The sequence below is a fragment of the Papaver somniferum genome, chromosome 2 (genome assembly GCF_003573695.1).
Source record: "Papaver somniferum cultivar HN1 chromosome 2, ASM357369v1, whole genome shotgun sequence".
NCBI lineage: Eukaryota > Viridiplantae > Streptophyta > Magnoliopsida > Ranunculales > Papaveraceae > Papaver > Papaver somniferum.
The window spans coordinates 59,953,484-60,024,467 of NC_039359.1; the positions used below are offsets into that span (position 1 = coordinate 59,953,484).

The window sequence follows — 70,984 nt, forward strand, 5'->3', positions numbered from 1 at the left end:
GAAGTTCTTGTAGGAGTAACAATGCAGTTCCCTGAGATGGAGAAGTTTCTGAAAATTGGTAGAATTAGAGAAACACGGAGTAGGAGAAACTAAATACACATAGCTACGGCATAGATATAAGATCACAGTTCGTTATATTAGGAAAGAGAAGGAAAAAAAACCATAGGTTTCAATTTCTGAAATCATTACAAAAATCAATACCTATCACCAAAGTCTCTTCTTATTTAGCAAATTTCTTCAAGTTCAACTGAAATCAACAAAAAGAAGATGGAGATGTCGCAAGGAATTTCTCAAGTATGAGAAGAAGCGGTGGCTCACAAAGTCACTGTTGACGTTTGAGAAGAAGAAGCATATGACATGTTATATGGAAACGAAAAGGAAGAAGAGGAGAAGAAAAGATTAGGGTATCCTGCAAGGTTTCTTATGGACGGATCTATCTCTCAAAACATGATGAGTTTTATATTCATGATGAAGAGAGTATATGATTTTCATTACGGAAACAGGATGTTCGTCCTTATTACAAATCAGGAACCAGGGGATCCGAGGTACGAAAATATCCCTCCCCCAACTTTCAATCCGGACCTTAGGATAACGAAATCAATGATCAGATATATCCTGATAGACAAAATACACTTCTTTTTATAATATATATTTACGAACTAAAAAATAATTTTATGTTGCGTAGTAAATTACAAGCTTTAGTAGCACAAACAATTTAAATTTGGTGAGACTTTTGGGATTCTACGCTGAAAGTCGTTACAGACTACTGGAATGCGGAAGAAACTTCTAAAATGGTGTTGACTGCTAATGGGGGTACTGTTTTAGTGGGGGGTGTACCAATATGCATATAGGAAAAAGAAGTATTTTATTTTGGGTTGATACGCCCCCAAGAAAAAGGGTACCCCATTAGCAGCCTTGACATTAGTGGGTAGGTATGCAGTTGCACCCCTTCAAGTATGAGCTCCCAGGCCCAATTTAAATTATTTTACCCCACCTTTAGCCATTTTAAGCCCTTTGCATCCCTCGAATATATTCACATTGATAACTTTCCCACCCACTCTTCAAAATCTAGCTAATTCGAGCTGATGCACGAGTCAAATGGTCTTCAATTCAATAAGGCTGAAATTTAGTAGAGTCCTCTTTGAAATTTGACTGTTTTGTTGTAGGATTTCTACTAACAGCAATTGTGGTGTGACACAATGCAAAGATTTCCTTTTTAACGGATAGTACTAGAACTAGATTTTGGGAAGACCAGTGGTTAGGTGATACTCCTGTAAAAGTTTCCTTTTCCAACCTATACAATGTCTCAAGGAAGAAAAACAATGTAGTCAAATAATTTTATAGCAGAAACAGAGAAGGATAGTCGAAATGGTACCTGGACTTGAGGAGGAGACCATTAAATATTGAGATAGTAGAAGCAGAGAAACTAACCAACAAAATACAACACGTGACACTGAGTGACGTCAAAGAACAGAAAATATGGAAGTGGGCAACATGCGCAGCTTTTACGATACACTCCTGCTACTCATCTCTAATTCCTTCCCCATCCTTCGTTGACTTTACTCACAAGATTATTCGTAATAATAATATGCATACCAAAGTTAATTTTTTTTACGTGGTTGGTCTATCATAATTCCTTTCTAGAAAAGAGAGGGAGAACGTTAATAAACATATCTTATATGCCTGTCAGTTGAAGGTTTTATGCGATATTTAGAGTACTATTATGGTATTAAATTTAACCTCGTTAAATTCTCGTCTCTTTTATTCTAGTTTGTGGTTATTTGCAATATTTAGAGTACTATTATGTACCTGTGCTAAACGCTTTCACGGGTTTTAGCATAAAGTTCACTGATTTCGTAATAAAATATGATACATAAGTGCACACTTCTTTTCCCATGTGAGCAAAAGCAATGAGAGGGGCCGTTGGCCCATACACATTGTGCAAAATGTCTGAATAATAATCTTTGAAAATGAGCAATTTGTGATGCTAATTTGTTCAAGCCTAAAATGCACTACAGACTCAAATATAATTCTTTAATGGAAAATCAACACGGTACCTTTTTAGGCTTTCACAATCGCAGCCAGCTGTTCTAATCAAGAACTTGATCGTATTAATTTATTTGTTGATTATCTTTGACCACTAGGTAAAATCATAGACATCAAACTAGTAGCTCTGACCCTTCGTTCGGTGAAAAGATAAATGCATGACTCATAAAACCTGTGCGCAATACATATTAAGTATATATAGGATCATCCATAAGAGAGAAAGAAACACAAGTACTTCCCATTCTGAATTTTCGATAAGAAATTAATTCATTAATTAATTTAGAAAAATCATGGAGAAAGCAAAACTTATGAAGCTAGGTAATGGTATGGAAATACCAAGTGTTCAAGAATTGGCTAAACTCACGCTTGCCGAAATTCCATCTCGATACGTATGCGCCAATGAAAACCTTTTGTTGCCTATGGGTGCATCTGTCATAAATGATCATGAAACCATTCCTGTCATCGATATAGAAAATTTATTATCTCCAGAACCAATAATCGGAAAGTTAGAATTAGATAGGCTTCATTTTGCTTGCAAAGAATGGGGTTTTTTTCAGGTATATATGTCGTAAATACAAGCATTGTGATTGCATCCAGTAGTTGTACTTTGTTACACTAAATATTAGCTAGTGAATCTTACTTTACATATATATGTTGCAGGTAGTGAACCATGGAGTCGACGCTTCATTGGTGGATAGTGTAAAATCAGAAATTCAAGGTTTCTTTAACCTTTCTATGGATGAGAAAACTAAATATGAACAGGAAGATGGAGATGTGGAAGGATTTGGACAAGGCTTTATTGAATCAGAGGACCAAACACTTGATTGGGCAGATATATTTATGATGTTCACTCTTCCACTCCATTTAAGGAAGCCTCACTTATTTTCAAAACTCCCAGTGCCTCTCAGGTTATTATTAATTCATAATCGGTTTCTATGCACTTGACTTTTTAATCTCACATTTTCGTAGTCGGTTTCTGTGCACCTCACTCAGTTTATTCTTATTCTTTTTTTTTGTTTGGCCCACACATATTTAACATTTAGTCCACCTTGTTAGAATTTCAGACTATAAATCATTCTTTACAATTCCTTATTAGCTGTAACCATGTTGTATGTGAACATATTTAATATTTTATGCTGATATATAATTATGTATATGCATGCTCTAGAATTATATATTCTACCACTTGTAGGAAGATACTTCCAATTTTATCTTCTCTTATTCTTTAATGATGGAAAATTCCTTTTTAAACAAGAGCTAGAACGGAGTACACCTCACCTCATGCTAGGAAAGACATATGTCATTCAACCTTCCATCAAGAATTGAAAACAACCTCACATAGGATTATCATAACTAGTATGTCATTCCAAATAGTGTAAGAGATATTTGTCCTTATGTACCCTTAAACATACATAATTAACACAAACAAACCTTAATTCATTGATTAGGATTAGTACTAATCAAGTTTAAAGGAATACAAATTCTGTTTTACTGCTGAACCAACATAAAAAACTGACACACCTAAGTCTCCCTATTTCTATAACAAAAATTATCCCTCTTGATATTATTTTCTGGTTCCCCCATTGACCAATAAACATGCAAAATTAACACTCTTTAAAAGAGTACGTATGATAGATCATAATATTTTTCTCTCTTTGAATTTTCTCAGTGATGTGATTGGATACATTAATTTGGTTGGTTTATTATAGTTTTTCATATGATTATCTAATTTACGTACAGGGAGACAATCGAATCCTACTCATCAGAAATGAAAAAGTTATCCATGGTTCTCTTTAATAAGATGGAAAAAGCTCTACAAGTACAAGCAGCCGAGATTAAGGGTATGTCAGAGGTGTTTATAGATGGGACACAAGCAATGAGGATGAACTATTATCCCCCTTGTCCTCAACCAAATCTCGCCATCGGTCTTACGTCGCACTCGGATTTTGGCGGTTTGACAATCCTCCTTCAAATCAACGAAGTGGAAGGATTACAGATAAAAAGAGAGGGGACATGGATTGCAGTCAAACCTCTACCTAATGCGTTCGTAGTGAATGTTGGAGATATTTTGGAGGTACTGGTCCTTGTTTCGAATACTGGTTTTGCCTGTACCCAGAAAATTTCTTATTGTTTTTTCTTTTACAGATAATGACTAATGGAATTTACCATAGTGTCGATCACCGGGCAGTAGTAAACTCAACAAATGAGAGGCTCTCAATCGCAACATTTCATGACCCTAGTCTAGAGTCGGTAATAGGCCCAATATCAAGCTTGATTACTCCAGAGACACCTGCTTTGTTTAAAAGTGGATCTACATATGGGGATCTTGTGGAGGAATGTAAAACAAGGAAGCTCGATGGAAAATCATTTCTTGACTCCATGAGGATTTGAAAACTCAAGAAAAAATAATACGACGTGATTGCATGTCAGATTCAACTATCCTTTTGTTGTTTTTTGGTGCTCGAGTCCTTAATTGTTTTGATCATTGCTTTTGATTCTAATTAATAAGACTTTTCTCAAGAACCACATGTAATGTACCTTTACTTTCAGAAAATAAAAAGTATTGAGGCACAAATGAGAAAATTGAGAGAGTGCTTGAGAAGTGTAATTTCTCGAAAGTGCGTTGTGTTTGTGTTTTGTTAGTTCTTCAAGTGTGTACTGATCTTAGTTTTGTTCGTGCTCTCCTATTGTTACTAATTTTTTCCACGAGGTTCTTTCTTTTCTCTCGTGATTTAATCGTATATGGTGCACCAACCAGTTAACTATACTTTGGAGCACTTATAAAACCAACCCGAAACACACAGACACAACCCGAAACCACACATTAAATGTCTCACCTTGAGTAAGATAGATTGAGCACTGGGAGAACTCGTACAGAATTGGTTAGGTACACCTGAATATCTTAGAACGAGAAACTTATAATGGCAAAGTTGAGAAGGTTTACTCGCTTAAACCGGTCGGTATTCTACTTTTAAGAGATGCAGAGAAGTATGGTATAGATGATACTAGGCATGACTCAAAAATATTTCATGGTTGCATCGCAGGATATCAAAGAAGTTTTAGGAAATGGAAGTGCGAATGCATTTGAGAAAGGAATGGGAATAAATATGTGGAAGTATTTAAAAAGTTAAAAAGCTTTTGGATTCTCTTGTTTATGTTGGTGAAGGAAATGGAACAACAATCATGGAAATCTACAAAGATTTTCCGCATATAAAATGTACACTTTATGATCTTCATCATGTTACTTCTAACACTCACGATAACATCGAAAAAGTTCTCGGTGATATATGTTCAAGTCTGTTCCCAGCGCTCAAGCTATCTTACTGAAGGTGAGACATTTAACCTAATACTTTTCTAACGATGACCCTCTTTTTTTTAATTTTTATTTTATAGATGACCCTTCATCTTGCATGACTGGAACGATGAACATTGTGTCAAGATTCTAAAGAAGTGCAAGGAAGCAATGCCAAAAGAGACGTGTAAAGTAATCATAGTGGATGTAGTACTTCTAGAAGAATCTAAAGGTGAACTCAGAAAGGAAAGATTGATTCTAGATCAGTGTTTTAAGAACCGGGCCGGCCGGTTGGACCAGCAAACGGGTGAACCAATAAGAAAAACGATCTGGTTCAACATTGACCCACTAACATGTCAAAAAACCCAGTAAAACCAGTAAACCGGACGGTTGAACCAGTAACCAGTGAGACCTAGTCCGTTCTAAAACTGGGTTGATCCAACAAAAAAAAAAAAATTGTACATGACATTCTAAAGAATCGAAACATTGTATCATTCCATTAAAATCACTCAAACATGGATACTTCATAAACATTGGCCCTGTCTAAAAACCCCATTTATTTAAATTTTTTATTTATCTTCTGGATCTTCTCAAAAACTTTGAGAATCTTTCAAGAGTTTTAAAAGCATCGGTATCACTTCATCAGAAAACAGTACTTCAGCACAAGATTACATTTTATTATGGAATAGTAATTTTGATGATGAATTTTGGATGTAACTTAGACTTTTCTACATAAACAACAAAGAAGAAACGCTCAATTAAACGGAGAAGAGATAAAATCACAAAGATGTGCAATTGGTGATAGCTTAAAAGTAACCAAAGAAAATTGGTCAAAGAGTGTGAAAGAGGAACAGAAAGAGACAACGAAGGAGGAAGAGAGACGTAAGGAGAAGGGATGGGGACTAAAATGAGATTTGGTATTAAAGTGTTGCTTCTGAGAATTGTTTTGTCCACACATGACACAACTACCCTTTGACACGTCCTAGTATTTTTTTTGCCTACTAACCCAACTTGATGTTTCACATTCGACGTGTGTACAATAAACTGACAACCATCAAATATAGTTCTAGACATTCAAATATAGAATGTAGATTATTAACTTCTGACTGAGTGAACCCCGGTTGAACCACTGATTGACCCAGTTGAACCACTGATTGACCCAGTTAACCCTGACCCAGTGATTTTACTGAGTCAATGTCCGGTCCTGTTTTGGGAACATTGTTCTAGATATGGATATGATGGTGAATACTGGTGGTAGGGGGAGAATGGCAAATGATTGGGAAGTTTTGTTCAGAAGTGCAGGGTTTCGGTCTCATAAAATCAAACCCATTCGCGTTATTCAGTCTGCCATTGAAACCTTCCCATAGTAAAATTAATTAATCTCAAAAGAGTACTACTTTGATTATTTCACTAGGAAGTGTGTATATATAATGCGATTCACGTGTCAACAATAATTCAGCTTCACTTGAGGAGATGGTTCCGGTGTATTTTTTTTTTTTGAATCGTATATCAATAAACTGAATTCCTTAATATTTCAGGTACTATTATCTCATGTATAAAAATAAAATAAAATTTGTGGTATAGTGATAAAATTGTTAGGTGGTGATACAAAGTGTCTGAGTTCAACACTGGCTAGTATCTGATCAGTATGGGGACTAAAATAAATAAAAAAGACACTGATTAGAAAAGTAAGAGGGGACTAAAATAAATAAAAAACACACTGATTAAAAAAGTAAGAAAAAACATTGGCAGCGTGATGCGGAGAGGGGTCACCAACCAAATGGAGAGTTTTTATAAAGGGATCATGCATAATGCATAAAGGGATCATGCATAATGCATAAAGGGGATAGAACTAGATTTCGGGAAGACCAGCGGTTAGGTGAATGAACTGCAGGAGATGACATAAAGGATGCTTTCAAAGACAGATATTGAAAAAAAATTTACTATAAGTGGAAATTTTATTAATTTAAAACATCCTACCTTATGCCATTTGTTGCAACATCTAGAGAGAATGTAATCAACCGATGTTCGTCGCAGAGGTAAAAGACAAGTACGCTCCAAAGATCATATTAGATATTGAGGAGAATATTTTGGACCGATCTCATTCCTCCAAGGCTCTCGACAACATTAGATTTGAAATGTTAGTCTTAAAATGGGAAGAACTATTTCATAAGTAATTGTATGGTTGTCTTTCTGTAACTTTAACTTTCACCTCGGTCCATTATGGGATAAGGTATCGCAACTCTGTGATTATTTATCCATATAAATTTGTATCGTTTTATGTCATATAACTGGCTTATAAAAGGAGTACTACTTTGCTTCTTTCTCTAGGAAGCGTATATATAATGCGGTTCAATAAGTCATATAACTGCTTGTATCAACAATAAGTCATCTTCACTTGAGGATATGGTTCCTATTTTCCCGTGTTTTATTTTTCTAAACTATATATCAATAAATTGAATTCCCTAATAATTCAGGTATGAATATCATGTATCAAAAAAAATATCATAGTAGAGTGGTAAAGTTGTTAAGTGATGATACTCGCAATCTGAGTTCAACACTCGCTAGAATCGGAATAATGTGGGGACTAAAATAAATAAAAAAACACACTGATTAAAAAAAATTAAAAAAAATGGCAGCGGGATGTGCAACCGAACGGAAATCTTCTACGAAGGGATCATGAATAAAGTAAATAAATATATAAAACTAGATTTTGGGAAGACCAGTGGTTAGGTGATACTCCTGTGAAAACTTCCTTTCCCAACCTCATTTTGACCAAAACATGGGTTTGATCTAACATTTGTCCAGGCTTTGCGTTTGGTCTAAAGACCTACATTGACCCGTGTTGACCGTGTCATATCTTGACTTCTGTAATATAATTATTAAGAGTTTAAAATAAAATTTAATTATTAATCCAATTTACTATTTTATCCTTCTCTTTATTAATATTGACCGAAAGTTGTATGAAAAGTAGAAAAACGTTTCAGCTATTCCGTTCAGGGCCTAGCTCTGCTACTGCCATTTTTCAATCAATGCCAAGAGCTGCTAATACAATCACGATTCACCAAAGTTGGTTGATCAATCGATTGTGCTCACTGTCTCAAGACTTCGGATTATCCCCATTCAGCCAACACATAATCCATCAACAAACCCCTGCAATCATCACCCCATTCGATATGTTGCTGTGTTTCTTTTTCAATCGAGAGCTTTTAATTTCAGATCACATACAGACACCCAAATACTGCATACGATTAGTTCTTCCTTGTACATAACACCCGATCCAAAATCCCATGGAAGACTTCAAGTACAGCCAACCCAATCTTCCCCAACCATCAACTAAGAATTACTGATAATCTTCTTCATTCATCTTTAATTTCATCAACGGTACAATCACATTTTCTCCCTAAATATCATTGGCAGAAAATCTTTTCCATTCCTTGTTTTCTCTACCATCTATACTTCTCTGTCTTGATCTTTCCATGACTGGCACCCATCTGTTAAATTCTCAACTATGTAGTTTCAATTCCCACCAAGCCAAAATAAAACGGGGGAACCCTAAAGTAATGTGAACGACATCTAAAACCCTAGATTTCAATTTTGGAGTTAATACCCTCCTAAAATAGATCACTGAAACCCTAGATTTCAATTCTCGAGTTAATACCCTAACATCCGGAGAAGAAATTATAATTTCTATCATTATTTGTTCCCTCCCTGAAACGAGATGGTGGCACCATAAGTGTTCAGATAAACAATGAGAAATCGAGAGATTAAGGGAAATAATTAGGGTTCGAGACAGCGGCCAAGCTAGAAACTCAACTAAGGGGAAGCAAAATTCCATTAGGGGAAGCAAGAAAGCAAAATTAGGCTTGTGAAAATATTTGGGCTTGAAAATTAGGCTTGGAAGACCAAAGGGATGGGGTCGCAACTGCGCACCCTTATTACACTCTGCATCCTCCAATGGCTTGAGATTAGTAAGAAATGGGTTTTTCAGACATTAATTCTTTGTTGTATTTGTGTCCGCAACTGAAGTGAAAGAAGGAGATGCATTTAGAGGGACTTGAGGTGATATTGGTGTTAAAAACAAGGAATTGAAGTTAGGTTTTCTTTGAATTAGGTTTTAGGTTGTTTCGAATCAAGAAATCAGGGAAAGATATGATTGAGTTAGGGTTTTAATTGAGAGTTGGAGGAGGATTTGAAGGAAGTACGATGATTTTATGGGTTTAGAGAGATGGGTTCTCAAGTGCAGCAAAGATGAAGAACAACTCGTCGTTGTGGTGGGTGAAATACAATGTTAGGTTAGAGTACATAAGGAATGATCTCATGTTTCTCATCTTTGTAATTACTTTGTTTAGTTAAGGTTACAACAGTAACTTTATTTAGTTATTAGATTTTATTTAATATTTTTTATAATTACTACACAGAAGTCAAGATATAACACGGTCAACACGGGTCAACGTTGGTCTTTAGACCAAACGCAAAGGCTAGATAAATGTTAGACCAAACCCAGGTTTGGGTCAAAATGTAAGTACCAAAAACCAAATAACCCATTAAAAAAAAAAATTAAAAAAGCAGCGGGATGTGTAGTGGGGTCACCAACCGAACGGAGAGCTTCTACGAATGGATCATGCATAAAGTAGACATATATATATATATAACTAGATTTTGGGAAGACCAGTGGTTAGGTGATACTCCTTTGAAAATTGCCTTTCCCAACCTATACAATGTCTCAAGGAAGAAAAACAATGTAGTCAAGCAATTTTATAGCAGAGATAGGGAAGGGTAGTCGAATTGGAACCTAGACTTGAATAGGAGACCATTAAATATTGAGATAATAGAAGCACGGTAACTATCGAACAAAATGCAACACGTGACACTGAGTGACGTCAAAGAATAGAATATATGTAAGTGGGAAATATGCGTGGACTTTACAATAAGCTCCTGCTATTCATCTATAATTCCTTCCCCATCCCTCGTTGACTTTCCTCACCAGATTGTTCGTAATAATAATGTGCATACCAAAGTTAAAGTTTTTACGTGGTTAGTCTATCATAATTCCTTGCTAACTCAGGATAATCCAGAATAGAGAGTGAGAATGTTAGTAAATATATCTTGTATGAGAAAAAACAAAATCGACTGCCAGTTGAAGGTTTTATAGGATATTTAGAGTACTATTATGGTATCAAATTTAAACTCGTCAAATTCTCATCTCTTTTATTCTAGCTTGTGGTTATTTGAAATATTTAGAGTACTATTATGTAGCTGTGCTAAACGCTTCCGCGGATTTTAGCGCAACAGTTCACTGATTTCGTAAAAAAATATGATACATAAGTACACACTTCTTTTCCCATGTGAGCAAAAGCAATGAGAGGGTCCATTGGCCCATACACATTGTGCAAAATGTCTGAATAATAATCTTTGAAAATGAACAATTTGTTCAAGCCTAAAATGCATTATAGACTCAAATATAATTCTTTAATGGCAAATCAACACGGTACCTTTTTAGGCTTTCACAATCGCAGCCAGCTGTTCTAATCAAGAACTTGATCGTATTAATTTAGTTGTTGATTATCTTTGACCACTAGGTAAAATCATAGACATCAAACTAGTAGCTCTGACCCTTCGTTCGGTGAAAAGATAAATGCATGACTCATAAAACCTGTGCGCAATACATATTAAGTATATATAGGATCATCCATAAGAGAGAAAGAAACACAAGTACTTCCCATTAAATTCGATAAGAAATTGATTCATTAATTAATTTAGAAAAATCATGGAGAAAGCAAAACTTATGAAGCTAGGTAATGGTATGGAAATACCAAGTGTTCAAGAATTGGCTAAACTCACGCTTGCCGAAATTCCATCTCGATACGTATGCACCGATGAAAACCTTTTGTTGCCTATGGGTGCTTCTGTCATAAATGATCATGAAACCATTCCTGTCATCGATATAGAAAATTTATTATCTCCAGAACCCATAATCGGAAAGTTAGAATTGGATAGGCTTCATTCTGCTTGCAAAGAATGGGGTTTTTTTCAGGTATATATGTCGTAAATACAAGCATTGTGATTGCATCCAGTAGTTGTACTTTGTTACACTAAATATTATCTAGTGAATCTTCCTTTACATATATATGTTGCAGGTAGTGAACCATGGAGTCGACGCTTCATTGGTGGATAGTGTAAAATCAGAAATTCAAGGTTTCTTTAACCTTTCTATGGATGAGAAAACTAAATATGAACAGGAAGATGGAGATGTGGAAGGATTTGGACAAGGCTTTATTGCATCAGAGGACCAAACACTTGATTGGGCAGATATATTTATGATGTTCACTCTTCCACTCCATTTAAGGAAGCCTCACTTATTTTCAAAACTCCCAGTGCCTCTCAGGTTATTATTCATTCATAATCGATTTCTATGCACTTGACTTTTTAATCTCACATTTTCATAGTCGGTTTATGTGCACCTCACTCAGTTTATTCTTATTCTTTTTTTTTGTTTGGCCCACACATATTTAACATTTAGTCCACCTTGTTAGAATTTCAGACTATAAATCATTCTTTACAATTCCTTATTAGCTGTAACCATGTTGTATGTGAACATATTTAATATTTTATGCTTATATATAATTCTGTATATGCATGCTCTAGAATTATATATTCTACCACTTGTAGGAAGATACTTCCAATTTTATCTTCTCTTATTCATTAATGATGGAAAATTCCTTTTTAAACAAGAGCTAGAACGGAGTACACCTTATCTCATGCTAGGAAAGACATATATCATTCAACCTTCCATCAAGAGTTGAAAACAACCTCACATAGGATTATCATAAATAGTATGTCATTCCAAATAGTGTAAGAGATATTTGTCCTTATGTACCCTTAAACATACATAATTAACATAAACAAACCTTAATTCATTGATTAGGATTAATACTAATCAAGTTTAAAGTAATATAAATTATGTTTTACTACCGAACCAACATAAAAAACTGACACACCTAAGTCTCCCTATTTCTATAAAAAAATTATCCCTTTTGATATTATTTTCTGGTTCCCCCATTGACCAATAAACATGCAAAACTAACACTCTGTAAAAGAGTATGCATGATAGATCATAATATTTTTCTCTCTTTGAATTTTCTCAGTGATGTGATTGGATACATTAATTTGGTTGGTTTATTATAGTTTTTCATATGATTATCTAATTTACGTACAGGGAGACAATCGAATCCTACTCATCAGAAATGAAAAACTTATCCATGGTTCTCTTTAATAAGATGGAAAAAGCTCTACAAGTACAAGCAGCCGAGATTAAGGGTATGTCAGAGGTGTTTAAAGATGGGACACAAGCAATGAGGATGAACTATTATCCCCCTTGTCCTCAACCAAATCTCGCCATCGGTCTTACGTCGCACTCGGATTTTGGCGGTTTGACAATCCTCCTTCAAATCAACGAAGTGGAAGGATTACAGATAAAAAGAGAGGGGACATGGATTTCAGTCAAACCTCTACCTAATGCGTTCGTAGTGAACGTTGGAGATATTTTGGAGGTATTTATTTAAGCTTGGGTAACTACTGGTCCTTGTTTCGAATACCTGTTTTTCCTGTACCCAGAAAATTTCTTATTGTTTTTTCTTTTATAGATAATGACTAATGGAATTTACCATAGCGTCGATCACCGGGCAGTAGTAAACTCAACAAATGAGAGGCTCTCAATCGCAACATTTCATGACCCTAGTCTAGAGTCGGTAATAGGCCCAATATCAAGCTTGATTACTCCAGAGACACCTGCTTTGTTTAAAAGTGGATCTACATATGGGGATCTTGTGGAGGAATGTAAAACAAGGAAGCTCGATGGAAAATCATTTCTTGACTCCATGAGGATGTGAAAACTCAAGAACACAATAATACGACGTGATTGCATGTCAGATTCAACTATCCTTTTGTCGTTTTTTTGTGCTAGAGTCCTTAATTGTTTTCATCATTGCTTTTGATTCTAATTAATAAGACTTTTCTCAAGAACTCACATGTAATGTACCTTTACTTTCAGAAAATAAAACGTATTGAGGCACAAATGAAAAAATTGACAGAGTGCTTGAGAAGTGTAATTTCTCGAAAGTGCGTTGTGTTTGTGTTTTGTTATTTCTTCAAGTGTCTACTGATCTTAGTTTTGTTCGTGCTCTCCTATTGTTACTAATTTTTTCCACGAGGTTCTTTCTTTTCTCTCGTGATTTAATCGTATATGGTGCACCAACCAGTTAGCTATACTTTGGAGCACTTATAAAACCAACCCGAAACACACAGACAAAACCCGAAACCACACATCCTTGAGTAAGATAGCTTGAGCACTGGGAGAACTCGCACAGAATTGGTTAGGTACACCTGAATATCTTAGAACGAGAAACTTATAATGGCAAAGTTGAGAAGGTTTACTCGCTTAAACCGGTCGGTATTCTACTTTTAAGAGATGCAGAGAAGTATGGTATCGATGATACTAGGCATGACTCAAAAATATTTCATGATTGCATCGCAGGATATCAAAGAAGTTTTAGGAAATGGAAGTGCGAATGCATTTTAGAAAGGAATGGGAATGGATATGTGGAAGTATTTAAAAAGCTACAAAGCTTTTGGATTCTCTTGTTGATGTTGGTGAAGGAAATGGAACAACAATCATGGAAATCTACAAAGATTTTCCGCATATAAAATGTACACTTTATGATCTTCATCATGTTACTTCTAACACTCACGGTCACCCTAACATCGAAAAGTTCTCGGTGATATATGTTCAAGTCTGTTCCCAGCGCTCTAGCTATCTTACTTAAGGTGAGACATTTAACCTAATATTTTTCTAAAGATGACCCTCTTTTTTTTTCTTTTTTTTTAAAGATGACCCTTCATCTTGCATGACTGGAACGATGAACACTGTGTCAAGATTCTAAAGAAGTGCAAGGAAGCAATGCCCAAAGAGACGAGTAAAGTAATCATAGTGGATGTAGTACTTCTAGAAGAATCTAAAGGTGAACTCAGAAAGGAAAGATTGATTTTAGATCAGTGTTTTAAGAACCGGGCCGGCCGGTTGGACCAGCAAACCGGTGAACCAATAAGAAAAACGATCTGGTTCAACATTGACCCACTAACATGTCAAAAAACCCAGTAAAACCAGTAAACCGGACGGTTGAACCAGTAACCAGTGAGACCCAGTCCGTTCTAAAACTGGGTTGATCCAACAAAAAAAAAAAATTGTACATGACATTCTAAAGAATCGAAACATTGTATCATTCCATTAAAATCACTCAAACATGGACACTTCATAAACATTGGCCCTGTCTAAAAACCCCATTTATTTAAATTTTTTATTTATCTTCTGGATCTTCTCAAAAACTTTGAGAATCTTTCAAGAGTTTTAAAAGCATCGGTATCACTTCATCGGAAAACAGTACTTCAGCACAAGATTACATTTTATTATGGAATAGTAATTTTGATGATGAATTTTGGATGTATTTAGACTTTTCTACATAAACAACAAAGAAGAAAAGCTCAATTAAACGGAGAAGAGATAAAATCACAAAGATGTGCAGTTGGTGATAGTTTAAAAGTAACTAAAGAAAATTGGTCAAAGAGTGTGAAAGAGGAAGAGAAAGTGACAGTGACAGTGACAGTGAAGGAGGAAGAGAGACGTAAGGAGAAGGGATCGGGACTAAAATGAGATTAGGTATTAAAGTGTTGCTTCTGAGAATTGTTTTTTCCACACATGACACAACTACCCTTTGATACGTCCTAGCATTTTTTTTGCCTACTAACCCAACTTGATGTTTCACATTCACGTGTGTACAATAAACTGAAAACCATCAAATATAGTTATAGATATTCAAATCTAGAATGTAGATTATTAACTTCTGATCCAGTGAACCCCGGTTAAACCACTGATTGACCCAGTTAACCCTTACCCAGTGATTTTATTTGGTCAACGTCCGGTCCTGTTTTCAGAACACTGTTCTAGATACGGATGTGATGGTGAATACTGGTGGTAGGGGGAGAATTGCAAATGATTGGGAAGTTTTGTTCAGAAGTGCAGGGTTTCGGTCTCATAAAATCAGACCCATTCGCGTTATTCAGTCTTCCATTGAAACCTTCCCATAGTAAAATTAATTAATCTCAAAAGAGTACTACTTTGCTTATTTCACTAGGAAGTGTGTATATATAATGCGATTCACGTGTCAATAATAAGTCAGCTTCACTTGAGGAGATGGTTCCGGTGTTTTTTTTTCTGAATCGTATATCATTAAACTGAATTCCTTAATAGTTCAGGTACCATTATATCATGTATAAAAATAAAATAAAATTTTTGGTATAGTGATAAAATTGTTAGGTGGTGATACAAAGTGTCTGAGTACAACACTGGCTAGTATATGATCAGTATGGGGACTAAAATAAATAAAAAACACACTGATTAAAAAAGTAAGAGGGGATTAAAATAACTAAAAAAAACACAGTGATTAAAAAAGTAAGAAAAAACATTGGCAGCGTGATGCGGAGAGGGGTCACCAACCAGATGGAGAGTTTTTATAAAGGGATCATGCATAATGCATAAAGCGGATAGAACTAGATTTCGGGAAGACCAGCGGTTAGGTGAATGAACTGCAGGAGATGACATAAAGGATGCATTCAAAGACAGGTATTGAAAAAAATTTACTATAAGTGGAAATTTTATTAATTTAAAACATCCTACCTTATGCCATTTGTTGCAACATCTAGAGAGAATGTAATCAACCGATGTTCGTCGCAGAGGTAAAAGACAAGTATGCTCCAAAGATCATATTAGATATTGAGGAGAATATTTTGGACCGATCTCATTCCTCCAAGGCTCTCGACAACATTAGATTTGAAATGTTAGTCTTAAAATGGGAAGAACTATTTCATAGGTAATTGTATGGTTGTCTTTCTGTAACTTTAACTTTCACCTCGGTCCATTATGGGATAAGGTATCGCAACTCTGTGATTATTTATCCATATAAATTTGTATCGTTTTATGTCATATAACTGGCTTATAAAAGGAGTACTACTTTGCTTCTTTCTCTAGGAAGTGTATATATAATGCGGTTCAATAAGTCATATAACTGCTTGTATCAACAATAAGTCATCTTCACTTGAGGATATGGTTCCTATTTTCCCGTGTTTTGTTTTTCTAAACTGTATATCAATAAATTGAATTCCCTAATAATTCAGGTATGAATATCATGTATCAAAAAAATTATCATAGTAGAGTGGTAAAGTTGTTAAGTGATGATACTAGCAATCTGAGTTCAACACTCGCTAGAATCGGAATAATGTGGGGACTAAAATAAATAAAAAAACACACTGATTAAAAAAATTAAAAAAATGGCAGCGGGATGTGTAGTGGGGTCACCAACCGAACGGAAAGCTTCTACGAAGGGATCATGAATAAAGTAAATAAATATATAAAACTAGATTTTGGGAAGACTAGTGGTTAGGTGATACTCCTGTGAAAACTTCCTTTCTCAACCTCATTTTGACCAAAACATGGGTTTGATCTAACATTTTTCCAGACTTTGCGTTTGTCTAAAGACCAACGTTGACCCGTGTTGACCGTGTCATATCTTGACTTCTGTAATATAATTTTTAAGAATTTCAAATAAAATTTAATTATTAATCCAATTTACTATTTTATCCTTCCCTTTATTAATATTGACCGAAAGTTGTATGAAAAGTAGAAAAACGTTTCAAATATTCCGTTCAGGGCTTAGCTCTGCTACTGCCATTTCTCAATCAATGCCAAGAGATGCTAATACAATCACGATTCACCAAAGTTGGTTGATCAATCGATTGTGCTCACTGTCTCAAGACTTCGGATTATCCCCATTCAGCCAACACATAATCCATCAACAAACCCCTGCAATCATCACCCCATTCGATATGTTGTTGTGTTTCTTTTTCAATCGAGAGCTTTTAATTTCAGATCACATACAGACACCCAAATACTGCATACGATTAGTTCTTCCTTGTACATAACACCCGATCCAAAATCCCATGGAAGACTACAAGTACAGCCAACCAAATATTCCCCAACCATCAACTAAGAATTACTGATAATCTTCTTCATTCATCTTTAATTTCATCAACGGTACAATCACATTTTCTCCCTAAATATCATTGGAAGAAAATCTTTTCCATTCCTTGTTTTCTCTACCATATATACTTCTCTTCTTGATCTTTCCATGACTGACACCCATCTGTTAAATTCTCAACTATGTAGTTTCAATTCCCACCAAGCCAAAATAAAACGGGCGAACCCTAAAGTAATGTGAATGGCATCTGAAACCCTAGATTTCAATTTTGGAGTTAATACCCTCCTAAAATAGATCACTGAAACCCTAGATTTCAATTCTGGAGTTAATACCCTAACATCCGGAGAAGAAATTATAATTTCTATCATTATTTGTTCCCTCCCTGAAACGAGATGGCGACACTATAAGTGTTCAGATAAAGAATGAGAAATCGAGAGATTAAGGGAAATAATTAGGGTTCGAGACAGCGGAGAAGCTATAAACTCAACTAAGGGGAAGCAAAATTCCATTAGGGGAAGCAAGAAACCAAAATTAGGCTTGTGAAATAATTTGGGCTTGAAAATTAGGCTTCGAAGACCAAAGGGAAGGGGTCGCAACTGCGCACCCTTATTACACTCTGCATCCTCCAATGGCTTGAGATTAGTAAGAAATGGGTTTTTCAGACAGTAATTCTTTGTTGTATTTGTGTCCGCAACTGAAGTGAAAGAATGAGATGCATTTAGAGGGACTTGAGGTGATATTGGTGTTAAAAACAAGGAATTGAAGTTGGGTTTTCTTTGAATTAGGTTTTAGGTTGTTTCGAATCAAGAAATCAGGTAAAGATATGATTGAGTTAGGGTTTTAATTGAGAGTTGGAGGAGGATTTGAAGGAAGTACGATGATTTTTATGGGTTTAGAGAGATGGGTTCTCAAGTGCAGCAAAGATGAAGAACAACTCGTCGTTGTGGTGGGTGAAATACAATGTTAGGTTAGAGTACATAAGAAACGATCTCATGTTTCTCATCTTTGTAATTACTTTGTTTAGTTAAGGTTACAATGGTAACTTTATTTAGTTATTAGATTTTATTTAATATTTTTTATAATTACTACACAGAAGTCAAGATATAACACGGTCAACACGGGTCAACGTTGGTCTTTAGACCAAATGCAAAGGCTAGACAAATGTTAGACCAAACCCAGGTTTGGGTCAAAATGTATGTACCAAAAACCAAATAACCCATTAAAAAAAATTAAAAAGGCAGCGGGATGTGTAGTGGGGTCACCAACCGAACGGAGAGCTTCTACGAAGGGATCAGGCATAAAGTAGACATATATATATAACTAGATTTTTGGAAGACCAGTGGTTAGGTGATACTCCTTTGAAAATTTCCTTTCCCAACCTATACAATGTCTCAAGGAAGAAAAACAATGTAGTCAAGCAATTTTATAGCAGCGATAGGGAAGGGTAGTCGAATTGGAACCTAGACTTGAATAGGAGACCATTAGATATTGAGATAGCAGAAGCACGGTAACTATCGAACAAAATGCAACACGTGACACTGAGTGACGTCAAAGAACAGAATATATGTAAGAGGGAAACATGCGTGGACTTTACGATAAGCTCCTGCTACTCATCTATAATTCCTTCCCCATCCCTCGTTGACTTTCCTCACAAGATTGTTTGTAATAATAATGTGCATACCAAAGTTAAATTTTTTACGTGGTTAGTCTATCAAAATTCCTTGCTAACTCAGGATAATCCAGAATATAGAGTGAGAATGTTAGTAAACATATCTTGTATGAGGAAAAACAAAATCGCCTGCCAGTTGAAGGTTTTATAGGATATTTAGAGTACTATTATGGTATCAAATTTAACCTCGTCAAATTCTCATCTCTTTTATTCTAGCTTGTAGTTATTTGAAATATTTAGAGTACTATTATGTAGCTGTACTAAACGCTTCCGCGGATTTTAGCGCAACAGTTCACTGATTTCGTAACAAACTATGATACATAAGTACACACTTCTTTTCCCATATGAGCAAAGCAATGAGAGGGGTCATTGGCCCATACACATTGTGCAAAATGTCTGAATAATAATCTTTGAAAATGAACAATTTGTGATGCTAATTTGTTCAAGACTAAAATGCACTACAGACTCAAATATAATTCTTTAATGGCAAATTAACACGGTACTTTTTTAGGCTTTCACAATCGCAGCCAGCTGTTCTAATCAAGAACTTGATCGTATTAATTTAGTTGTTGATTATCTTTGACCAATAGGTAAAATCATAGACATCAAACTAGTAGCTCTGACCCTTCGTTCGGTGAAAAGATAAATGCATGACTCATAAAACCTGTACGCAATACATATTAAGTATCCATAAGAGAAAAAGAAACACAAGTACTTCCCATTCTTAATTTTCGATAAGAAATTGATTCATTAATTAATTTAGAAAAATCATGGAGAAAGCAAAACTTATGAAGCTAGGTAATGGTATGGAAATACCAAGTGTTCAAGAATTGGCTAAACTCACGCTTGCCGAAATTCCATCTCGATACATATGCATCGATGAAAACCTTTTGTTGCCTATGGGTGCATCTGTCGTAAATGATCATGAAACCATTCCTATCATAGATATAGAAAATTTATTATCTCCAGAACCCGTAATCGGAAAGTTAGAATTGGATAGGCTTCATTCTGCTTGCAAAGAATGGGGTTTTTTTCAGGTATATATGTCATAAATACAAGCATTGTGATTGCATCCAGTAGTTGTACTTTGTTACACTAAATATTTGCTAGTGAATCTTCCTTTACATATATATGTTGCAGGTAGTGAACCATGGAGTCGACGCTTCATTGGTGGATAGTGTAAAATCAGAAATTCAAGGTTTCTTTAACCTTTCTATTGATGAGAAAACTAAATATGAACAGGAAGATGGAGATGTGGAAGGATTTGGACAAGGCTTTATTGCATCAGAGGACCAAACACTTGATTGGGCAGATATATTTATGATGTTCACTCTTCCACTCCATTTAAGGAAGCCTCACTTATTTTCAAAACTCCCAGTGCCTCTCAGGTTATTATTAATTCATAATCGGTTTCTATGCACTTGACTTTTTAATCTCACATTTTCCTAGTCGGTTTCTGTGCACCTCACTCAGTTTATTCTTATTCTTTTTTTTTTGTTTGGCCCACACATATTTAACATTTATTCCACCTTGTTAGAATTTCAGACTATAAATCATTCTTTACAATTCCTTATTAGCTGTAACCATGTTGTATGTGAACATATTTAATATTTTATGCTGATATATAATTCTGTATATGCATGCTCTAGAATTATATATTCTACCACTTGTAGGAAGATACTTACAATTTTATCTTCTCTTATTCTTTAATGATGGAAAATTCCTTTTTAAACAAGAGCTAGAACGGAGTACACCTTACCTCATGCTAGGAAAGACATATGTCATTCAACCTTCCATCAAGAGTTGAAAACAACCTCACATAGGATTATCATAACTAGTATGTCATTCCAAATAGTGTAAGAGATATTTGTCCTTATGTACCCTTAAACATACATAATTAACATAAAACAAACCTTAATTCATTGATTAGGATTAGTAATAATCAAGTTTAAAGGAATATAAATTATGTTTTACTACTGAACCAACATAAAAAACTGACACACCTAAGTCTCCCTATTTCTATAAAAAAATTATCCCTTTTGATATTATTTTCTGGTTCCCCCATTGACCAATAAACATGCAAAACTAACACTCTTTAAAAGATTATGCATGATAGATCATGATATTTTTCTCTCTTTGAATTTTCTCAGTGATGTGATTGGATACATTAATTTGGTTGGTTTATTACAGTTTTTCATATGATTATCTAATTTACGTACAGGGAGACAATCGAATCCTACTCATCATAAATGAAAAAGTTATCCATGGTTCTCTTTAATAAGATGGAAAAAGCTCTACAAGTACAAGCAGCCGAGATTAAGGGTATGTCAGAGGTATTTAAAGATGGGACACAAGCAATGAGGATGAACTATTATCCCCCTTGTCCTCAACCAAATCTCGACATCGGTCTTACGTCGCACTCGGATTTTGGCGGTTTGACAATCCTCCTTCAAATCAACGAAGTGGAAGGATTACAGATAAAAAGAGATGGGACATGGATTTCAGTCAAACCTCTACCTAATGCGTTCGTAGTGAATGTTGGAGATATTTATTTAAGCTAGGGTAACTACTGGTCCTTGTTTCGAATACCTGTTTTTCCTGTACCCAGAAAATTTCTTATTGTTTTTTCTTTTACAGATAATGACTAATGGAATTTACCATAGCGTCGATCACCGGGCAGTAGTAAACTCAACAAATGAGAGGCTCTCAATCGCAACATTTCATGACCCTAGTCTAGAGTCGGTAATAGGCCCAATATCAAGCTTGATTACTCCATAGACACCTGCTTTGTTTAAAAGTGGATATACATATGGGGATCTTGTGGAGGAATGTAAAACAAGGAAGCTCGATGGAAAATCATTTCTAGACTCCATGAGGATGTGAAAACTCAAGAAAACAATAATACGACGTGATTGCATGTCAGATTCAACTATCCTTTTGTCGTTTTTTGGTGCTCGAGTCCTTAATTGTTTTCCTCATTGCTTTTGATTTTAATTAATAAGACTTTTCTCAAGCTCACATGTAATGTACCTTTACTTTCAGAAAATAAAACGTATTGAGGCACAAATGAGAAAATTGACAGAGTGCTTGAGAAGTGTAATTTCTCGAAAGTGCGTTGTGTTTGTGTTTTGTTAGTTCTTCAAGTGTGTACTGATATTAGTTTTGTTCGTGCTCTCCTATTGTTACTAATTTCTTCCACGAGGTTCTTTCTTTTCTCTCGTGATTTAATCGTATATGGTGCACCAACCAGTTAGCTATACTTTGGAGCACTTATAAAACCAACCTGAAACACACAGACACAACCCGAAACCACACATTAAATGTCTCACCTTGAGTAAGATAGCTTGAGCACTGGGAGAACTCGTACAGAATTGGTGAGGTACACCTGAATATCTTAGAACGAGAAACTTATAATCAAAGTTGAGAAGGTTTACTCGCTTAAACCGGTTGGTATTCTACTTTTAAGAGATGCAGAGAAGTATGGTATCGATGATACTAGGCATGACTCAAAAATATTTCATGGTTGCATCGCAGGATATCAAAGAAGTTTTAGGAAATGGAAGTGCGAATGCATTTGAGAAAGGAATGGGAATGGATATGTGGAAGTATTTAAAAAGTTAAAAAGCTTTTGGATTCTCTTGTTGATGTTGGTGAAGGAAATGGAACAACAATCATGGAAATCTACAAAGATTTTCCGCATATAAAATGTACACTTTATGATCTTCATCATGTTACTTCTAACACTCACGATCACCCTAACATCGAAAAAGTTCTCGGTGATATATGTTCAAGTCTGTTCCCAGCGCTCAAGCTATCTTACTGAAGGTGAGACATTTAACCTAATACTTTTCTAAAGATGACCCTCTTTTTTTTTTTTTTTTTAAAGATGACCCTTCATCTTGCATGACTGGAACGATGAACACTCTGTCAAGATTCTAAAGAAGTGCAAGGAAGCAATGCCCAAAGAGACGAGTAAAGTAATCATAGTGGATGTAGTACTTCTAGAAGAATCTAAAGGTGAACTCAGAAAGGAAAGATTGATTCTAGATCAGTGTTTTAAGAACTGGGACGGCCGGTTGGACCAGCAAACCGGTGAACCAATAAGAAAAACGATCTGGTTCAACATTGACCCACTAACATGTCAAAAAACCCAGTAAAACCAGTAAACCGGATGGTTGAAACAGTAACCAGTGAGACCCAGTCCGGTCTAAAACTGGGTTGATCCAAAAAAAAAAAAAAAATTTACATGGCATTCTAAAGAATCGAAACATTGTATCATTCCATTAAAAGCACTCAAACATGGACACTTTATAAACATTGGCCCTGTCTAAAAACCCCATCTATTTAAATTTTTTATTAATCTTCTGGATCTTCTCAAAAACTTTGAGAATCTTTCAAGAGTTTTAAAAGCATCGGTGTCACTTCATCAGAAAACAATACTTCAGCACAAGATTACATTTTATTATGGAATAGTAATTTTGATGATGAATTTTGGATGTAATTTAGACTTTTCTACATAAACAACAAAGAAGAAACGCTCAATTAAACGGAGAAGAGATAAAATCACAAAGATGTGCAGTTGGTGATAGCTTAAAAGTAACCAAAGAAAATTGGTCAAAGAGTGTGAAAGAGGAACAGAAAGAGACAGTAAAGGAGGAAGAGAGACGTAAGGAGAAGGGATGGGGACTAAAATGAGATTAGGTATTAAAGTGTTGCTTCTGAGAATTGTTTTGTCCACACATGACACAACTACCCTTTGACACGTCCTAGTATTTTTTTTGCCTACTAACCCAACTTGATGTTTCACATCTAGAATGTAGATTATTAACTTCTGACCCAGTGAACCCCTGTTGAACCACTTATTGACCCAGTTAACCCTGACCTGGTAATTTTACTGGGTCAACGTTCGGTCCTGTTTTGGGAACACTGTTCTAGATATGGATATGATGGTGAATACTGGTGGTAGGGGGAGAATTGTAAATGATTGGGAAGTTTTGTTCAGAAGTGCAGGGTTTCGGTCTCATAAAATCAGACCCATTCGCGTTATTCAGTCTGTCATTGAAACCTTCCCATAATAAAATTAATTAATCTCAAAAGAGTACTACTTTGCTTATTTCACTAGGAAGTGTGTATATATAATGTGATTCACGTGTCAACAATAAGTCACCTTCACTTGAGGAGATGGTTCCGGTGTTTTTTTTTCTGAATCGTATATCAATAAACTGAATTCCTTAATATTTCAGGTACCATTATATCATGTATAAAAATAAAATAAAATTTGTGGTATAGTGATAAAATTGTTAGGTGGTGATACAAAGTGTTTGAGTTCAACACTGGCTAGTATCTGATCAGTATGTGGACTAAAATAAATAAAAAAGACACTGATTAAAAAAGTAAGAAGGGACTAAATTAAATAAAAAACACACTGATTAAGAAAGTAAAAAAAAAAAACATTGGCAGCGTGATGCGGAGAGAGGTCACCAACCAAATGGAGAGTTTTTAAAAAGGGATCATGCATAATGCATAAAGGGGATAGAACTAGATTTCGGGAAGACCAGCGGTTAGGTGAATGAACTGCAGGAGATGACATAAAGGATGCTTTCAAAGACAGGTATTGAAAAAATTTTACTATAAGTGGAAATTTTATTAATTTAAAACATCCTACCTTATGCCATTTGTTGCAACATCTAGAGAGAATGTAATCAACCGATGTTCGTCGCAGAGGTAAAAGACAAGTACGCTCCAAAGATCATATTAGATATTGAGGAGAATATTTTGGACCGATCTCATTCCTCCAAGGCTCTCGACAACATTAGATTTGAAATGTTAGTCTTAAAATGGGAAGAACTATTTCATAGGTAATTGTATGGCTGTCTTTCTGTAACTCTAACTTTCACCTCGGTCCATTATGGGATAAGGTATCGCAACTCTGTAATTATTTATCCATATAAATTTGTATCGTTTTATGTCATATAACTGGCTTATAAAAGGAGTACTACTTTGCTTCTTTCTCTAGGAAGCGTATATATAATGCGGTTCAATAAGTCATATAACTGCTTGTATCAACAATAAGTCATCTTCACTTGAGGATATGGTTCCTATTTTCCCGTGTTTTGTTTTTCTAAACTATATATCAATAAATTGAATTCCCTAATAATTCAGGTATGAATATCATGTATCAAAAGAAATATCATAGTAGAGTGGTAAAGTTGTTAAGTGATGATACTAGCAATCTGAGTTCAACACTCGCTAGAACCGGAATAATGTGGGGACTTAAATAAATAAATAAACACACTGATTAAAAAAATTAAAAAAAAATGGCAGCGGGATGTGTAGTGGGGTCACCAACCGAACGGAAAGCTTCTACGAAGGGATCATGCATAAAGTAGATAAATATATAGAACTAGATTTTGGGAAGACCAGTGGTTAGGTGATACTCCTGTGAAAACTGCCTTTCCCAATCTCATTTTGACCAAAACATGGGTTTGGTCTAACATTTGTCCAGGCTTTGCGTTTGGTCTAAAGACCAACGTTGACCCGTGTTGACCGTGTTATATCTTGACTTCTGTAATATAATTATTAAGAATTTAAAATAAAATTTAATTATTAATCCAATTTACTATTTTATCCTTCCCTTTATTAATATTGACCGAAAGTTGAATGAAACGTAGAAAAACGTTTCAACTATTCCGTTCAGGGCCTAGCTTTGCTACTGCCATTTCTCAATCAAGGCCAAGAGATGCTAATACAATCACGATTCACCAAAGTTGATTGATCAATCGATTGTGCTCACTGTCTCAAGACTTCGGATTATCCCCATTCATCCAACACATAATCCATCAACAAACCCCTGCAATCATCACCCCATTCGATATGTTGTTGTGTTTGTTTTTCAATCGAGAGCTTTTAATTTCATATCACATACAGACACCCAAATACTGCCTCCGATTAGTTCTTACTTGTACATAACACCCGATCCAAAATCCCATGGAAGACTTCAAGTACAGCCAACCCAATCTTCCCCAACCATCAACTAAGAATTACTGATAATCTTCTTCATTCATCTTTAATTTCATCAACAGTACAATCACATTTTCTCCCTAAATATCATTGGCAGCAAATCTTTTCCATTCCTTGTTTTCTCTACCATCTATACTTCTCTGTCTTGATCTTTCCATGACTGGCACCCATCTGTTAAATTCACAACTATGTAGTTTCAATTCCCACCAAGCCAAAATAAAACGGGCGAACCCTAAAGAAATGTGAACGGCATCTGAAACCCTAGATTTCAATTTTGGAGTTAATACCCTCCTAAAATAGATCACTGAAACCCTAGATTTCAATTCTGGAGTTAATACATCCAGAGAATAAATTATAATTTCTATCATTATTTGTTCCCTCCCTGAAACCGAGATGGCGGCACAATTAGTGTTCAGATAAAGAATGAGAAATCGAGAGATTAAAAGGGAAATAATTAGGGTTCGAGACAGCGGTGAAGCTAGAAACTCAATTAAGGGGAAGCAAAATTCCATTAGGGGTAGCAGAAAGCAAAATTAGGCTTGTGAAAAGATTTGGGCTTGAGAGATGGGTTCTCAAGTGCAGCAAAGATGAAGAACAACTCGTCGTTGTGGTGGGTGAAAATTTAAGTACCAAAAACCAAATAACCCATTAAAAAAATTTAAAAAAAAAATGGCAGCGGGATGTGTAGTGGGGTCACCAACCGAATGGAAAGCTTCTACGAAGGGATCATGCATAAAGTAGACATATATATAACTAGATTTTGGGAAGACCAGTGGTTAGGTGATACTCCTTTGAAAATTGCCTTTCCCAACCTATACAATGTCTCAAGGAAGAAAAACAATGTAGTCAAGCAATTTTATAGCAGAGATAGGGAAGGGTAATCGAATTGGAACCTGGACTTGAATAGGAGACCATTAGATATTGAGATAGTAGAAGCACGGTAACTATCGAACAAAATGCAACACGTGACACTAAGTGGCGTCAAAGAACAGAATATATGTAAGTGGGAAACATGCGGGGACTTCACGATAAGCTCCTGCTACTCATCTATAATTTCTTCCCCATCCCTCGCTGACTTTTCTCACAAGATTGTTCGTAATAATAATGTGCATACCAAAGTTAAATTTTTTACGTGGTTAGTCTAGCATAATTCCTTGCTAACTCAGGATAATCCAGAATAGAGAGTGAGAATGTTAGTAAACATATCTTGTATGAGGAAAAACAAAATCGCCTGCCAGTTGAAGGTTTTATAGGATATTTAGAGTATTATTATGGTATCAAATTTAACCTCGTCAAATTCTATCTCTTTTATTCTAGCCTGTGGTTATTTGAAATATTTAGAGTACTATTATTCTATCTCTTTTATTCTAGGACTTAGTGATGCTTCTTCCACATTTTAATTTGTTCCAATCTGAATTATATTTTGTCAAATACGTAAAACTGCTTTATAAAGGATGGTCGTGTCTAGCTACTATGGAAATCAGTCCTGTTTGGGGTGATTCTTTTGAACATGATCAGTTGTTTTCTTGAAAAATCCAAATTATAATAATTCTCTTAAGGGACTTGACTATCATTATGTTTTCTCCCGTGTAGCGAAGAGAGGCCCTGTTATGAATATTCGCCCCGAGCCTAAACAATGTTAGAGACGGCCCTGCTTTTTATCCCAATGTAGAGAGGGTGATCTTTTACGGTTGGATCTCTTCTCGGTGCACACAACGTTGTGTGTAGCAAAACCGAAAAAAAACAAAATTATTTGTGGCAATTCTAAGCTAGTTGGTTTTTGGACCACTATTAGATTACTAACTAATGACCTAATTTTTCATTAGTAGCTAATCTCACTACTAATCCAGCGGTCAAGATTAAACCAGCTCTTCCTATAAAATATATTTTTTCTGCAACTTCACAGAAAAAATAAGGAAAGAAAGAGAGGACGAAAGAGACAGAGAGAGATTGAAAGAAGAAACCTTAAAAACTTGTCCTTCCAGAGGCTAAGGAGAATAGAACGTGTTTTGGTCATCTAAAGTTTCAACATTCAATCTCTCTCTAACCATTCATGTCGGTTTCTCATCTTTTTCTTCGATACCCTTTTGTTTAATTCAATTCAAACGTCTTCTTCATTAAATCTGTGAAATTAATGGGAAAAGCTTATTCAATGAAGGTTTATAATTGATTTTTACAATCTGGGTTGTAATTAGAATTCTGAATCAGTGAATGTATAAGATTGTAATTGAAGATTATTATGATCTAGTCATTGAGAATCTTTCTTCTAATTGGTTTCCGAGTGATTTAATGTTATTAATTGAAACTAAGAAAGGTTCTTACTTTTGTCTCCCAAGAGATCGATGGGATAAAGAATTTGCTAAATTACAGACTGGGTGAATTCAAATTCTGATTGATTTTTCGGATTTGAGTTTGGATTGAGTTTTTTGTTTTTTGAGTCAGTAATTTTGTTTGAAAGATGGGTTCTTCTCAAGGATCTACTACTTTGAGTGTCAAGGAATTGAAAAGAGAAGTTTATTTCATTGATTCTTTACCTGTTTATGTTAAAGAATTGATTGCTGGTGGATATGCTGGAGCTTTTGCAAAAACTGCAGTTGCTCCATTAGAAAGGATTAAGATACTGTTGCAGGTAATTCCTTGTTTTCATTTTCATCTCAATTTGTTTGTGCATCTTGTCTTAAATTATGGTTATCATGCCACAATCACTTCGGTTCAGTTCGCCGTTGCACACTACCTTTTATTCCAGCAGATTTTGTGTTATTGATGCTGTTTCAATTTTGTTGCCTATATGTTTAATAATATTGATGGTAGGAATTTTGACATTGTATGACACCAAAGGAATGAAGTACATAGAAGGGTTTTGTCATGGCCTACGCAAATGGAAAGTTAAGTTTCGACTACTTTAAGTCTGCATCGATGCTTAAAAGTTGGAAGAAAGCAAATGTTGTAAACACGACGTGGGACATTACTTGTGTCTGCTCCAAAGGGGATGCAGAACAAGGGATAGATTCTGAAACCCCTTTATTTGGACTTACTAAGTAGAAATTTTTCATCAATAACCCAAGATTTTACCATAAACCCCCACAGAGTTGTACAACTACATAATTGGAGTGCTAGTGTACCAGGCTGTCTCAAATATGATTCAGTTCTTATATACAAAACACAAACTGGTCCTTCTACACTTTCATCTTCTGGTCATTTACCAGCGAAGTTGGGACAAATTATCACCATCTACCTGTAGTGTTTGTTACTTTGGGGCATCAATCATTTTTCAACTGCATGCCATATCTCGTTTGTTTTTTGTTGGATTCTCTTGTTTAAAGGAATATTAAGTTATTGGGAGGGTAAACCTGAGTCAGTTTTGAAATCCCTGCTAAGCTCTTATTTGAATGTGTAATGCTCTTGAGCATGTTATCGCGAGTGATTCTTTGGCTGCATGCCTATTTTAGTTGCGAAAACATAAATTGTGGGATTTCGACAGAGTACCTTGATTCTTACAAGTAAAAGATAATCTGGCTATTGAAATAGACATAGTGATATTCTTCTTGTCTCTTTTCTCTTTGCAAGTTTATCTTATTGTTTTATTTGAATTTTTGATTTTAACAGACTAGAACCGAAGGATATCATTCGATTGGAGTTTGGCGATCGTTGAAGAAGTTACTAAAACAAGAAGGTGTTCGAGGATTCTACAAGTATGAATGTCATTGATTTTGAATAGTAACTAATCGAAAATTGTATGTGGATTGTAAATAATAAGATTTTTTTGTTTTGTGTTTCAGAGGAAATGGTGCTAGCGTTCTTCGGATTGTTCCCTATGCGGCATTGCACTTTATGACTTATGAGCAATATCGATGTTGGATCTTGAATAACTACTCTGCATTAGGAACAGGACCTATCGTTGATCTGGTTGCTGGTTCAATAGCTGGAGGGACAGCAGTCTTAGTAACCTACCCTCTAGATTTAGCTCGAACAAAACTTGCTTACCAGGTATACATCCGGCACAAATTTTATGCCATAAATCTGTGTAGTACTTTGAGCCCTCGATTAAAAACAGCCTCTTGTAATTGCAGGATTTCATTGAGGTTGTTTTCTTTCTAGAATAATGCCTTTCATCTTGATACAACTATATAGATCTTAAGAGAATTCTGACACTAACCAAATTTAGGTCTCTGTGTTAGTAGTGACTTTATTTCAGATGTTTCTGTTTTGCGCCTGGGAAGGCTTACTGTTTTTCTTCATGCTAATAAATTTTTATGCTCTGATAGGTTCTCGGTAGAAGAGGTGGTAGTTTTGGGAATGGCATGAGCAGTTCCCATTCGCTGCCAGCATATAGTGGGATAAGAGATGTCTTTAAGAGTGTCTACAGGGAAGGTGGGGCTCGTTCTTTGTACCGTGGAATAGGTATGTGTTTTTTTCTTCTTCTCATGTACTAAACGTTTTTTTCACACTTTCCAAGTATCCTATCTTTGTTTTCTAGAATTGGGATCGTTACTTGTGTTGTCTGGAAATCTGGCTGACACACTCTCACGTTGATTGTTGAGCAGGTCCAACACTCATTGGAATCCTTCCATATGCTGGTTTGAAGTTCTACGTATACGAGGAACTTAAGAGGCATGTCCCTGAAGAACAACAGAAATCTGTTATGATGCGTCTCTCTTGTGGGGCTTTAGCAGGACTATTTGGTCAAACCTTCACATACCCGCTAGATGTTGTTAGGAGACAGATGCAGGTTTTCCACTTTACCCTTCCCTGCGAATTTGTTTTTACGCTGCCTTTATCAAAATGTTTTGTTACCTAGTTTAAGAACAAACCGTGATATAGGATTGGTCCATCTAGGCTTGAATCACTTATAACAGACACTATACCTAGGGTAACTGAGAAACACTGGATTATCATGAATTCTACTTTAAACTTTAGCTACTAGAGGTTTCTTAGGATAAGTTTTCATGCTATAGATATGCGCAATGATTGCGCAACATGGGCATGGCCGCTGCGAGAAATTTTTGGTACTTGGTGAGTGGCAATCCCCTCCCCTAGTCTAATTTGTAGAAATGTCAATAAGACATATATAGGGAGGGGTTGTTTCTTTAAGCTTGAAATTTTTATTTGGTTGCAAGGTCTTTGAGTTTTGATTTATGGGTATGTGATGTTTTTCAGGTTCAAACTATGCAACCGTCAAATCATCTAGGTAATCCCAGGTACAGGACCACAATGCAAGGACTTACCTCCATCATTCGCGATCAAGGATGTAAACAGTTGTTTGCTGGATTAAGCATCAATTATGTGAAGGTAAATTGAGAAGTTATATTTGTTTAGTACCTTGCGTAATTTAGACAACAGACGACTCCAACATATCTTTTAAGCTATGTTATTTGCTTTCCATACTAAATTCATCTCATTGTGGGTCTACATTCCACTTTAATCTTTCAGGCTTTTGAATTTTTATTCTTAAACTTTCGTCTTCTGATTGTTCAATATCTGGTGCATTCAGATTGTTCCATCGGTCGCTATTGGTTTCACGGCATATGACATGATGAAATCGTATTTACGGGTACCACCTCGGCAAAAAGCTCCGTCTGCGTCCGCTGGATGAATCAAAACTAACATTTAGTTTCATTCCTACAGATTATTAGCCCTATACTTTTTAACTACAATACTCTCTGAATGCATTTGAATTTAACAAAATTTCTCTATTGTATTCAATATATGAACGTGTACAAAGATCCTTACAATAGAAATAAAAACCAAACCAAAGAAATGAAAATTGGTTTTTACGTTGGCAGATTAAGAAAAAAGAAAAGGTTTCTAGATTTGCTCTGTTTATGGGTCGAAGAAAGCATTTCCACACTTGCATTTCCAGTCTTCTGGTTCATAGTTGGCATACTGGAGATTCAATTGGTCAGTTCGTGTAGGCACTTGTATAGCTGCACATGGGTTGCAACCTTCACATCTGTGCACACAACTTGGTGGTCTTGATCCAACTGTGCTCAAGCCATCACATGCTTCTTCACTCGCAACTACTACCTCCTTCTCCGACCCCTGCAACTTGAACCAAAACATAAAAATCAAGTTACACAAAACTCAAAACAATGACAAAAATTGGAAATTGGAGAGTAGGACACAGACATAGAGAGTAACAGTACCCGTGTAGATTCCACTCTAGCTGGTAAGAATTCTGTACCCTGGCCTGTGAAGGAATGGTTATCTTTTTTATAGTTCTTAAAAACTGAAAGATGTTATGAAAATTTCCATTATTAAGTATAGTTTGCCTGCTTAAAAAATATAAAACAATGAAGAACAAGAACAGGAGCTATAGCAGCTTTACTTACCTTGCAGATGAGCCTCAATGTTCCTACTTGATGCAGAAACCCAGCACATTAGTAGCAAAAATGCTGCAACTAGAATCCTGATTCTTCTCTTGTGTTGTCCCTGAAGAACCCACATGATGATGATGTTGTAGATTTGATTCGACTCTAAGCTACTCAAGTCTCTTTGAAAGTGAGGGTGAAAGATACTGATAGAATTGAGATTTAAAGGAGAAAAGTAGAGGGACTTTAAGAATTTTGAAATCACTCACACTTGATGGATGTTATTTGTGTTGGGATTCCAGAAGGAAGTGAAAGTGAAATGACCTTGTACTATAGTCTTCTCACTTGGATTCCAAGTCTATGTAAAGTGTTAGTTGCTTCATCAGAAAAACACAGTCAACTTGAACTATAGCCTTTTAGAAGGAAGAAGAATTTAGTAAAAATAAATAACTATCCTCCTGACTGCAACAGTTGTCTGTCACTAAATGGAGAAAGAAACTTCTGATAAAGCTTCTACTGCAATTTGTTGCAGTAAAAAACAGGAGATAAAACAAGGTAGTATTAGTTAGATTTTCAGTCAACAAAGATCAAGAATTTAAGTGATGGTACTACAACATGTCATTATAGAAATCCTGCAATCATCCGTCTTTTTCACCTTTAGTTGTACTGTCTGTCCTGTTGATTCATCATGGCAAAAAATTACCAAATCAGTTAAATGTTTTTTCCTGTGACAGCTTTGAAATTACTGCAAATAAGAAACTGTCTTCATTTACTAGATTCATTCATTCAATCAATTCAGATTTCAGAGGTGGATTCATCCCAGTAATTACAAGCTGAAGTCATTTGCAAAGAACTGTATTTGCAATGACCTAGAGAAAGTAGTCAATGGGGTTCTTTTATGTTTCCCTTGTAGCTGTATCATGGTTGTGAATCTGCAATAGTACAAAATTTACATACATTGAACCATCCCTCTCTATACTGCATTCTGCAGTCTATTATTTCTTTACAGACACCTTGTGAGTCATCTTACATAGCTGCTGTAATGTACTACTATTGAGGCACTTGCCCCACAAGGCCACAACCCCATAGTCGCAACCGTTCAATTTTGCTTTCCACATTATCTTTTACTTTGCCACATTCCGTGTTATCATCAGCATCGGAAAATCTAGTTAATAGTCCCCAAGTTCAGGGCAATAAGGCGCACCATCAGTAATTGGCGCCTATCAAAAACTAGATAACAAACCAAGTTCACTGCACAAGGCATCATCAACAATTGCCGCCTGTCAAGTTCAGGGCAATAAGGCAAAGACACTGAAACAAGAATACAAACGCCATGCTTCCCATACAGAGGTCAACAAAAATAAATCAAAAAATTCATTTGCCATCACCCCATCTTCGAAACATGCCATAGCAATTTCAGCATTTCAAAAGCAGGAAACACCAACATAACAAGGTAACAGAATTGCAGAATGAAGCAGATCACCTGAATGGAGCATCTCGGCTTCCCTTCTTACTTAAATTTATGAATCAAAGAAGGTGTTCAGTGAACCTTAAAGGTCACATTATGGCTATCCCTGCATTTTTATAGTTCTAGCTAAGGCATTATCTTAGATTCTAAGCTAAACATTCCAAACCAAAGATACACTACATCCGCTGTCAACCAACCCGAATGTAATCGTATAATCAACTCAAAAGGAAACAGAATCGCTGAATAAAGCAGATCACCTGAACATAGCGTCTCGGCTCCCCTTCTTGCTAAATTTATGAATAGAAGAGTCACTGTGATCAAAGCATATCCAGTGGATACGAATTAGCTATCTACCACATTGTGGCTATCTAGCTAAGGCAATTATCTCAGTTAAACATTCAAAAACCAAATGTACGCTCCATCTTATGTCAAGCAAATGTAACCGTATAATAAAATCGAAAACCATTAACATTATCAATGAACAATGTAAGATAAGAAACTTCAAGTTTTTATAATCCTCATAATGTCAAATCAGAGTTATCATCAACAGTATATATAGTACATTCATTGCCATACCACAAAAGCAAGGACTCAAAATCAAACCTCAAACACTCACATCACAGTTTATGTTTTCTTCCCTTTAGGTGAACAAACTTTCTCCAAACTCCTCCCAATGGAAGCAAAGAAACCACCACCATCCTTCTTTGAATGGTCATCAGATGATGATGATTCTTTCTTTGGATGAATTGCTTCAACTAGTGCTTCAATTTCTTCTTTAGCTCTTTGAAAAACACTAGGACCTTTGATTTCCTCAGGTTTTGTGTTCTCATCAATATCATCACTTGTCCCATGAGTTTCTATATGATGTTTTGGTGACCTATCAGTATGAGCAACTGCTGTGACCTCTTCTTTTGCTCTTTCCATCAAATTTGGGGCTTTTACTTCTTCCACTTTATCAAACAAACAAAATCAAAAATCTATTCAAAACCCAGTATTCAAAAACCAAAATTATCAACACCCAGTGATCAAAGATTAGATAAAAACACTAATAAGAAAATTCAAAATCTGAAAACTATAAAGGAAAAAACCCTAATTGGCTAATTCTCTAATTACAGGACATGTATTTAAAATTCAAACAGAACCCATGGAGTACATAAGATTAGAGATGTTACCTGGTTGATAGGCATTTTGTTCTGGTTTAGATTCTGCCATTACTGTGAGAAGAAGAAGGCTTGTTGAGAATAAAAATGGTTTTGTTTTTCAATTTTGATTTGGTGATGATAATAAAAGTCTGGAAAATGTATTATATGGTTGGTATTTTGCTTTAAATGTGCCACATGTTCTTGTAATAAAGGGACACGTACCAAATAGTGCTGTCTTTTGTATCAGTGAGAATCTAGCATGTGAATGAGCATACTACTCCTTCCCTGCAAGGCTGTGCCCTCTCTTACAGTTGAGATTAAGATTTGTTTAATTATTTTAATTTCTTATTACCCTACCACCAAATTCAGACGGTTTAGCCGATTGGTCTAAGGCGCCAGAATCAGGCTCTTGTTCGAAAGGGCGTGGGTTCAAATGCCACGGCAGTCACTTTTTCTTTTCTTTGAGTAATCCGGGAGGGGTTCATTGTGGCAATGGGTTTGCTATTAAAAAAAACCGGTTTTTTTTTTGAACTCATAATTGGGATACTCTCGGAAATTGGGATACTTACAAAAATAAAAACTATTTCGAAGCGATGGATCGAAGAAAAGAATCACCGATCGATTACGATGGATCGAAGAAAAGAAGAAGAAGAGAAGGGGTACTATCAATTTAGGTGTTAAGGATTTTTATTTAATTTTTAATTTTTATATTATGATAAAAGAAAGAAAAGAATAAGAGGGGGATACTTAAAAAAATACCCCTTAGCCAGAATTCAACCTCATATAACCATTAGCATCCCCAAATTTACAGGAGTATCCCCAATTGTGCCTTCTTTTTTTATTAGTATAACTTATATAATTCAAATTTTATTTTAAAAAAATTGTTTAATTTAAGTTCCAACTAAATATTATATTTAAGTTATACGCATAGCTACAGTTAACTTAAGACACACAATTAAAATAAATTTAATACTAAGATTACATTTAGCTTAAGTGGATCAACAGACAAAATTGTCAGAGTAAAGTTGGTATCAAGATCTACAGCAAAGATTTAAGGACACCTGAATCTCAAAACAATAGGAAGACCCGACCCTAGCTCCCACGACCACACCTCAACCCTTATCCTCATGGCCTCAGCTCACCCCTAGCAGCATAGAATGAAGCTCGGGCCTAGCCGCACATGATGAAGTTCAACCTTCATAGGTCAAACTCAACTCTCACGAGAGAGACTCAACCCTTGGTCTATAAGGAATCTACATGTATGATTCCGAGCACTTCCCCGCAAGATACAACTGGTCACAACATCTCTAAGCCTCATGAAATGTATGGAGCTGACTCATGAGTATGAGGGGGGACTTAATGTCTTCCGCAAGCACAACTCGCCCCTATCAGTGCTCAGTGATTGACCGTGTCTACTTTAGGGTACGATTCTTGTATTATCTGGGATTCATGATTGATTCTTATGACATTCCTACGAGATACCCTGGTCATTCTTTCTCCGGGCTTCGTGACCAACTCCTATATCACCCTTTCGAGTTGCATCCGGTCATGTCTTCCCCATAGTATGGACACAATTATGAATATTAACTCCTAGAACATCTATGTGAAATGTTCTTGTCGAAGAAGAGTCATGTTCCATAAAAGATGGCCCAAAACTTAAAGGAAAAAACAGAAATCAAAGAAAACAACAAAAAGATATTGATAGTGTTAGAGAACTGCTCGGTCGAACTCGCAAGCGTTGTTATCTCAAGCTTGTTTGTCAAGTTTAGTTTCCAAAACTATAAGTCTTGATTTCTAGTCTACTTATAGCTAAGTCTCGGATTAGGATAGAAAGTGTAGTTGAGCATTAGACTTAATGGCGTTCATCGATTGAAGACGAAGAACTACTAAGGGGAGCTTGTGGAACTTCATCAACAAAAGGTATGTGGAGACTTGAACTCATCTATCACTCAAAAGTCTATCTACTCTATCTCCTATTTGAGACAAAAGTCGTATGGCTATATAGACTTCAATTATGCACATTTGATATTTCGACCTGAGTTTAACTCGCTTACATATTTCTCGAAATGTGTGTTGATAAGCTTTCGCTTTAACCAAGTTCATCTTATATTCTTGACGAAAGTCAAAAGATGATTATGTGAAAATCTCCTGGTAACATCTTACATGATTTGTGTGAGACAGTCATTTGATGTAGACTCAAAACGTTTCGTATTGATCATTCGATCACTTGAAAATTTCTTTGAAGCTAATATTTTGTGTGAGACAGCTATTGTCGTCTTCCGAGAATGTTTGAATGGTTAAAATGAGAGTTTAGAACAGTTGGATATAAGCACAGTATGCGTACTTGCATATGTGTGATCCAAGTCCGGGAACCATGGTATGCATACCCGTATGCGTACTGATTGGTTTAGTAGAGGTCCTGGAACTAAGCACGCATACCGGTACGTGTACTGGAGTGAGGTTCAAGTTTCGGGACTTTACCGAGTTTGGTGGTATGCGTACCGGTTCGCATACTGGCGAACCCAAACTTAGTCCGACCACTAAGGTACGCGTACCCATTTGCATACTTGAGTGGATTATTGTAAAGACTCTTAAGATCGTCAACGTTATTAGACTAGTTAAGAGACTTATTAGCCGATAATAACTCGACTAGTTTAACATGAACGTTAATAATTATAAATTAATCTAACAACGATCTAAATACGAAACTAGTACCATTGGATGCGGGGTTGGTTATGAAAATAAAAACCTGCTGTCTATGGGTGCGAGGTTGGTTTTAGCTAATACCCGTCCGAAACACCCGCTAAATATACACCCTTGATAAAATTAATCCTAGCCGTCCGTTATGAAAACCCTAGGTTGATACCACAGCTCCAGTTCCCATCTTCTGATCCTAGCGGATGCTTTCCTTCCTCCGGCTACAACAGCACTTCCTTTCTCCCTGCCATCTATTCTCTATCGATGGAAGTTCAGCCAACTGAGCAAATAGCCTGTAGCTCCATCTCCACTCGAACAAACATCCAACTTCCATTAAGCCACAACTTCTCTTTTCTGACCTTCTTACGCACTTTTCTCCGTCTGATCACTACCAGCTGCTTAGATATGACAAAAGAGATGTGCATACTTGACACGTCATCCACTAACAAAGAAAAAATTCTTTGTTTCATTTAACCACTAGCTCTGGACCTATGTATCAATGCCTTGACAACCCACAGTCTCTTTGGTGCAGTGACAGGCGTTGGTCATTTTCGTCCCAAACGCGTCTACCGGGTTTAAACCCATACCCGCCCAACCCGTAGCAGGCGGATAAAAAAAACTGCCCACTGATTGTGGGTGCGTGGTTGGTTATGACAATAAAAATCCGCAATTTATAGGTGCGAGGTTGGTTTTAGCTAATACCCGCTCATACCCGCCCATGTACAGCCCTGGCTCATACCAACATAAACATCCTACTGCTCATACCATTTTGCACTGCATTCATAGTTTTTGTGCTAAATATGATATTGGTCCCAATTTCATTGCACACCTATGGATAAAGGAAATTTCTTGGGTAGCAGAGCTATAACTAGCAAAGCTAGTTCAGCAGTACAAGCCGAGAGTTCTGCTCTCCTCAAAGCAGTCACTTGACTTCAATCTAAAGTTTCATGGTCAGGGTGATTGTAAAAATATGGCTACTGCTTTCTCTTTTAGCTATAGTTTGCAGATTCTACTTAGGCAGGTTTCATGATGCTTTGGCCAAGTTTAATTGGTTATGTCTCGGTCTTGATGGTTTAGTAAGTTTCCTAGGATCCTGAATACTATGTTAAATAGAATCGAAGTATGTGCATTAGCTGTTCTCTTTCTATCATAAAAAACTTCTGAGGTTTTTGTTGAAAAATTCAATGGTTTTGGAGGAAGTGAATCTTTTCTAGTGACTCACTTGATAATGGGAGACAAGTAAGGCGATTTAAGAGGAATGTAAGGGTACTTCCAGCAGCTTCTTCAAGTATCCAAATGAACTTTGTTTAACCTTTGAAGACGATATTGGGAGCTTACTAGAATGAGACATCTGAAGCTATTTAAGAGTAAGCTAAGACCATTTCCAGGTATCACATATTCTTTCTTTTAACCTTTTGAGCTATTTTTCATAGATCTTCCACGAGTCACAATTTTTCTTCGAGAATGCAACTATATAACTCTTTCCCAACAAGACACAATTGTCCCTCAAATCGGGACAGGGTATGACAGCTTAAGCCAGATAGGAGGTTAAAATTCTGTTGAAAATTCTTTCAGTCAAAGGATACTTACAACCTTTGATCTAAACTGGACAAAAGTTGCAATCAGTATTTGCTGGAATATATGTAAATGGAGATGTTCTATAGTTTTTGACTGAGAAATTTGATCTTGGTAAAGTTATTAAGGATGCTAGATTCTTTGTATTTTCTTATGATGAACCATGCCCTGATATAGTGAGGAACCTTAGAAGATCAGAGGCTAAGCAATGTGACAACGTTGTTTTCTTGGATGTGTTTTAACAATTAACAAAAGCTCGGAGAAATTACTGTAGATCAGCCATCGGCTTGCGGAGGTGATTTCTGGAGGATCACTATTTATTCGTGTTTTCTTCTTCTTCTTCTTTTTTTTTTTTAGAAAAACATAAATTATTATTACCATAATCTCTTGAAGATTTTGTTGTTTTAGAGTCGATCGACAATGCGCTAATAGGTTTTTTAACCTATTTTCTTTGATTTGTTATTTTCTCAAAATTAAGTGATCACAATGGTTATGTATATGAAATATGACAGTTATTTATAAACTCATGACAAGTCTTATGAGTCCCAGGCTCCCAGCATTTAAATTTAAAGTGGAGTAATCACATTTCACTTGGGTAGTTCTTTAAATATTCTATACCCGTGTATGTTTATATGGTTGATGGATTTTAGTAGCGTCGGAAAAGAAACTACACCCAAAGTAGTGAAATAGAAGAACTACGTGATGTGCTGTCTGCACTAGTTCTCTGTGCTTTTGGTGAGGAGGACCAAACAGCCCTTAATTCTGCTTGCTCCATAAAGGTGCAGAAATTGGAGAGCTTGTTTCAATATTTCGGCACGACTGAAATCCAGGTGTATTAGGGCCTAACCGAAGGTGATATTGAGTTATATTACAACCTCCATCCCAGAAAAAGTGATAGCTTCCATTTTTTGCCATTTTTGCCAAATACGAGACAAATTCAGAAAATAAAAATATCATTTTTCCTGAAACTGAAATAATATTTTCTTATGCGGTGACATAGTCCATGAAAAGACAAATTTGGGCTTTTCCATTTCCATTACTGGAAAGTAATTTTTGAATGTCAACATGCCATATATGACTTGGTAGTTAGTAACCTCCTTTTCCCTTTTGCGTAAGAAAACTGGAAACTGAAAATCATCAACGTTTAAAATGTGCATTAGTTGCCAATTAGTGAAAAAAACAAACCCCCATGAATTTCTTGGCAACATATCTTGATTAAGACATTACTATATCATAGTTTTCATAAATTGAACTTGGTATCTATTTGCTTCAATTTTTAGAAAATTGCGGGATTCTAGTTCATAGACTTAGGCCCATGTGGGTAGTTTCGATACAGGTTTGAACCATGGATTTTTGCCACCGAAACAGTATCAATAGTATGCTGCTACAAGTAGGAAATCATTTTTCAAGTGTCCGTTTCCCCGTCATAAGTTGTTTGGATTTGGAGTGTGTGTGTCATCATGAGATTGAGTCCACCGCGTGCATCAACTAATCCTTGCATGTTGCCGAATCGATGAGCCAAGCGGGATGGCCACTCGTCATTTCCTCATCAAAATACGCATGTTGACTTTCATGTGCATCTGTTTCTCATTTCTGGGTCACCATTAAAATTAAAATAATTATTTTTGGTCTACCAAAGTAGCATCGAGACATGGGAAATTTGGCTAACACACAAATCTGTTGAAAATTGTAGCCAACGACAGCCCGATATGCCCGGCAATAGTATCTTCCAAGGGACACTCCCTGAACAGCCAAGGTTGGCCTTATAATTCGAGTGATAGTCATGCAATATGTACAGTGCTAGGGAGATCCCGGTTTTCCAACCCAAAGTTTGACACAGCTGTCTGTCATGCATCTAAGCCTTGGTGTGCCAACTTTCGGAGTCTTTCTCGCATGAGACTCCAAAATACATGATGGAATGGATAGTGAGGATAAGAAAGAGAAATGCAGCTCTCGGAGACTCGGAAGGGCGTGTTAGAGCAAAAATGATTCACATCCCGTGGGTCCAATCCGCCGGATCACTAGGCCTTTTCCTTCTTTTTTTTCTTACCGGACGCACCGCGGGATCCAGCCCGCCCACGGTGAGTCTAGGTGTTAGACACGATTATACTTGATTTCTCCGTCAATCAATTTGACTACTGTTGGTTGATTAATAAAGTGACACATATGGTGCTCAAGTGGTCATTCCAGTTATTACTTGCACAAATGCCAAAACCAGACTCTTACACTCCCGTAGACTTTAAGTCGTTGAGGCTCTAGTGTTAGTTTTGGCGCCAATCAAGTTTGTGACGTGTTGTCTTGTCTAAGAGTTGGGACATTTTCAAGATTGCTAACAGGGGTACCAGATTAAATGGGGGTGTATCAAAATCAAGATAAGACAAAACAGGTTTTCATAAAAGAAAAATAAGTTTTGTTTTGGCTTGGTACATCTACACTAAACCTAGCACCCCATTAACGGCCTTAGCGACCCCGTTAAACTCATCTACATCGAAACAAATATACTTGGCAAGGTGAGAGGCCCACGGCGTACGAAAATGCTATTATTATTGTCAAGGTTTTGAGTCTTTTCGATCTCTCATGATTTCTATTTTTATTGTCCAAAAGTTAAATTTCCCAATAGCAGTTTCCATCTAGTCTCCTCTTACTAACTTTTTCTGTCGGCCTGATGACCCCAAAATTAAAAGACACCCCTTTTTTCCAACTCAAAAGCTGATACTTGATTCTACTAGCTTAAGCTGAGTCTGGCTTAATCAATCATCTGATAGCCATCGCTTTTGATCATTAGCTTGTATAAACGGAAAATGGGTCATTCGTTCAAATATTTTTAAAACATGGTTCAAATGGACGAGTAAAAATTAGTATTGGTGAAATGGACAAAAAAAAATTTAAAAAGGATGACTTAAACTTAAAAAATAGTGAGGATGAAACTGGATACATCCTGTTTAAATTAAAAAATAAGAAAAAGTATTTGAAAATTGGGAGGATAAAACTGTTTACATCCTGGCTATTTTTACATTTTTGTCCATTTAAAGAGTATCAAAATCTAAGTGTCCTTTTATCCCAGGAATTATTGGTTTTGGTCTTTTTAACCAATTTTGTGTTGTATAAACCGTCCGCTTATAACCTGTTTGGTTGAATTTTTTACATCTGGAAACAAAAAAAAAAAAATCAGAAATTAAGCTCTAATTTAGATTTTATCCATTCTCACCAGTCAAGCAGCTATTGATGTCTTGAGTAGGCTGACAATCCGGTGAATTTCAAACCCTCGTGACAAGAAATTCTTGTAACCCATGGACTTTCATTTCCGGTGGAAAATAAAGCTTGAATGTCAACATGCAGTGCATGCTATAGATATGAATGGAAATTCCGTTGAGCCCATTATATGAAGGAAATCAAATTTGAAAGAGATTTTTGAATCCTATATTAAAACGTTTAAAATATGCATCAAGTTGCCAATAGGTGAAAAAACAATCTCCATGAATTTCTTAGTAACTTATCTTGATTTAGACGTTATCATATAGTTTGTCTAAATCAATTTTGAATATATAGTTAGGTGATGGCTAACGACTCCATCAGATTATTATAAATATACTTAACGAATTCAAAAAAAACTGGTAACTTGTTCATAAAATTAGGTCCATGTTGGTAGTTCAATGCACGTTTGAATCACGAATTCTTCTTCTTGATACTTGAATTCATTTTCCAAGTGTCCGTCTGCGGTCCGTCTCTAAGACCGGGTCTTCTGAAGATACCCAACCTCTTCCCAAATTGCTTTTACATATCAGCTTGGGAATAGCCTAAATCCAGTGGGAATTGCTTCAACACTTTGTGTAGACTTGAATTTGTTTAACATTGTTATTGTAGGGACCCATATCTTAATTGCAAGTTATATCAATTGTTATGTTTGAAAAAGAGATATTTTAGATTGCCCGTCTAATTCTTTTGGTAATTTAGATGATATAGATGTTATTATGATCATAATATGCTGCATTTTTGTTGGAATTTAATTGCAAACGTTGTTGGTTGTAAACTTTGTTGTAGTTTAATTCTAGTGTCAAATTTGTTTGTTTTTTTTTTTTTTTTTGATCGGTAAAGAAGAAGTTTATTGATCAAAAAAGAGAGGGTATAAAGGCTATACCACCCTAAACAAGAAAAAAAGAAAAGTATAGGAAGGTAACAGACCACCAACCTAAGAAGAAGCAAAGTAAATGTTACACCAGTCGGACATAACAGTAGAGGAGTTTACAGACTCAAAATCTTTAATTGCTAAAGCCCAGCAAAACAAACAGTAAATGGCTTTTTTAACTACTCCAAAAACAGTGTTTCTAGTTGTAGTAAAAACTCTAGAATTCCTCTCCTTCCATATACTCCAGATGATAGCCACTGGAACTAAGTTCAACACTACCATACTAGCTGCATTATTATGATGAAGATGACATGCTTGTAAATAAGGAATTATATCTTTGTCCACACTATAAAACCATTGAAGCTTGCTCCGAAAATTATACCAAACTTCACGAGCAAAAGAGCAGTGAAGAAGGAGATGTGAAATGGATTCATTGCAGTTGCAAAAGACACAACTAGCTGGGACATCAATGCCTCTTATCCTCAATAAATCTCTTGTGGGAAGTCTATAATGAGCAATCAACCACAAGAAAAATCCAATCTTTGTAGGGCACTTAAGATTCCAAAAAGTAAAGATAGAGCTTTGTTGAGAAATACCATTTTCATTAGATAATTTTTCATAAGCTGATTTGACAGTGAAGCACTTACCTTTTGTCAAGGGTCATTGCAGTTCATCTTCTTGATCCACGGTGAGTCTGAAAGAAGATAAATCTGAAGTAAGGATGTGGTACTCAGTTTTAGCAGCTGCATTTAGTCTTGAAGGGACTTGTAAATTCCAAGAATAAGCATGACCACCAGAGTTACAAATCTCAGCAACTGAGAGGTGTTTAACTCTTGATAAAACATATAAATTTGGATAGCAAGTCCTGATTGGTTGGTCATAAATCCAGTTATCATCCCAGAATCTTACAGAATTTCCATTATTTACATTGAACTTAACATTCTTCAGAACAAAAGATTTAAACTTCATAACGGATCTCCATAAAGATCTCCCATAAGTAATTATTGGAGTTTTAGGAATCCAACCTGCTTCTTCACTGCCATATTTTTCTTGCACAATTCTCCTCCAGAAAGCATCTTCTTCAATTGCATACTTCCAAATCCATTTTGAGAACAAAGCACAATTCATCTTCTTTAGACATTTAATACCAAAGACCTCCTGATTTTTTTCTTCTACTAAGAGCCTTCCATTTCACCAAATGTATCTTTTTTCTACCCTTATTATCATTCCATAAGAAGTCTCTCATGATTTTCTCTAACTTTTTCAAAACAGAAGCAGGTATCTCCAAAGAGACATATAGTATATGGGGAAACTGTTTAGGACACTGTTTATTAAAGTAATTTTCCCTGCTATGTAAAGAAGAACTTTTTTCAATCCAACTAACTTAGCAATGAACTTCTCTATAATCCTGTCTCAATTTCTCTATAATCCTGTCTCAATTAGCTACACCTCCACACTTATCTCCTAAAGGCAGACCAAGATAAATTTTGGTAAAATACAATTGTACGAACCAAGAATAGAAGAGAAAGTAGATAAATCACCCTCATATGCAACTCCAAAAATTTGCATCCAATGGCATGTCGTTCCAGCCACATCTTTGCACCAAGGCATGCCAACCATGCCACATGTGCCAATGGCATGCCATGCCAGCCACATCACCGCACCAAAGCATGCCAACCATCCCGCATGTGCTAATGGCATGCCGTGCCAGCCACATCACCGCGCCAAGACATGCCAACCATGCCGCATGTGTCAATGGCACGCGGTGCCAACCATGCCAGCCTTTCCTTCACGCCGCTGGCTGCCAAAACGAAGGGTTGCAACAATCAACGACCACTCTTCCATCTAAGATGCAGATCTTAGCCGTCCAATGTCATCAGCCAACGCGTGACAGCCTTTGGCCCAACGCCAAGCCCTAATTTTGGCTGCGCCCAAACTATGCCAAAACCCTAGTTTTTAGCCGCGCCTAAACTAGGCCAAAATCCTAGCTTGGCCACACCTAACTATGTCAAAGCCATGTCGGCCATGCTTTCATGTCGCTGGCTACCAAACGAAGGGTTGCAATAATCAACGGCTATCCTTCCCCTCAAGATGTAAAATCTCGGCCGTCGAGGATCACCACCGAGCCGGCAAGTCTCCCAAGCTCAACTTTCCAAACAACATCAACATGCTACATGTTTTCCACGAAAACACTCGAGACATCAACACATGTCACAAACTGGGGGATGCTCATTAGGGTATTGGTTTGGCGGTTTACAGCGTGCGGTGTACATTACACCCGTTACAAGAAAGTGTCATAAGAATGAGGCGGTTAGTAAATACAAGGAGTAATGGTGAAACGTTTCCTTCATTATGGAAATATCAATTCCAGGCGTTACCCATTACCGTTTCCTTCCATTTACTAAAACCGTTTCCAATTCTTACGAGACCAGGGTACGTTTCTTTGCGACTTGTATAAATAGGTCTCACCTCTTTCCACCAAACAACAAGTTTTGGTCAGGAGCATACAACACTCAGAAATCACTTGTTAGCTTTCCCATCTGTTAGATTTCACTTTCTGATACAAGTCAAAAAACTACTCTTCTAGAATCAACTACTCTGGTCTCAACACTCTCTTCGCTTCCCTCCCCAAAACCAACCCTTCACCTGCACTTTGTGACCGAAGCAAGTCTGGAACGACAATTTTTTAGGCCGGATTTGTACAGATTGATCTCTCGGATCTAAAGTACTCCCTTGCAGTACATTGTTTAGGGTTAAGACTCGTTTCTCACCCACAACACATGAAATTACCGAAACCAGAAGAAACTGTTTTCACGCTCAAACAACCGCGTAAAAAGGGAGAGAAAGTATCGTGTTGGAGGGGGTGGTGTCGTATGATCTATGGTTTTGGCATGCATTTTTTGGTATGCCCAGCTCTAACAACGATATTAATGTGATGAACCGTTCATATGTTTTTCGAAGTCTTGTCACAGGAAAAGCACCACCAGTGAACTATGAGGTAAACGGATATTTATATGATATGCCATATTATCTAGGCGATGGAATATACCCAGAGATTTCTACTATTATTATGGCCATTAAACATCCGGTTGGTAGGAAAAAGGAAATATTTTCAGCGATGCAAGAGGGTTGTAGAAAATATGTAGAGCGGGGATTTGGTGTACTTAAATAACAGTTTGGAATCATCAAACAACCTGCAAGAATGTGGAATCCAGATGTGCTTGCTTATATCATGAAAACCTGTATTATCTTACATAATATGATAGTCGAGGATGAGCGTCTACCGGTGACTGGACACATGTTTATGAACAACGTCGCAACCCAGCACCGATTAATATATTAAGATCCAATAGTGAGGAGTTTTCATAGATTAGAGCTGAGCAACGTCGACGTGCAATGCGTAACAAAGATACGCATATTCGCTTGCGTGATGACTTGATCGAACATATATAGTCAGAATATGGGAATTAAAAAATTGGACACAAGGACATGTTTAATTATATGGACTATTTTTTTATGAAAATTGTTGTTTGTCATTTTCTTGGGCAGGATTATCTCTTTTTTAGAATGATTAAATTAGAATGTTGTATCTTTTCTATAATTGTTATTCGTAAGATGTTGATCAATACTTGGGCAGTATTATCTCTTTTTTATATAATCATCATCAAGTTTTAATTTACGTAAGTTGTTTCAAAAACATTTAAATTTAATTCAGTTTCAACAAAAATAAACTTGAAATCCAAAAATTATATAATAATACGGCTGATTATAACAATAAGAAATATCAAAACATAATTAAACTACTAAAGCTATTAATCACTAATTAGGAGAAACAATTAAGGTTTGAACTATTCCGCCTTTGTGTTAAAATTGGTTTCTTCTATTCCGAACGATGTCCGCCTTACAAAGTTCGAAGTACTCCTTTTGTACAGGATCCAATTTTCCAAGATCCATCATAATGATGCGAAATTCGTCGTCTTCAACTTGCTTGGCTATTTTTGCCGCATGTTCAGCTTGTTTTGCTGCAAATTCGGCTGTTCTTTGTTCCATCTTAAATCTTGATTGTGCTTGGTAATGAGTATTGAAGTTTTGTTGTTCTTTAATAACTATTCCCATCAATTCCCCTTGGGCACTGGATTTCTCTCTCCCTGTTTTTTCAGTCGTTCGCTGTTTTTTTCCCCATCTTACGGAGATATGTGTTCTCTATGTCTCCCATGTCTGTGTCGTTACCGTACTCGCGTTGAGTTGTTTCATGATGTCCTTCCCCATCTTCCTCATTATTCTCATAACTGTCCAAATCGTGCGCCGTATCGAATCAAAAGTAGATCGCCGATTATATTTTATATTTTCTAAGACAATTGGATAGCACTCTTCGTGCTTAAATTTTTTTCCATCATTGCATTCCTTGAACCGCTTGTTTACTTCTTCAAGCTGTTAATGTTTCTAAAAACAGTTAAGTTCATTGGCGTGTAAACAGTAGAAAATAATTGTTCAACAAATAAAGAATACTTTCCTTTTTTTCAGTACCCCATCCAGTATGATATTCACCTTCTACTTACGCCTCTTTTGCCGAGAACAACGCGACATCTTTACTTATTACCTGATATCGTTTTTGCCATGAACTCCAAGACCTCTATGGATTATTAGGTAATTGAAGTTCAATATCATCTTTGATACAAGTCCACAACACCGCTTCTGCTTGATCAGTTCCAACACCAGGATCTTGAGATATTGATAAATGAATTCTACACATCGTTACATCTTCGATTGTTGAAAAATTTGGACCTCGTACTACTCGTGGTGCCATTGTAAGCGATTCAATGAAAAAATTATAAATAATTTGAAAGAGGAAATACTTCTTCTGATTGATATATAGTTTGAATCAGTAGTTGTGGGTAAATACTAAAGGAATTCATGTGTATATATAGGTGTATGATAGAAACCTTTAAAATTCGAAATTTCCAACGTTCCAAAATATCTTTCAAACTTTCCAATCCAACGTTCGAAAATTACCAACGGTATAAATTTTATGCAAAACAATTTTCTCGTTTGAATTCTCTTTTAAAAATGATCTGTAAATGGAAACCCTGAATGGGGTGTACATATTAACACCGCCTGAAATGAGGCGCATACTATACAAACGCCTGAATGGGGCGATTATAAAGTGTTCGTCTGATTGGGACGTACATAATACCTACACCTCATGTGAGGCGTGCATTTTATTTACGCCCGATCGGGCGTACATTTTACGTGCGCTTCATTGAAGCGTATTTTATAAGTTTGCCTCGCCATGGAACGGGGACTATATAACCGTTTCACACGAAACGTACATTATACGTTCGTCCGTTAACAAACGTACATTATACATTCGCTCGACTATATTTAGTTTTGGTCTTGGTCCCAGACCAAATATAGTCTGGAATTTGGTTTTGGTCCGAATTTTAATTTTTAATCCGTCCCGCTGTGTCTCGATATTAGAACATATTTATAGGTATGATCGACCACTGCAGTTGCTCTTGCCCTAAAAAAAACTCTATCGTCTCTTCTTTTTTTCTCACTTCTTTTATACATGCAGACCAAATAGTAAATGACAGCTCATCAAGACTCGCTTCGTTGCTAAACCTATCACAATCTACTTGCACAATGGGTTACCTTTGTCATCGTTCCCCTTTTCCTCGTCATCTCTCCGTACTTTGTCACTTTAGTGGTTAATTAGCTTCGCCTATTCGTGTCTCGTCAATTTTACTACAATCCTTCTAACGATCAATTTGACTCTTGTGCTCGCTCATTATTAAATGCCCAACTATCCAGTTGATCCCAGCCGTCTATCCTTTATCAAAGCTTTACTCTCGTTATCATCTCGTCAACTGTATATCTGGAAAGCGGGAAAAGTGACTCCAAGTATCTCGTTAATGCACACCTTATATGCTTCTTATGGGGGTGTTCGAGCTCTCAGATTCGTCCATGTGGACGTGGTGGTGAGATTTTCTGCCCCCACAGTTGATATAATCGGCAGGTCAATGGCATATTATTCATCAACTGAAGTTTAAAAAAGAATACCTTGACGTCTTAATCGGTTGGTCCGGTGGAGGGGTAGACGAAGCGAGAATGGGGCAAAAGTGATCAATTTTTAAAAGTAGCCGACTTTATTACACTACTAGTACATGTATTATATCGGACCAACTGCTACCAATGGTAGAATGGATAAGACAGAGAAGTGTAGCTGTCGGAAGGGCGTGTTACAGACGGAAATGCTTTATTTCTCCGTAAAACACTTTGACTACTGTTGGTTGGTAGTCATTTTCATTTATATGGCTTTATTTGGGTAAATGCCAAATCCAGACTCTTACACGAAGACTTTAACTCATCATCAGTCAAGCTTGTAACGTGGTGGGTTTGCAAGGATTGAACTTATTGACTCGCAACTTTTCGAAGTTATCAACATCTACCAAATTCTCTTGGTAAGGCTCACGACAGTAGAAAAATGCTATTGCATGCGAAGATTTTGATCACATGGGATTTCAATTTTATTGTCCAAAAACTAAACGGAAAATGGATCATTTATCCAAATATTTTTAAAACATGGTTTAAATGGACGAGTAAAAATTATATGGGTAAAATGGGAAAAAAAATAGTAAAAATGAAACTGGATTAAACTTAAAAAATAGCGAGGATGTAACTGGATGTATCCTGATGTAAATTAAAAAATAAGAAAAAGTATTTGAAAATGGGTAGGGTAAAACTGTTTACATCCTGGCTATTTTAACATTTTTGTCCATCTAAACAGTATCAAAACCTAAATGTCTTTTTTACCAGAAATTACTTATTTTGGTCTTTTTAACCAATTTTATGAAAAAACTCAATTGACCAATTCAGCTAAACACATACCAACCTACTAACATTTCTGCCGGATGACCCCAATGGGCAACTCTTTTTACTAACTCGTAGGTTGATATGTGCTTCATTCTACTCTAGCTTAGGCTGGCTCATCCAATCATTTGACAGGCATTACATCTTACCATTAGCTTATTTATGAAAATAGTACAGTTTTTTGTTTTCCGACACACTCCTAAGAAGAATTTACTCATAGGACAAAACAAAACCGAGATAAAATGAGACTCCAGTCGGAAGTTTCATATAACAAAAGAAAGAAGCTGAAAAGTAAATCCAAAATAAAAGATCCTGGAGTAAGACAAACTACAACAACTAGTTTATACTCCCTCTATTTTTGGAAAAGAGATATACTTTTATTTTTCTATTTAAAACTAAATATAGGTCAAATTGGAGAAAAAAAATATGAAAGCATCACTTTTCCAGAAACGAGGGAAATATTAATAAAACGGTAACAATATAATTACCAAAAATTAATTGGAGAATATCAAGTTGAAAAAACCGTTTTTGGAAATCAATAGTTAAACTGGATGTAAATAAGTAATATACATATATAAATATACCTATTAAAATGCATGGGATGAGACGTGAACCCAAATTTATAGTGTGGGTGCCCAAAATAAGACCACCACACTATTTCTCTAAGTTTGATATAAATTAAAAAACTATATTTTTAAATGTATATATCTCCCAACAGTTGGGTGTCAGTGACAGCATTGGGGGGTTTGTGAGAGTGATGAGTCATCGATAAATACCACCTAAAATAACAAATGCCTTGATAATATTATCAATCATCCCCCTAGGTGCATAAAATAACAAAATCACTCTTAGGCATAGCAATGGATCAGTTAATGCTATACCCGGTAAAACACGGGTGATGAATGGGCTTATTTTAATTACAACAGGACATATTGTACAACTACTACCGCCGTGAAATGGATAGGGATAAGAAGACAAAAAATCCAGCTCTTGAAAAGGCGTGTTAGCGTGTATAAGAGTAAAGACTGGAGTTTAGTAAGATTTTAGAAAGAAAGATCAAACAAGTTGACTGTCGATAATTAGCTGACATATATAGTACTGCGCAAGGTGTCATTTTTAGAATCTTAATCAGAGGATTAAGCTCTAGTTCTGTCCATTTTCTTCACGTCTATAATCAAAAGGATTATAAACGTTTTGACTCGCAACCTGCTAAAATTACTCGACATCCTTGCAAATGTGCAGTTCCATCGAATTAATATTGCAAAAATTCTACAAGCCCAAAAGTATAAAGTAATTGCACACATGCACTTCTAAATCCGCTATGTCACTTTGCAACTGTATGCTAATTAACAAGGCCATAAAAGCAACATGCATGCTTGCGGCTTTAACTCCAAAAACTGTGGTACCAAAATCTTATTACTCCCTTCTTGAGAATTGAGTATTTGTAACAAAAAGCTCTCTATGAAGTCACAAATTCTGCCTCAAACAGTCCCGTTTTCATCAAAAAAATCTTTATTAAAAAATCTTCGTCTGAAATCAGTGAACTGTAATCTTCAAAATTTCAAACCCTCGTGAGAAGAAATTCTTGTAATACGAAACCCATGGACTTCCATTTCAAAAATAAAGCTATGCTATCTAAGAATGTTTGAGAATTTCGTTGAGCTCATTATATGAAGTAAATCAAACTTAAAAGAAATTTGATATAGAGTCATGTAGGAGTAAAATATCGCACATTCGTTATGTATGCTAAGTAAAGGTCATGTAATATTAGCGAAGATCATCGCACATAGCAGAATTGAGATGACGTATTTAATGATATCAGCACAATCACGAGTAAAGTGTGATGATATGTGCGAAGTGTAAAGTATGCGAAGTTGAACAAATGTACATGAGCGATTGTAACGTATAGTGATTCCGAAAATAGGGGATCTATTAGCTGTCATCCACTATGTAATGTGTTATATAAAGGGAAGGGCTATCATGTAATGGGAGAGATCTGAGAGAGTGTGTTAGACAAGAAACTAGGAGAGAAAAAGTCTATTTGGGAAGCAAATAGAGTCTTTGTATCGTCTTGAATCAAACTTAAGATCTTAATGAATAAATAAATGAATGATTACAAGTCCTAAGTTAAAACGTTTAAAATATGCATCAATTAAGTTGCCAATAGGTGAAAAAACAATCCCAATGAATTTCTATGTAATTAACATATCTTGATCAAGACGTTATCATAAAATTTGAACATTATACGTGACATCACTGGTGGCTAACACTCGCTGCCTCCATGAGATTATAATTATTGAAGATTTATAAAACCAAGTGGTACCATATAATCAGGGTCCAGCCACCGCTATTTTATATACCAGGGAGGATATACACATAACATGAGAAACACTTGGTTGATGTCACTAGACTTTGAGTATGTATCCAGTGTTTCTAAGTTTTGAAAAGGTAAATAGGATTGGCTATCACGTCAACTTTCTTGTACTTAAGGGTGCACAGGAACCGACCTGGACCGAGGAACCGTCCCGGAACCGGCGGAACCGAGCCGATATTTGTCCCGAACCGAAGAACGGGGTACAGGTACCGGTCCATAAAATAGGAACCGAGGCTGATGAGGTACATGTACACGGTCCTGTATAAGTCCCGTACCGTCCGGACCGAAAGAACCGACATTAGTATGTGGAATATTTCTTTAGTGAGTATTAGGGCATAATCCTTTATCCTCTATTTGGTACATATATTAAATGGGAAATGTAATTACCTCTTGGATTATGTCATATGTGCAGATATGTTGTAACTGCTGTTACTTCCATTCATGAAATGAAAAAAGGGTTCAACATCGTCTTTCAATGGAAAGTTGCTGTACAGCCCCAAGGGATCACACGTCTATGAGGTAAGAAACATCTTTATTGTTTATTCTCTTCAATTGCTGAAACCTGAAACCTAACTATGTATAAACTTTTCAGTCTCACAGTTTTTGTGGCGCCCAAGGCCACCATCTTGCTTGACTGTTGAAAAGGAAGAAGAGATTGCTAAAAACCTTAAGATATACAGGAAGAAGTGATCGAGGACCAAGATGTCAGTGCTCAACTGAGCGAGCAGGATAAAGAAGGCAGCTGCAAGAATCATGGGCATCTTGGATTGTGAAATGGAAAATGAGGCAGCACTTAAGAGATGGTGAGGCTAGTGCTGATGAAGAAGAAGAATATGAAGCCAAACAAGTTGAGGTCCAAGGAAATTTTGGATGTTAGGGTTCCAGACGTTTCAGCCCAAGCCTAACCAATAAAATCCAAGCCAAATAAGGTACCGACTGGTACCGGTCTCGTACCGGTCCCGGACCAGAACCGGATGGTACCGGAACCGAGGTACACGGTACCGGTACCGGTCCCAAAAATTCAGTACCGACCTCTGGGGGTACAGGTACTCGGTCTCGGCAAGAACCGAGCCGAACCGTACCGTGTGCACCCTTACTTGTACTACCTCAGGTTCTCGAAAAACTTTATTAGTGCTAATGATATATGCATACTCACATCGGCAGGTTGAGATTTCTCAAAATACATAGTTTTCAAAACCGGGTACTCACTCGGTTTCAATAAAATAGTCCGATGTAATTTGTACATAAAACCAGACTATTTTTTTTAAGTGGAGGGACTATGTATTTTGATTTACTATCTCCGGTTCTATAAACCAACGTTTCCAGAAAAATCATGGGACGTCTCTAAGAAGTTAGCATGGTTTACAAAGACTTTTAAATGGTGAATGGCATACACACCGAACTAAAGCCATACGAGTTTGCGTCTTAATCAGTGGAGGGGTTGACGGACTAAGAAAAGGGGACACAAGTGATCAATTCTAAAAGTAACCAGCTTTATTACACTACTTGCCTATGCATGTTCTACCAACTGCCACTTGTACAATGGTGGAATGAATAGAGGGACAAGACAGACAAGTGTGGCTCTCGGAAAGGTACTGGAGACGGAAATGCCCTCAATGAATTTGATTACCGTTGGTCGATTAATGCTACACACAGTACAAACATACGAGTTAAATCGGAGTCGGTGTAGGTTTGATGAACTAAGAAAGAAGTAGGGCAAAAATAATGTGCTTATTTTAATGACACTGCTAGTACATATTGTACAACTCAACAACTATTGGTGGAAGTTAGATTCAACCTAGAATATTGAAGCTGCAACAAGTTTTTGGAAACCAAATTTACTTGGTTGCGTTTAAGAGTCTATCATGAATATTCTAGAAATTTACCAAGCTATATTTGGAAGCTACGTTTGGTCTTTTATTTAGTAGTTTGATTGTTTAGGAAGTTTTTTTATTTTTGAAACTCTGATTGCCTTTGAACTAATATAAATAGGCTATGGCTTGGTTGTTTTGTATGTGCATCAGAAGGGTTTATCGGTTTTAATAGACTCTTGTTTAGCAAAAGTTCTTTGTGTGTTCTTCGTTCTTTTAGTTTTATCTTCTTGTCAGATCCTACATCTGGCATCAAGAGCTACAAGATCCTAGGACTGTGAGAAAGAAATTGCAGGGAAGATGGCATCCAGTTCAAGCTCAATAAAGGTTCCAGTATTTGAAGGGAAGAATTTTGAGCATTGGAGAATACAGATGGAGAACATATTCAAACACCAAGAGGTATGGGATATTGTTGACACCGGTTATGTTGAACCTGAAGCTAATGCAACTTCAACTCCTGAGCAAACAACAATTTTACAAGAAAATAGGAAAAACAATGCGAAAGCTACCTATATTCTTCATCAAGGAGTACATGAATCTCTCTTTGATAGAATTGTGTACATCAGTGAAGCAAAGAAGGCATGGGATGCTATGAAAACATATTACAAGGGGTCTGATAAAGTAAAGAATGTATGACTACAAACCCTAAGAAGAAAATATGAGTTATTACAGATGGAATCATCAGAAAAAATATCAGATTTCTTCTCAAGGACATTAAGTGTAGTTAATGAGATGAAATCTAATGGAGACAATATAGAAGATGCTGTAATTGTGGAGAAGATTCTACGAAGTTTGCCAGAAACTTTTGAAGCAAAAGTAACAGTAATAGAAGAATGCAATTCAGCAGCAACCATGAGTTTAGGTGAAATATTAGGTTCATTGCAAGCCTATGAACAGAGGAAGACAACGAATTTGCTTAAAAAACCAGCTGAGGAAGCACTTCAAAGTCATATTAACTGGAGTAATGTCCAATCATCAAACTCATATAGAAAACCAAATAATAACTTTGGCAGAAGCAAGGTACGCTATTTTAATTGCAATAATTTAGGTCACTTTAGAAGAGAGTGTCCTGAAAACAAAGTTCAAAAACGGAATAATGCAAACTTTGTTGAGAAAGAAGAAGAGGATTCTGAAGTTCTTTTACTGGCATGTTTTACAGCTCAAGAACACAATAAAAATAAGTGGTATCTTGATACTGCGTGTAGTAACCACATGTGTGGAGTAAAAGAGCTATTTGTGGATTTAGATGAATCAGTATCCACAAGTGTTAAATTTGGGAACAATGAGACAGTTCCTGTAATGGGAAAAGGGAAGATCGGTATTATTCTCAATAACGGAGCTTACTCATATATCTTAAATGTTTATTATGTTCCTGGTCTACATCAAAATCTACTTAGTATTGGGAAATTAGTAGAAAGAGGTTATAGTATGAATCTCTCAAATGGAGTTTGCTCAATACGTGATAAAAATAGGAAACTGATTGCAAAGATGAATATGACCAAGAATAGGTTATTTCATTTGAATATACAATATCAAAAGGAGATATGCTATAATTCAGAAGTACCAGAAAATTCAGCAGCAGTACAAGAAAGTTCATCAACATAGGATGATACTTGACTATGGCATATGAGATTAGGACATGTCAATTTTAACAGTTTTCAATTATTATCAAAAAAGGAGATGGTTTCAGGTTTACCATCTATAAACTATCCTGAGAAGAAGTGTGAAAGTTGCATATTTGGTAAACAACACAGAGAACCTTTTCCTGTGGGAAAAGCAAGAATAGCAAGACAACCTCTGGAGTTAGTTCATTTTGATCTTTGTGGTCCTATGGAAGAAATTTCACGTGGAGGAAATAGATATTTCATCACATTCATTGATGATTTTAGTAGAAAAGAAAGGGTTTATCTACTAAAACAAAAAAGTGAAGCTGCTAATGCTTTTAAGAATTTTAAAGCATTTGTTGAAAAACAAAGTGAAAAGAAAATCAAATACACTGTGAATGATAAGTTTCTAGAAGACTGTGGTATTCAACATCAAATGACAGCAAGATACACTCCACAATAAAACGGTGTAGCAGAAATAAAGAATAGAACTATAGTAGAGATGATCCGTACAATGAGAAGAGCTAAAAATCTGCCAAAGGAGTTCTAGGGAGAAGTTGTATCATGTGCAGTTTATTTGTTGAATAGATGTCCTACCAGATGTCTACTAGACAAAAATCCAGAAGAAGCACTAACAGGGAGAAGACCTAGTGTTAGACTTATCAAGGTGTTTGGGTACATAGCATATGCACACATACCAAAAGAAATTCGAAAGAAACTAGACAACAAGAGTGAAAAATATATTTTCCTTGGATACAGTGTCGCTACAAAGGGATATAATCTATATAATCCTGAGTCAGTGGACCTGGAAATCAACAAAAGAAAATATTGTTGCTGATGAACGAGAAATTGTAACTTTGCAAGATACTGTTATAAAAGATACTACTCCTACTACTGTGGAAACTGCAACACAACAAGAAGGAGAAGTAACAACACGACCTGTGCGTAATCGTGTTGCACCAAGACGACTAGAAGACTACGTGGTGACAAGAGACGATGAGAATGAATATGAAGATCTTGTTCAGTTTGCTTTATTTGGAGACAGTGATCCAATCAATTTTTAAGAAGCTACTCAAAATAAAGGATGGATAGAAGCAATGAATAATGAAATTCAGGCAATTGAAAGAAATAAAACTAGGAAACTCATTACACTTCCGCATGGTAAAAAGGCTATTGGGGTTAAATGGGTTTACAAGATAAAGTATAAACCAAATGGTGAAATTGATCGTCTCAAAGCTATATTGGTTGATAAGGGTTACAAACAAAAACCTGGGATTAATTACTTTGAAGTCTTTGCTTCTGTTGCAAGACTTGACACAGTACGTTTACTAATTGCAATAGCTGCACAACACAAATTCAAAATATATCATATGGATCTGAAATCTGCCTTCCTGAATGGTATACTTGAAGAGGAGGTGTATGTTGAACAACCTGATGGTTATATAAAAGAAGGTCAAGAAAATTGTGTATACAAGCTACACAAAGCCTTGTATGTATTAAAGCAAGCACCACGTGCATGGTATACAAGGACTGATACTTACTTCATCAACAATGGTTTTGAAAAGTGTCCTTATGAACATACACTTTACATGAAGACTGATTCTCAAAATAATATGATCATTGTGTGTCTATATGTTGATGATCTTATCTTCATGGGCAACAACATGGATATGATCAAGGAGTTTAGGGAGGCCATAATAAGAGAATTTGAGATGACTGATCTAGGTCTCATGTCTTGCTTTCTTGGACTTGAAATTTTTCAGACAGAAGATGGTATATTTGTCTCACAACAAAGATATGCAAAGGAGACTCTGAAGCGATTTAAAATGAATGATTGCAAACCTATTTTAACTCATGTTTAAAGTAGGTTAAAAATTACAAAAGAAGGAACTGGTGAACTTGTAAATCCAACATAGTATAAGTGTTTGGTGGGAAGTTTACGTTACTTAACTTCCACAAGACCATATATTATTTTTGGAGTAGGGTTGATCAGACGGTTTATGGAATCTCCAAAGCAATCTCATCTGCAAGATGCAAAAAGGATTCTAAGGTATATCTGTGGAACAATTGATTATGGTATTTTATGTAACTCTACAAAAACTATGAATTTAGTTGGATACATTGGCAGTGATTGGGTCGGAGATATTGAAGAAAAAAAAAGCACCTCGGGATATGCTTTTCGTATAGGGTCTGGGTATTTTTCATGATCATCCAAGAAACAACAAGTAGTTTCTCTATCAACAACAGAAGTAGAATACATATCTGCAGCATAATGTGCTGCACATGCAGTTTGGTTAAGAAGAATTTTGAAATCTCTTTTCAATGAGCAAAAGACTCCTACTCAAATTGTGTGTGACAATAAGTCAACTATTGCTCTTACAAAAAATCATGTTTTCCATGGGATAAGTAAGTATATCGACATCAAATATCATTATATTCGAGAACTGGTCAACAATGAAGAGATTACTGTTGAGTACTGCCAAAGCAATGAGAAAGTAGCTGACATATTTACAAAACCTTTGAAAGGTGACACATTTGTGTACTTAAGAGGAAAACTGGGAAGGATGGGACAACATAGTTTCGGCTTGAGGGAGGCTGTTGGAAGTTAGATTCAACCGAGACTATTGAAGCTGCAACGAGTTTTTGGAAACCAAGTTTTCTTGGTTGTTACGTTTAAGAGTCTGTCATGAATATTCTAGAAGTTCATCAAGCTATACTTGAAAGCTAAGTTTGGTCTTTTATTTAGTAGTTTGATTATCTAGGAAGTTTTTTTATTTTTGGAACTCTGATTGCCTTTGAACTAGTGTAAATAGGCTATATGGCTTGGTAGTTTTGCATGTGCATGAGAAGGGTTTATCGGTTTTAATAGACTCTTGTTTAACAAAAGTTCATTGTATGTTCTTCTTTCTTTTAGTTTTATCTTCTTGTCAGATCCTACAACTATGAAATTGACGGGGATAGGAAGACAGATATTCAGCTCTCAAAAAGGCGTGTTAGCGTGTGTGTATGCAAGAATGACACTATTAGCATGTTAGTTTTTTTTGCTGATTTGGGATCCGAATCTGGCTCGGCCCGTGATTTGTTCCGAGTCAAATGTCAGATCGTTTGTTATTTTTTTGAGTCATATCTGATTCCCAATTTGAGTCAGATCTAACCCCCTGACTCGGACTCTTTTGAACCAGGTAATAAAATACCCCTGACTCATAGGAACATGCTACTGAATCGTATTTTTGAGTCAGATGAGCTGATCTGACTCTAAAAACAAACATACTAAGTCAGATCCGGATGAGTCAAGTGATTTCAGTCAGATCCAAACGAGTTCGGAGAAAACAAACATGGTACAAGACTGGTTTCCAGTAAAGATTAGAAAGATCAAATAAGTTGACTATCAATTAATTCACTAACATATGGTACTACTGCTCAAGGTGTCATTTTTAGAATCTTAATCATAGGATTAGACCGGGTCTTATGGGCATGCCCAGCCACTTCCCAAACGCCTTTACACCTCAGCCTGGGAAGGGCCTGGCTCTTGCGGTTTTTCTCAGGGAATTCTAGGAACGGCTAATGGTTGGCCGTTATAAGCCAAAAAAAAAAACGGTAAGTGATCAACCGTTCTTCAAATAACGGTCAGACATTACCCGTTCTTTAAAAACGGTTTTTCATTAACCGCTCTTTTTATCTTGACCAGTCAACCCCCGTTGAACGGGCTGATGGTTGTCCGTTTCCAATTTAGGCTAAAGTTCCAGGAACAACGAACACATTTCATTCCAGTTTAACTGTTCTTCCCCTTTTTTTTCTCTCTTCTCAAACAAAAACCCCAACTAACCAGATAAGCATCACCTACAGAATTTCTGGAATTGAGTTTGTTAAGGAAGCTCTTGATTGAAAGTTGAGGTTATTTTTGAAGAGGTTAATCATCTCAATAATCAAAGGTAATCCAACAAACTTAAAACCCTAATTATTATTCTTTTTGTTTTTTCAATTCAAAATATTTTCATTAGTTTTGAGATGAATAACATAAATTTAATCTAAGTACTATTAGTTACCACTTTAGGAGGACTTGAATTTGTTTAACATTGTTAATTTTAGGGACTTAAATTGTATGTCTAATTCTCTAGGTAATTTACAAGTTATATGAATTGGTATGATTGAAAAGGACATAATTTAGATTGTATGTCTAATTGTCTATGTAATTTTACAAGTTATAGATATTATCATGGTAATAAAACTCTGCACTTTTGTTGGAATTTAATTGCAAATGTTGGTGGTAATAAACTTTGTTATAGTTGAATTCTTGTGTTAACTTTGTTAGATGTCCACTTTGACACCATTTAATTGTTACTCCGGTGTTGTTGTTAATTGAAGCATGTCTTTAAGGAGATATATGTCAATCAAATTGGGGGTTCGTCTTGCAGATGATTCTGATGAAGAAGATACAAATATAAGACATTGATCTGATGAGTCTTAAGACAAGTACATGTATTTTATTGGAAAAGTAGTCGACCAAATATGTTATGACAAAACATACTGAAGATTCAAATAATCCAAATACATTATGACGATGCTAAAGTTGCACTTGAAAAGAATACTAGATGGACACGTATAAAAGTGAATGGAAAATAAAATCAGGAACAGATGTGGAGTTAAATAAATGATGTGAGGTGATATGTCGAAAGATGAAAAATACATTGATACGTCAACTCAATTACATAATCTCCAATAGTGTAATAAAATGAGTGAACTGACAAAACCGACAACTGGTGATACGAAAACTCAATTACAAATTCCCCAATAGTGTAATAAATTAATGAGTGAACTGACGAAACTGACAACTGGTGATAAGAAAACTCAATTACAGATTCCCCAATAGTGTAATAAATTTATGAATGATATGACTAAACCGACAACTGGTGATAAGAAAACTCGACCGACATAATGCATCAGTAACCAAAGTGACCACACTAGACCAAAAAAATCAGTAGGGAGATTTGAAAATTGAGATACCAATAAGACATGAAATGTAGTATAAATAATGTTTCTCTATACCAAAACAACACAACCAAATTATCAACATCTTCTTTATAGTGGATATATCTTCTGTTTAATTTTCAGCGCATTGTTTTATTATTTTAGTAGTCATGGTCGCCAGATTCACCCCTCTTGAAGATGCAGCTATCAGCCAGTCTTGGAATAATGTCTTTGTCGCCGAAGGAGAAACAAAAAATATAGTTTCAGGGGTCAATTTATGGGAGCTTATGGTTCTACATTTGACGGTTAGGAACGAAAACCCACACCAGAGAACATCTAGAGTTTTACAAAACAGGGTACCAAATATTAAGAGAAAGGTTAAGTTGTACCTAAGTTTTTTGGTTCCAGTTTTGAGAAACTTACCTTCTGGATGGACCATGAACGAATGTGTAAGTGTTTTAAAATTCGTAAACATTATTTTAATAACACAATTTTAATATCTGGTTGTATAATACAGGAGGTGGAGTCGCACCATAGATACGAAGCCGCAACCGGTAAAGCATTCCAATTATACGAATGTTATTTACTCCTAAAGCAGAGGTTGCCTGAAGAGTACGATCCCGAGATATTATGCCGTGAAGATGGTGATGAAGATTAGTTCGGCTGCACCAACAATATAGATTTTGTGGGTACATCTCTGGCAAACCTTCCGAGACTACACTCGGTCGTTAGGGACACCGAACGATTTAAAGGGCTGTTGCACCGACTAAGTGCGGTCGTGATGCCTGCGACAGTGAGTTAGGTTGAATTTCCAGTAATTTTGATTTAATGTACTATTTAGTTTAAGTATCCGAATAAAATGAACTTGTTTACACAACTTTGTCACTTACATTTACATATTTCCATCTAAATACGACTTAGCAACTCCATGTGTACACTACAACCAAGTCACAAAAATTGCCAATTATACACCTAAGACAAGTGGATCAAACGGTAATAAAAAAAATTGTGCGACATTAAACCTCAGGAGTGTCTATCCGTCTAGCGTAAATAGTATTGGTAAAAAAACACTAAAACTGTAAATGCGTGTACATGGAGTGTAGACGAAAAAAGATCAAGGAACGGGTATCCGTTAACCGGTCTAGGAACGACAATTCGTAGCCCTTTTTTTTTGAGGTAGAACAGTTAATGATTCACCGTTTTCTGCTTTTTCAAAATGGCTAATGGTTAGCCGTATCCGGAGTCTTCCCGCTAAAATTACTGCACACTAGGAAAGCCTTGTGGGAAGAGGGATTTATGGCCACGGTTTTTGTGTTTGGGAAGAGGTTGGGCATGCCCATAAAAAATTATAAACCGTAGGATGTTAAATTGCCCAACAATGTGGGACTAATAATTTGGATATGTGAAACGGCTTGGATTATTCACAGACCCAGATTAACAAATTACAGCTGTTTGATATGGCAAAACCAAATCTACAAATTACAGCTGTTTGATATGGCAAAACCAAATCTACTTATCAAGTCCCAAGAAAAAAATTATTGCAATCTTTAGCAATTCCAAAGTCACTACATAACTTTGCAGCTTCCATTTCGGTCTACCCAACAAGAATCCAGATTTTAATCACACGTGATGTTTGTCCTACTCCCAATTTAGCTAGACACACGGCAATTTCCATCAAGTCGGTCTCCTCTTACTAACATCCCTGTGGGGTGACCAAAAACCAAAAGGGACACTACCTTTTACTAACACCAAGGTTGATACTTGATTCTACTAGCCTAAGCCAAGTTTTCATGGAAGGGGTTAAAGAAATTCCCGTAATCATATCAGGGGTGCAAAATGGGTTTGGAAGGCCATTTCATCTGACAACCTCTGGCTTGTGAAAATGGGAGCTTCATGGCAAAGACGAACCGTTATATGAAAAGATAGTGGGGCACGATTATGGAGGACTCTTATGGTTTTCGACTTCTGAAAATCAAATAGTCAGAAATTATTTTATCATAATTTTTTAGAATAACTTTTACAAGCAGAAAAATCAATTTTTGATGAAGCAGAAGTCGAAAGTAAATTTGTATCCAAACATCCAAATAGCACTGTCGGTTCAGTGCACATTTCGCAAACAACTTGAAACAATAGTAAAAAAAGTTTTTACTGGAGAAAATTTGAGATGGCCGCCTTACGTAAGGCAGAAAACATGACTTCTGGCATTGGGTCAATTGCGTTTAAAGCCATACGTCTAAGTCAGTGTAGGGTTGATGAAGTAAGTAGTGGGGCAAAAATGATAATGTTCTTATTTTAATTACACTACTAGTACAAAAATTATACAACAACTACTGCCACCGTGAAATGGATAGGGTAGGGATAAGAAGACAGATATCCCTCTCTCGGAGGAAGAAGGCGTGTTAGCGTGTGTATGTGAGAATAAGACCGGACTTTAGTGAGATCAAACAAGTTGACTGTCGATTAATCTACTGACATAGGGTCATTAATACTGCTCGTCAACATGTCATTTGTAGACTCTTAATCAGAGGATTACGCTCTGGTTTGATTTTTGTGCGCCAGCAGGACACACTTATATTCCTACTAATCTGATTTTAATTTCACATTAAGCTCTAAAAAACTCGGATAATGCTCTTTGAGTTACAAATATTGCTTTTAATAAACAAAAACTATTTGATTAGAAAATGGCATAAAAATCCCATTTTTATTTAAACTGTTTAAATCTAGTTTTTATTACCTTTAAAAAAGACAAACATATCATTTTTATCTTTATTTTTTCCTCTTCTTCTCTCCTTTCTGTTTTCTTGTTTCTTCCGCCTCCTTCTCCCCACAACCATCACCACCAGCAGCAACAATAGCTCCGCCAACAACATCTCCATCTCCTTCTCTTTTTCTCCTCTTTTTTCTCAAAATCTAGAGTTTGAAGTTTCGCACTCAGGATCTCCTTCTCTTTTTCTCGTCTCTTTTAGTTTGTCTCTTTGATGCCTTTTATTATCTGGATCTTTGTTGTATATCAGCGAAAATTATGAGAGGAAAGAGAATTTTGTTAGGGATCGTGTTATATGAAAGCCGATCTAGATGAAATTTGGGAATTTAAGAGATTTGAAAATGAAATATAGGTGGTTTTTCGAGATTAGGTTGAAATTTGGGAGGATTTTCTATTTTTAATTGGTTTTGGTTTTTGATTGAGTAAGAATTAGGTCGAAATTGGGGATTTCTCGTATTTGATTTTTTTTGAATAACGTTGAAATTTTTGGGGGATTTCTTGTTTCTAATTGAGACATTAAGTGAAAATTAGGTTGAATTTCTTGTTTCTGGTTTGTTTTAAATTGGAATGGAATTTTGGGATTTGTTGTTTTTTAATTTGGTGGTTGTAAATTAGCAGATTTCTTCAGAAAATTGTGATGATAAATCTTCATCGTCGAAATAAATATTGTGTTGGGGAAATGACAGATTTATGTTAAAACCAAAATTGGTTTCATCAAATTCTGACAGTTTTGGTTGGTGAAACCAAAGATTTTAATGATGAAAATTAAATTTATGATGAAACCTAATTTTGGTTTCACCTAATTTTTGCCTAGTTTATTCGGCCTGACTTGGAAGACGGCGTTTTTGGTTTCATCATTGAAGTTATGTTGGTGAAATGACAATATGTGGGAAAATGATGAAACCCAATTAGGTTTCATCGTATTTTTTCATTTTGTTGAATATTGATCTATATGAAACCAATTTTTGATGGTGAGACACAGGTGGATTGTTTTTTGTTGAAACTAGTTTTAGTAGAGGAGGTAATGGTGGTTGTGGCGCTGATGGTTGTGGCAGCGATGGGGGTGGTGCAGTTGACGGTGGTGGTAGGTTTCATCTATTATGTTGCATTTTTTATTGTTTCTTCCCTCTCCTTTCTTTTATGATGAAACCAAATTCACCTGATTTTTCCTAGTTTATTCGGCCTGACTTGGAAGTCGGCGTGTTTGGTTTCATCATTGAAGTTGTGTTGGTGAAATGACAATATGTGGAATATTGTTCTATATGAAACCAATTTTTGATGGTGAGACACAAGTGGATTGTTTTTTGTCGAAACTAGTTTTAGTTGAGGAGGTAATGGTAGTGGTGGTTGTGGCGGCGATGGGGATGGTGCAGACGATGGTGGTAGGTTTTCATGAAATTGTGTTTCATTTTTTCTTCTTTCTTCCTTCTCATTTCTTTTATGATGAAACCAAATTTTGGTTTCATCTAATTTTTGGTGAAACCAATTTTGGTTTCATCATTTTTTCTGTTTGGTTTCATTATTTATTTCTCATTTTTTGTGGCGGTGGCGGCTGGTTGTTGGTGGTGGTGGCCGGCGATAACGGTGGTGTTGCTCGGCGGTGGTGGGGCGGTGGCGCGGTGGTGATTGGCGGCGGCGGCGGTGATGGCCGTCGACGGTGGTGGTCGGAGACGACGGTGGCGCGGTGGTGAGTGGCGGTGGTCGGCGGTGGTCCGTGGCGGATGGTGATCGGGGGTGTTGCTAGTTGTTGATGGTGGATTATAATAAAAATTAAAAGTGGGGTTGTTTTTCATTTTTGTTGGGGTGATTTAAACTAGAAGGACAGTATAGACAGTTTATGATAAATGGAGTTTTTGTGAACAAAATATTTTGTTAGAGTTTTTGTGAAGGGATGGTGACACCTTTGATGTTGTAACGGGCGGACTATTTTAATTTTGATTAAGCGCCCCAAACAATTATTACCAAAACTAATTAAAATGAGTATTAAATAATGTCATAAATTCTGACTCAAACAGTCCCCACAATCTTTTTGACCGCCCATATATTCCCTCCTTCTTGCTAACTTCTTTACTGTCTGTCTATCAAGAACACCACCACCCATTTCATCAAAAAAAAACTTTTTGATTACAAAAAAATCTTTGTCTGGAAGCAGTGAACTGTATCTTCAAATTCCAAAGTTTCAAACCCTCGTGAGAAGAAAATTCTTATAATATGAAACCCACTACTGATTTCCGTTTTCCACAGAGAAAAGTATAGTATCCCACGTCACTCGTGTGCAAACATTATTCTCACTGTCTGAAACTTCTCTTCACTTTCATATTCATTTGTTTTTCTTTATTTATTCAATTCCCTCTTCTAAATTATATGATTCTAAATTTGTATATATAAATAGATAGAATATAGGATGGTTAGATATCCTGTCAGAACCATTTGTGTGCTACAACAGTTTGGTTTATGAGCGGCAGACAAAGTTGAATCCTTTTTTTAGCTGCAATTTGAAGAAGAAAGAAGAAGAAGACTCTGGGGTTTAGAAGATTTTTCAGGTAAATATTTGATTCTTTGTTTGTTTTCTTGTTTTAGAACATGGGTTTTGATTAAAAATCTTGTTTTTTTTTCACACATTTGGTCTGGAATAAGTGAGTTTCCATTCAAGGGTTCTTTACTTCTTTTCTTGAATGCTCTAATTTGATGTTTTTAGAAAATTTTAGGATACAATCTGAATTGAATATTAAAGTTTTGATGAAATTGACACTAGTATGGATGTGGGTTTTGTGTTTGCTTTGTGAAATCAGTATCTAAGATGTTTGTGATATGGAGATTTTACTCATTTTCTTCTATTGTTCATGGATTGGGGTTTCATTTTAATGAATGTTTGTGAAATTTTATTACAGAACATTGGAACTAAGACTGGGTTACTTTTGATTTTATGGAACAGGTTGACTTTTTGGTCTTCTTTGAAGTTTGGTTGGTTACTTGAGCTTCAATGGGTATATCATTATCTTTACTTTTATCAGCCTGGAAAGAAATCATTGTGAATAGAGGTATGGTTGGAATTACGGATAACGGCGAAGAAGTTATAGTTAGGACTATTAGTTTCAATAGAAAAGATGGTGAGATCATTGTTAGGAATGTTAGTTTTAAGAAGAAAGATAATTTGGAAAGTAGTGATTCGCTGTCTGATGGGTCTGATACTAAGATGGTAATGGAGGAACCGACGAGTTTTAAGAATTGGGAACGGAGTAAATTGACGCTGAAGACTGTGTTTTCGTTCAAGAATCCATTCATTGACAACAACGATTCTTCATTTACTTCAAGAAACAAAGACGAGGCTTCTAAGAAAGCGAAATCCCCTTCATTTCCTGAACCAGAAGTTATGTATTCTCCAAGGCCATTGAGCGAGCTTGATGCTGCGGCTGTTAAGCTTCAAAAGGTTTACAAGAGTTATCGAACCCGAAGAAATCTTGCTGATTGTGCAGTTCTCGTTGAGGAACTTTGGTTAGTCCTCTATTAACCAACCCTGCGGTGAAATCCTTGGAATTGATTTGTTATTAGTTTTCGAAATTGTGTTGTTTTGCTTACAATTCTTATTGAGTTTTACTTTTAATGATGTAGGTGGAAAGCACTAGACTCTGCAGCTCTTAAGCTGAGCTCGGAAACATTCTTTAATGTCGAGAAACATGAAACTGCTTCTTCCCGATGGACTCGTGCATTGACTAGAGCTGCCAAGGTATATACTCTTTACAGATAACATTAATCTGCACTTGGTTGGAGGATTAACTTGATACTAAATCAATTGATTTGTGCTTCCAGGTTGGAAAAGGTTTGTCAAAGGATGAGAAGGCGCAAAAATTAGCCCTTCAACACTGGCTTGAAGCTGTAAGTTCTTAAACCTTCATCAATGTTTACCAATTTACTGAAACATATCTCTTGAGTTGCGTAACTCTGATGATTTGGTTGATCTTGACTTGGACCAGCTCATTTTTGTGGATGTTGACAAAAATAGTACTTGGTCACTCAAGTTCTTGGAGATTTGACATTTGAATTGAAATAGTTTTGCTTACTTCCGGTTTAATTGTGCAGATTGACCCACGACATCGTTACGGTCATAACTTGCATTTCTATTATGATCTGTGGTTTGATTGCGGGAGTTCCCAACCTTTCTTCTACTGGTAAATAATATACACTAGAACATTTTACACTTGCAATTGTGATTATCTTACTTATTGGCGGTGCACAAGCTTTTCCAGTTTTCTTATATTTCAATACTTGTTTGTTATGTAAAGGTTGGATGTTGGAGATGGCAAAGAAGTAAATCTTGAAAGGTGTCCTAGGAGCACACTTCAACGTCAGTGCATCGAATATCTTGGACCAGTAAGTCTTCACTGCCATGTACCTGGAGACTTGGTTGTTTAGGACGCACCTGATCATACACTTGAGGAGTTCAACTGCTTAACTCACATTTCCATTTGTTTTGATCTTTCAGAAAGAGAGGGAAGTCTACGAAGTAATCGTGGAAGATGGAAAGCTTGTCTACAAACAAGGCGGAGAGTGTGTGGACACTGTTGAAGGCTTCAAATGGATTTTTGTCCTAAGCACATCGAGATCATTGTATGTTGGGAAGAAGAAAAAGGGTCAGTTTCAACACTCGAGTTTTCTATCTGGCGGGGCTACAACAGCGGCTGGAAGATTAGTGGCCCATGATGGGGTTCTTGAGGTATACACAGTGGTTGCATCCTAGGATTTGTACAACTTATTTATAATGTTGTCCTGAGTGATTCTAAAAATCTCACTTTCTGTAGGCAATTTGGCCATACAGCGGCCACTACCTCCCCACCGAAGAGAATTTCAAAGAATTCGTCAGCTTCCTCGAGGAACATCATGTGGATCTCACCAATGTTAAGGTAACACTCTTTGCCCAGTCCCCAACACCCCAACTGATTCGCTCGAAGCTAATTCTAATCTCCCTTTCGAACCATATGAACACTTTGTATAGCTAATAAACATGAATCAAATGGCTGACATTATTCATTTTATGTCTTTCCAGAGATGTGCAAATGATGAAGACTGTCCATCATCATTCAAAGTTACCGACAGTGAAGTGGATAGTAAGGCAGAAGATACAGAGGGTTCATCATTCAAACTCACTGATGCACCCCCAGCAGTTGATACTACTAGTATTCCTAAAGAAGAGACCAACGGCAATGCGCAACCACAGAAGTTCGATTTAGCCAAGCGTTTATCTTGCAAATGGAGTACAGGAACCGGACCTCGTATTGGATGTGTCAGTGACTATCCAACCGAGCTACGATTCCGTGCACTCGAACACGTCAATCTATCGCCAAGAGTTAGGACCGGAAGTGTTGGGTACTCGGGACCAATCCCTTCACCGCGACCTAGTCCAAAGATTCGACTTTCTCCAAGACTTGCTTACATGGGTCTGCCTAGTCCTAGAAGCTCTATACCCAGTAGAACAACTTCCTGTTAAGCTGATTGCAAATTGCAATAACTAACTAGGGTCGTCTTTTTTACTGGCTCAACTTGTGCCCCTTCATCAATAGGCTCAATAAATTTTAATGTGTGGGATATGGAAAAAAAAAATGAAAATAATTTGTTCATCTTTTTTCCATTTTCTCCCATTTTTGTAATTCAACAAAATTAAATTCAATCAAATTCTTTTGTTTTTTTTTACCTCCTGTTTTTGAATTTGAACTATCTGCATTCAATTTCGCCGTTGGAGTATTTTAAGGTTTCTGTTGTATTCCCTCCATTTCTAAAAAATAGGCTTGTTTCCTTATTTGGATATGTCAAAAAAATAGGCTTGTTTGGAAAGTCAAATGTTAGGATTTTACTAGTATATCTATTGAGGGACCACTTCTCTTTTTTCATTTTCTCTGTTAATATTAAAGGGGGACCACTTCTCTCAATCTCTCTTGTAACAAAAGAATGGGGACCAAGGATAAATTACGAAAAAAACATAAAAAAGTGGCTACAATGATTGATTTTCTTAATTTTTGTGAAAATCAAACAAACCAATTTTTTGTTGAAACGGAGGGAGTGGAATAAAAGGAAGCCGGCAAAATTATATTCTGAACTTCATATGGTGTGCTGGTTGGGTTAACTGGAGATTAACATGTGATGGCTGTTTTTGTTCAAGGCGGAGGAATTCTTGTGTCGACCAATGTGCTTTGACCAAGAATAAATCAAAACAAATATGGGCTCCCGTTATTGAAAGAATTGATCACCAACTTTCGAATTGGAAAATGAAATCTTTGTCCAAAGAAAAAAGATTAATTTAGGGTGTTTGGAAAGTTGTTTTTCGACTTCTGAAATTCGGAAAATCAAAAATCAGTTTGGTAATAATTTTTCAGAACAACTTCTAGAAACAGAAAAGTTAGTTTTTTGTGAAGCAAAATGTTTTGCTTCTGACTTCTGCTTTCGGTATACAAACGCGTTATTAGCGCTAAAAATATCTAACTTATTTTTTTGTCCATTTTTTTGGGAAATTGGAAATTGAAGTGATTTAGTATAATGTTATTTGTATACCAAACACAAGATCCTAAAATTTAAACAATATTTGTTAAAAGTATTTTTTTTAAGAAGGCACAATTGGAGAATACTTTTACTAATTGGGAGATATAAATTAATATTCTCATCTAATAGTTTCTGCTAAGGGGTGTTTTTTGGGGGTGGAAATACGAAATTATTCTTTCAAAAAATAAAAACTAAATGAAACCTAAATATTCTCCCCTCTCTTTCAAATTCTAAATATTCATCACTCCCTTTCAAATTCTCTTCTCCTTCTCTGCCGGCTCCTCACTTTGAAATGATTTATTCTTTTTACATTCGGAGGTGATGAAGACTATGCCGGAAATGATGAAGACCATGTAGGAAATGATTTTTTTTTTACATCGCCGGTATTGTATTACTGATTAAGACCATGCCGAAATTAATGAAGACCATGCCGAAAAATGATGTCGTGCTCGATAAATAACTTACAATGCCGACATTGTAAGTTGGAAGTACCCATTTTTTGGCATTAATTTTTTCGGCATTTTGTAAGTTGAGAGTACTCATTTTTTAAGAAGGGTTCATTAGGGGATA

The 70,984-nt window shown here is 36.2% G+C and overlaps 6 protein-coding genes and 5 pseudogenes across 7 annotated transcripts; 9 read left to right on the forward strand and 2 right to left on the reverse strand.

Annotated features, from left to right (window-relative positions):
• Positions 1-2,263: 2,263 nt before the first annotated feature.
• On the forward strand, positions 2,264-4,728 carry LOC113347789 (thebaine 6-O-demethylase). Its single transcript, XM_026591462.1, has 4 exons — positions 2,264-2,603; positions 2,707-2,954; positions 3,787-4,120; positions 4,192-4,728. The coding sequence occupies exons 1-4, from the start codon at positions 2,337-2,339 to the stop codon at positions 4,435-4,437; spliced, it is 1,095 nt and encodes a 364-aa protein (XP_026447247.1). The 5' UTR covers positions 2,264-2,336; the 3' UTR covers positions 4,438-4,728.
• Positions 2,282-13,459, forward strand: LOC113347790 (thebaine 6-O-demethylase-like). 2 transcript variants are annotated; one of them, XM_026591464.1, is made up of 5 exons: positions 2,282-2,307; positions 11,080-11,375; positions 11,479-11,726; positions 12,558-12,891; positions 12,985-13,459. In XM_026591464.1, the coding sequence occupies exons 2-5, from the start codon at positions 11,109-11,111 to the stop codon at positions 13,228-13,230; spliced, it is 1,095 nt and encodes a 364-aa protein (XP_026447249.1). In that variant the 5' UTR covers positions 2,282-2,307; positions 11,080-11,108; the 3' UTR covers positions 13,231-13,459. The 2 variants fall into 2 exon arrangements, with proteins under 2 accessions (XP_026447249.1, XP_026447248.1); XM_026591463.1 differs by lacking the exon at positions 2,282-2,307 and having other exon boundaries at positions 11,047-11,375.
• Positions 4,621-6,705, forward strand: LOC113351158 (annotated as a pseudogene).
• Positions 13,460-13,583: 124 nt separating the features above from the next.
• On the forward strand, positions 13,584-15,481 carry LOC113351159 (annotated as a pseudogene).
• Positions 15,482-19,804: 4,323 nt separating this feature from the next.
• LOC113353366 lies at positions 19,805-22,110 on the forward strand (annotated as a pseudogene).
• Positions 22,111-22,330: 220 nt separating this feature from the next.
• On the forward strand, positions 22,331-24,171 carry LOC113351160 (annotated as a pseudogene).
• Positions 24,172-28,039: 3,868 nt separating this feature from the next.
• On the forward strand, positions 28,040-31,819 carry LOC113347791 (mitochondrial carrier protein CoAc1-like). Its single transcript, XM_026591465.1, has 7 exons — positions 28,040-28,745; positions 29,723-29,808; positions 29,896-30,103; positions 30,382-30,517; positions 30,661-30,845; positions 31,274-31,405; positions 31,608-31,819. Exons 1-7 carry the CDS (start codon positions 28,575-28,577, stop codon positions 31,707-31,709), a joined length of 1,020 nt encoding a protein of 339 aa, XP_026447250.1. The 5' UTR covers positions 28,040-28,574; the 3' UTR covers positions 31,710-31,819.
• Positions 31,820-31,920: 101 nt separating this feature from the next.
• Positions 31,921-32,799, reverse strand: LOC113347792 (EPIDERMAL PATTERNING FACTOR-like protein 2). The gene is made up of 3 exons (XM_026591467.1): positions 32,446-32,799; positions 32,260-32,342; positions 31,921-32,155 (listed from the first exon to the last, which is right to left on the reverse strand). The coding sequence occupies exons 1-3, from the start codon at positions 32,558-32,560 to the stop codon at positions 31,937-31,939; spliced, it is 417 nt and encodes a 138-aa protein (XP_026447252.1). The 5' UTR covers positions 32,561-32,799; the 3' UTR covers positions 31,921-31,936.
• A 1,580-nt stretch (positions 32,800-34,379) lies between these two features.
• Positions 34,380-35,192, reverse strand: LOC113347793. Its single transcript, XM_026591468.1, has 2 exons — positions 35,065-35,192; positions 34,380-34,842 (listed from the first exon to the last, which is right to left on the reverse strand). Exons 1-2 carry the CDS (start codon positions 35,102-35,104, stop codon positions 34,517-34,519), a joined length of 366 nt encoding a protein of 121 aa, XP_026447253.1. The 5' UTR covers positions 35,105-35,192; the 3' UTR covers positions 34,380-34,516.
• A 17,721-nt stretch (positions 35,193-52,913) lies between these two features.
• Positions 52,914-53,553, forward strand: LOC113351161 (annotated as a pseudogene).
• Positions 53,554-65,610: 12,057 nt separating this feature from the next.
• LOC113347794 (IQ domain-containing protein IQM1-like) lies at positions 65,611-69,553 on the forward strand. Its single transcript, XM_026591469.1, has 9 exons — positions 65,611-66,426; positions 66,819-67,378; positions 67,496-67,610; positions 67,694-67,759; positions 67,964-68,052; positions 68,167-68,254; positions 68,367-68,597; positions 68,683-68,784; positions 68,928-69,553. Exons 2-9 carry the CDS (start codon positions 66,867-66,869, stop codon positions 69,366-69,368), a joined length of 1,644 nt encoding a protein of 547 aa, XP_026447254.1. The 5' UTR covers positions 65,611-66,426; positions 66,819-66,866; the 3' UTR covers positions 69,369-69,553.
• Positions 69,554-70,984: the final 1,431 nt, after the last annotated feature.

Bases quoted from the DNA above. Each gene is read 5' to 3' on its own strand.
- LOC113347791 (XM_026591465.1), top strand. From the start codon at position 28,575: ATGGGTTCTTCTCAAGGATCTACTACTTTGAGTGTCAAGGAATTGAAA. The intron at 30,518-30,660 runs GTATGTGTTTTT...ATTGTTGAGCAG, and splicing joins TTCTTTGTACCGTGGAATAG to GTCCAACACTCATTGGAATC. The intron at 30,846-31,273 runs GTTTTCCACTTT...GATGTTTTTCAG, and splicing joins TTGTTAGGAGACAGATGCAG to GTTCAAACTATGCAACCGTC.
- LOC113347789 (XM_026591462.1), top strand. From the start codon at position 2,337: ATGGAGAAAGCAAAACTTATGAAGCTAGGTAATGGTATGGAAATACCA. The intron at 2,604-2,706 runs GTATATATGTCG...TATATGTTGCAG, and splicing joins AAGAATGGGGTTTTTTTCAG to GTAGTGAACCATGGAGTCGA. The intron at 2,955-3,786 runs GTTATTATTAAT...ATTTACGTACAG, and splicing joins AAACTCCCAGTGCCTCTCAG to GGAGACAATCGAATCCTACT.
- LOC113347790 (XM_026591464.1), top strand. From the start codon at position 11,109: ATGGAGAAAGCAAAACTTATGAAGCTAGGTAATGGTATGGAAATACCA. The intron at 11,376-11,478 runs GTATATATGTCG...TATATGTTGCAG, and splicing joins AAGAATGGGGTTTTTTTCAG to GTAGTGAACCATGGAGTCGA. The intron at 11,727-12,557 runs GTTATTATTCAT...ATTTACGTACAG, and splicing joins AAACTCCCAGTGCCTCTCAG to GGAGACAATCGAATCCTACT.
- LOC113347792 (XM_026591467.1), bottom strand. From the start codon at position 32,560: ATGTGGGTTCTTCAGGGACAACACAAGAGAAGAATCAGGATTCTAGTT. The intron at 32,343-32,445 runs GTAAGTAAAGCT...AACATCTTTCAG, and splicing joins CATTGAGGCTCATCTGCAAG to TTTTTAAGAACTATAAAAAA. The intron at 32,156-32,259 runs GTACTGTTACTC...TTCAAGTTGCAG, and splicing joins CTAGAGTGGAATCTACACGG to GGGTCGGAGAAGGAGGTAGT.
- LOC113347793 (XM_026591468.1), bottom strand. From the start codon at position 35,104: ATGGCAGAATCTAAACCAGAACAAAATGCCTATCAACCAG. The intron at 34,843-35,064 runs GTAACATCTCTA...TGTTTGATAAAG, and splicing joins ACAAAATGCCTATCAACCAG to TGGAAGAAGTAAAAGCCCCA.
- LOC113347794 (XM_026591469.1), top strand. From the start codon at position 66,867: ATGGGTATATCATTATCTTTACTTTTATCAGCCTGGAAAGAAATCATT. The intron at 67,611-67,693 runs GTATATACTCTT...TTGTGCTTCCAG, and splicing joins CATTGACTAGAGCTGCCAAG to GTTGGAAAAGGTTTGTCAAA. The intron at 68,053-68,166 runs GTAAATAATATA...TGTTATGTAAAG, and splicing joins TCCCAACCTTTCTTCTACTG to GTTGGATGTTGGAGATGGCA.